This window comes from Nicotiana sylvestris, chromosome 1 (assembly GCF_000393655.2).
Source record: "Nicotiana sylvestris chromosome 1, ASM39365v2, whole genome shotgun sequence".
Classification (NCBI taxonomy): Eukaryota; Viridiplantae; Streptophyta; class Magnoliopsida; order Solanales; family Solanaceae; genus Nicotiana; species Nicotiana sylvestris.
Genome location: NC_091057.1, coordinates 103,654,081 through 103,715,028, shown reverse-complemented (window position 1 = coordinate 103,715,028; position 60,948 = coordinate 103,654,081). Strand labels below are relative to the sequence as shown.

At 39.7% G+C, this 60,948-nt stretch overlaps 2 protein-coding genes and 1 long non-coding RNA gene across 3 annotated transcripts; 1 reads left to right on the top strand and 2 right to left on the bottom strand.

Annotated features, from left to right (window-relative positions):
* Positions 1-534: 534 nt before the first annotated feature.
* LOC104236405 (non-specific lipid-transfer protein 1-like) lies at positions 535-1,774 on the bottom strand. Its single transcript, XM_009790319.2, has 2 exons — positions 1,184-1,774; positions 535-1,075 (listed from the first exon to the last, which is right to left on the bottom strand). The coding sequence occupies exons 1-2, from the start codon at positions 1,519-1,521 to the stop codon at positions 1,066-1,068; spliced, it is 348 nt and encodes a 115-aa protein (XP_009788621.1). The 5' UTR covers positions 1,522-1,774; the 3' UTR covers positions 535-1,065.
* A 4,525-nt stretch (positions 1,775-6,299) lies between these two features.
* Positions 6,300-6,987, top strand: LOC104236406 (non-specific lipid-transfer protein 1-like). The gene is made up of 2 exons (XM_009790320.2): positions 6,300-6,728; positions 6,837-6,987. The coding sequence occupies exons 1-2, from the start codon at positions 6,391-6,393 to the stop codon at positions 6,844-6,846; spliced, it is 348 nt and encodes a 115-aa protein (XP_009788622.1). The 5' UTR covers positions 6,300-6,390; the 3' UTR covers positions 6,847-6,987.
* Positions 6,988-21,583: 14,596 nt separating this feature from the next.
* LOC104245482 (uncharacterized) lies at positions 21,584-34,662 on the bottom strand. Its single transcript, XR_715744.2, has 2 exons — positions 33,945-34,662; positions 21,584-21,906 (listed from the first exon to the last, which is right to left on the bottom strand). It is a non-coding gene; the product is annotated as an uncharacterized lncRNA (long non-coding RNA).
* Positions 34,663-60,948: the final 26,286 nt, after the last annotated feature.

Sequence of the window (60,948 nt, the reverse complement as noted above, 5' to 3'; positions counted from 1 at the left end):
TATTCTATCCCTTTATACTTATCCCCAAGAATTCTAAAAAGAGGTACAATTGATGTTCTCACAATAATTCATTTCATCATTAATACTGGTCACTGCAGCTTGCAAATCCCCGGGAAAGGGAAGGGGAACAGAGAGGTAATTCAGTAATTTATGTATGATGTAATGTTGCATCCCTACTACTTTCGTACTGTTAGTTTTCTCAGAAAAGATGGATGATGTAAAGGAAAATGGAATTTGGAATCAGCCCTTTTATAGAAGCTCATGAATCTTGGCGATCCAAGAAAATGAATGGTCCAACTGAAAGTCCATAGGGCCCTGACAGTTCAGCTTTGGAAGCAAAATACAAGTTAGAATAGGAGGAATAAATAGGAGATATCTTGATAAGAATATGGAGTGTGAGGTTAGTCTTTTTGCCACCCCTTCCAATAAAAAAGGCACTTAAGGTTCTCTAGATCCACTTTGACGGATATTTCCTAGCATTGTACTCTTGATGATATGTAGCACCAGAATTATTGAGGATAAAAGTTGCTAAGTTAAGGTTATATTCCATAAATTGAATTGCAACTGATCAGGAGTTTTTTCTTTTTCTCTCTTTTAACCAAAATAAATGGACTATCTTGTTCTTAAATTTCTGCAAATGGAGCCTGAATGATACTAGCTTAACTAGGAGGAAGACATCCATTTCTGGCTTGAACAATTTTATGCTATTTGATTGCATGTACCAGAGTTCATACAGATCATGTTCCAATTTTACTAAATGCAATAGAAGATTCCAGGTTAGTGCTTCCTTTTTAAGGATGAATATTTCATAAGATGAGGGACATAGATAGAGTAAATGATCAATCTTTTGAAAGATGATGAAGCCAAAATAAACTATCAAATTGTCCATGTCACAGCTCAATAATCTTGGGAAATTTCAGAAACACTTTATGCTCAGTAAAGCTTTGATCATTACAAGCAGTAGTTCTCTCATCACTTGGACTATTATTTGAAAAAAGATAGAACAAAATATGAAGTCATCCTCTCTTTATTCCTTCCACACTGTCATCATCAATGACCTCAATCTCAGCTGATCCTGCAAATGGTTGATAATAATATAACCAGTCAGGACTCAAAAGTGAATGTAGTTGAAGAATTACATGAAAAGTGAAAATTATCTTGAAAAGCAGAAAACAAATCTTACAGGTCACAGTTGACGCTCTTAGAAACAGTAATGTCCAATGTTACACCACACTTGGTTGGGAGAGCCTGGGCAGCGTCTTCCTTCAAGTTTGCATACCGGTTGGCAGCAGCCTTGACACAATTACATGCAGCCCTCTTGTCAGCGGTGTTTTGAGCCATACCTTTCAACGCTCTCACACCATTACAGCAAGCTGCTCCCGGATCCCCGCCCTGAGTAAGGTAAGGAATACAAGGTGCTAAAGAAGCATCCACTTGACCACAAGTAAGAGCCTGTCCTGGCTCAACCATGAACTGAATCATGGCTAACACTGCAATTGCTGAAATGATGATTCCCTTCATATTCGCTTTCTGTTGAAAACTTGAAGTTTTTGGATTACTAGTTTTCTTTTCTTGGTTCTCCCTGTGGACTGGTATAGTTGAAGGCGTAGAAGGGGATATATATAGTATTCTCAAGATGGCTAATAAAAGAAAGGTCAGTTAATGGCTTATGTAAAATTTGTTACACGATTTTGGCATTTTCCCTTTCTTATGTCATTGATAAACAATTAGAAGAAGAAAGTGATGGGATCAAAACAGTTTCCCTTGCAGCTATGATGTTTCCTGCATGTGTTGTGCTGTGTTCTGGACAAGTATATGAACTGAAGAATCTTATCCTCATTGATTGCAGAAAATTACACTTCCAGGCATTTCCTTAATAAAAAAAATGTTAGGTTGATATTAATAGGATGCATCTATTCTCCAAAATTTGACTGGTTAAGATACCTATTTCAAATCGCCAGTCTCAACAATTAGACATAAGGAATGTTGTCCTAACTCTGTAGTCTGTACATCATAGTTGAAAGTAACATGGCCCGAATATGGTCTAATGTAATAATGATTACTGATTATGATAATCTTACTGAACAAGTCGTATATGTTATTTATCTGGGGGAGGGGATTATCTAATAAGGAATCTGAGCATCTGACCCAAAACCTTAAGGCAATAAGGCGGAGCACCCAAGTCCTTTTAAACCCCTTTGGAAACCATTACGACAGCAGAGAGGATAGATGTAACATTCTCTAATGTCGGAGTAGTACGAGGAGATGCCGTTAGATCTCCTCTCACCCTTTCTTATTGTTACTCCTATTATTTTTCCTGATATTCTCCCTGTTCAAACTTTTTGGTATAGTTTTGAGCTCCTTTACAAAATTGCTATGTTTGGCCTTCTTGTAATGGGATTCCTCTTTGAAGCTTTATATTTCCAAGTCAACTTTGTGGACTTGCGAAAACATGCTAGAATAACAGGTCTTCATCGTTTCCATTACAAATGTGCTAATCAGATATTCATCTAGATAAATGGAATTAGATTACATAGAAAAAAGATTAACTTCGACGGATCCACATTGTGCAAAGAGAGTCCAATTGAATTCACTTAATAAGAAAAACTACTGTTTGTATAGATTATGTATAGAAATACAAATATGTGAAATATATAATTTGACATTAGGACGGTGTCTGTAGAGATGCTCTGGCAGGTTCAAGGTTTACTTTCAGGTGTCTTGTCAATTTTTTTTTTTTATTTATTTATTTATATATATATATATATATATATATATATATATATATATATATATAGTATTGAGGTGGAAATCATTTTAACCATTGTGGATTAGATAGTTTGATATTGAAATAATAACATTATTTAGGAAACTTAGCATTGATTTTGGTTAGTTTATTATTAGGCTGAAACTGGAATTCCTTATTGTTAGAGACAATAAGCATTACAAATTAGTGATGAGAACTAAAAAATTAGTAGTGTCCATATAATAAATTATTAATTCGTGAAATAGTGCGATTTTAGAAAGAAATTGTTCTGAGACCATTTGTGACCGATACCTCATTCTGTTCTTTTCCTCCTCTACATTTAGTTGACGTTTATGAGATAATAAGTGGACGACTAAAACGGTTGAATCTGATGCTAGCTGTTTAGCTCGGTGATGTTTTTGTGATTAAGGAAGACTGTTATATTAGTTTGGAATTTCCATTTCATTTACATGTCAATCATATAGATGTTTCCAGTGGCATTTGTATATTTCTGAGTGATATAAATGAATTCCGGAACACCTTATCTTCATTAGTTGCAGTTTGTCTGGCTGAGAGCCTTAGGCTGCTTTGTCTACAAGTACAATGGACGAACTTAAAGGATTAGTATAGTGTCAAAGCCAAATCTTGGTTATGGAAAAAAAATGTGATTTAACTAACTGCATTAGATGATGAGATTTGCAGTAACTGCTGATAGATTTTGATCATATTCAAAAATGCATCACTTGGCAAATATACATTCTTTAGCAACTGATCTTACTTGGAATATATTGGATTGGATGGTCTTTATAGACAGGAGCTTCTTGCAACTTAAAAGTTGATCAAATGACGTTTCCTTGATGTGCCAAATGGGATTGGAGAGCAGTTCGTAAATTCTTTAAGTTGGTTTAGTGTTTTTTTTGCTCATTAATGTCTTGAATCCCAACCTCTATGACCCACAAGAGAAAGAAGGCTAGTGCATCAGCATTGAGCTAGATGTCTCTCATAGCAAGTAACCTGCCTTATTTTTCAGGTAAATAATCCTATTTATTATGAACTGTCACCTGTAGTTCCTTTTACACTGTAAGTGTATAGAAGTTAAACTTAAGGCATTGAACTAGATGCCTGTCGATATTGCACAACTTTTGTCTTTCCAAAGTTATATATGTAGTTCATACAGTCGTATATGCTTTTATTGACTCTGCAATATGAAATGCGCATTGGCATAATTGTCCAGAGAGAAGGACAAAAGAGAGTATTGTATTATTATAATATCTCAAAGCTTCTTATACATCAAAATAAGTAGGTAATGTAAAACTTGGTTCCATGTATTTCTAGCATGATCAGCCTGGCAAATTTCTGGCTGCATTGAATCACTTCAGTTGATTCTGCAAAAAAGAAACAAGTCAGAATGTGCAATTACTCTAATTGAGATGTATAATTATATGATGATAATCTTACATGCCACAGTTGATGGTACGAGAGACGGGAATATCCATTGTAACGCCACATTTGCTAGGGAGAGCCTGAGCATCATCATCCTTCAGATTTGCATATCTGTTGGCAGCAGCCTTGACACAATTGAGGCTGCCCTTCTGTCAACTATAGATTGAGCCATAACTTTCAAGGCTTTCACTCCGTTACAACATGCAGTTCCAGGTTCGCCACCCTGAGTAAGGTAAGGGACACAAGGTGCTAAAGAAGCATCCACTTGACCACAGGTAAGAGCCTGTCCTGGCTCAACCATGAGCTGAATCATGACCAACACTGCAATCACTGAAATGATGATATCTTTCATCTTTCTTGTGTAGGGAATATTTCAAGGTTAAGCTTGTTTGCTTCTTTAGCTCCTTGTTTTTTTTGGGATGTTAAAAGGAAAGCACAGAGGGTGTATTTATAGTAGTAGTTATGATTGCTTCACTGTTTTGAGTGGTTTCTTGCTTAAGTAGGATCTGTTATTTTATTTTGGCTCCTTTTGTTTCTTTTGCTTTTTTTAATGCATGTCTGCCACACACTGTTTAGTGCAAGCCGTTGAAACTGTTACTGTTCCATTCATTTATCAACTTGTTGGTGGTTCCATCAGTTCTATTGATTTCTTGGTGAATCAAAACTCTTTACTTTTAGGAAATACAAAGTGCAAAGAAATACTTTTGCAATATGTGAAGTTCTACTCTGGTGGTACACTGAAAGACTCAAATTGTGTTTGGAGTTCTGAAAACGTTTATCAAAACTGAACCTGTCAATTCTCTGCTTGTTCCACTAATATATCGAGTTCACGAACTGAACTTAGTGAATAAATCTCTTTTTCGTTTACTCATACCCATTTTTGGACTAATGAAATTGGTCAATAATAGGTGCCCTATCAGCTAAAAGATTCCTTCAAAGAAGGATTAGCGGCAACAGTAACTACAACTCCTCAATCCCAAGTAAGTTGGGGTCAACTATAACAATAAAATGTAACAGAGACTGTTGAAATGTGCATAGATAACAAGATGTATGAATCAGTACAGAGATAAAAATAGATGGTTTCTGTTCATTTCATCAATACTTATATTACATGACCAGAAACACCAAAGTATATCAAAAATTAATGTTAGCTTTATCAGGCGAGATCATTATTTACAGACAGAGGCGTAGCCAGGATTTCAATCTTATGGGTTCTAGATTTTGGGACCACGACTTCACGTGTTAATGACTGAGTTCTAGATTTAGTATTTATACATATTTCATGAATTCAAATTATCAAATACACTGTTTGAGCAAAAGCTATTGGGTTCGGCCGAACCCGTAGGCCGGCTTGTGCCTCCGACCCTGTTTACAGAGTGGCCTTAAACAAAGAAACATTTTTTCCAGGATAGAAATGCTGAACCTGCCATACCCATCAATATTTTTTTATGTAAGGTCTCTGATAATTTAAGTGTTCATTTTAGACTGCACTCCTTGATACTGGTTGTGTTAGAAACAATCCGTGTACAAAGGTATATAGCAAGTTAGAATAGTGTATGCTTAAGTGGTGCGGTTACGTTTTTACAGTTAGGTCAATGACTCATTATGTATATTTAGAGATCCCAAAAGGATTACACAGATTAACCTATTGCCATTTCTTTTCCTTGTTGAAGCTCTCACAAGAGTTAAGTTGTCAATTCGGACTAGGTTTCGTAGTCTTTGGCTAGTTACTGGAAATAAATATACATATCCATTGACAAAACTATTCAATTGTATTTATTATGCCTAATGAAATTCCAATGAATCTAATCAAAACCAAATTGTGAAGAATATTTTTAAACCATTAACTTTAAGATGATTTCTGCTCCAGCTTACATGAACAGGATCATATATAGTGTCCTCAATTGAAATAAAATAATGTTCAATTACATTAGTTTCTCCCACCAGAAGGCAGAAAGAAACTGATTTGGATAATTGTTTCCCTATAAATGACATACCATGATCAAGAAAAAGCCAAATTAGTGTAACAGCTCTGACCTATCCCCAAACAGCATTCTGTTTACTTATTTGTTTGCACTCAATCAGGAGAGTCCTATATATGCCTACCACAGCCTGCTTCAAACGTCGTAGCAATTCAGAGAGTTTAGAAAAACATACAACTTGAATTTTGTAACTCAATATATCTTCCACAGACAAGAAAGATGAAGGGAATCATCATTTCAGCAATTTCAATATTGGCCATGATTCAGCTCATGGTTGAGCCAGGACTGGCTCTTACTTGTGGTCAAGTGGATGCTTCTTTAGCATCTTGTATCCCTTACCTTACTCAGGGTGGTGATCCAAATGCAGCTTGCTGTATTGGTGTGACGGCATTGAAAGGTATGGCTCAAAACACTGCTGACAAGAGGGCTGCATGTAATTGTGTCAAGGCTGCTGCCAACCGGTATGCAAACTTGAAGGAAGACGCTGCCCAGGCTCTCCCTACCAAGTGTGGTGTAACATTGGACATTACTGTTTCTAAGAGCGTCAACTGTGACCTGTAAGATTTGTTTTCTGCTTTTCAAGATAATTTTCACTTTTCATGTAATTCTTCAACTACATTCACTTTTGAGTCCTGACTGGTTATATTATTATCAACCATTTGCAGGATCAGCTGAGATTGAGGTCATTGATGATGACAGTGTGGAAGGAATAAAGAGAGGATGACTTCATATTTTGTTCTATCTTTTTTCAAATAATAGTCCAAGTGATGAGAGAACTACTGCTTGTAATGATCAAATTAAAGCCTTGCCAAGGTTGACAGCTTGTAGCATTTAAGCACTTCCAAATATAATGAACTGCGATATAGACGTTTTGATATGTTTGCTTTTGTTCCATACTCTTTCCTGAGATTGATTATTTACTCTATTCATGTTCTATAATACTCTTCACCGTACATTCTTAAAGGATCACGGACTTGGAATGCAATAGAGATAGCCCGGTGCACTAAGCTTCCACTATGCAATAATGTAGACTTTGTTGGACAGGATCACTGGATCAGTATCAAGTATATCAACCTTTGGTACTTGCAATCAAACTGCATAAAATTGTTGAAGCCATTTCTTCCTCCTAGTTGAGCAACATATTATTATTAGTCTCAGGGGCGAAGCTATGTTAGCTGACCACCCTCTGCCGAAAAATTATACTACGTATAAGGTAAAATATTACTTGTTATTGATTAAAAACAGACTTTGAACACCCTTGTATAGCCCACTGGCAAAGAGTGTTCAAATTGAATTTTCTGGCTTCGGTTAGTCTTACAAGGAAGGTTTAAAGTTTTTTTGGAGCTTCGCTGAGGTAGGCAAGTTAAAATGAGAAAACTGGAGAAAGCAACTTCTTGAAAAGAATAAAATAAAATAGAGAACTCCAACTTCAGAACATTAATCAATCAGGTAGAAGTATTACTCTGTATCGTAATTTTCAATAAATATATCAAAATTGATAGCAGTATGTAACCAATAAGTTATCAGTTTCTTCCGTGTCAGTCTAAATTTTCCTATTATTCAGTCTTAAAGGGATGATAAGTAGGGCATCGTGTCCCTTTATAATTTTAAAATTAAGAAGATGATCGTTTTAAATTTTTTATGTATAAAAGACAGATTTCATACATATAAAAGTAAATTTCTTAGGTGTAAAAATATAGATAGGGTCATAAAACTAAAAACAAATTTGTAAAGACCCACAAAATTAACCATTTGACTTCATGAAGTTAGACAAGAATATAATAACAGGAAGAGCTGAAATGTGCAAAGATTAGCTAATGTCCGTCTCTAAATTTAGTGAGGGAGCAATTGTAGCTATCATTTTGGTGAGAAAATTGTGACTGATAGATCCCTCGGTAAATGTTATTAGCCCAAATTGGAAAATCATACGTAAGTGAAATTTCGTGTACAAAATTACAATATCTTTACTCTGCTATACTTAAGCCTACCAATTAATATAAACTTCTCAGAAAAAGTATAAAAAGAACACTGAGCTGCAGTTGGGTGGAACTTTAACTTCTGAAGAGACGATCGGAGGATAAAAAAGAATTGAGAGAGATGCTAAGCTACAAGAAGGTTTTTAAGTCTAGTAAATAGTAAATGAAGGCGAATAATTACGTAATTAAGCTTTGTTTAAACGATGACCTAAATTATGTGTGAAAATAGATCATTCCTTAATAGGGGTGTACATGAACCGGGTTAGTTCGAATTTTTCAATTACCAAACCAAACCAATTGTCTCGGATTTTTAAATCTATAAACCAAATCAAACCAACAAAAGTCGGGTTATTCAATCTCGATTTTTCTCAGGTTTTTCGGTTTTCTCGGATTTTTTCCGACAAAATCTTCATAGCATAAAATTTATAATTTTTGCTCTAATATTTCTTAGGTCCTAGTAGGATAAAACTTTATCCAATAAAATAATACAAAATAATATGAGATGAGTCATGATTATACCAAAATAGTCAACAAATCGCACAAAATAAATATTGCTAATTAATAAGCCATAATAAAAATAAACATAATCTAAAAGTACTAAATCGTGTTAAAATAAGTATGACTAATAATTACTAAGTATTAATTACATGACTAAATAATATTAAAAGTAAGTTATTAAAGTATTTTCACTATCTAAAGTAATGAAAAACTAAGAAAATAAATATCCAATACCATTGTCTTTCCTAGTATTGAATTGAATTTTTTTGTTAGCACTTTTATTGATTTGATTTTGCTTTGAAATTTATTTGAGTCACTAACTTTTATGGGCTATAAAACATATTTGACCATTCAAAAGTTCTATGTCAAAGCTTGAAATAATAGGAGAGAACTATGAAAAATGTTAAAAAATATTTATAAATTACATTACAATAGTTATTTTTATGTATAAAATATTTTAAAACTTGTATACATGTAATGTCGGGTTGGTTTGGTTTCGATTTGACTTTTTTTAGTTAAAATCAAATTAAACCAATTATGGTCGGATTTTTTTTCCTAACACCAAACCAAATCAAACCATAATCGAATTTTTTTTTCCGGTTTAACTCGAATTATCGGTTTGGTGCGATTTTTCGATTTTCTTTGTACACCCCTACTCCTAACTAAGTGAAAAGAGTCTGCTTGCTCACTCCCCTTTCCCATTGCTAGGAACCTCGCCTTCTTGACTTGTTATGTCAAGAAGACTACAACCGATAGGTCATGACCTATTTAGGTGGAAATCACTTCGAATTCGGCCTAGGTTCATGTCCAAAATTTGGTGTTAACATTATCTAATCCATCCAGCTTCTTCCAAAAGCATGTTAGAGATTAACTACAACATAAAAAAGTTTGTTCTTCGTTTAATAAATATTTGTGCTTTATGCCACACGTGCTGAAGACATTAAAATAAATTGAAACAATAACAAGAATAACGACCCAGTATAATTTCACATGTGGGGTAAAATAGTACCCAATGTATGACTAATTACTGTCTTATATGGTGTGGCTAATATAATGAAAATAAAATAAACTGAAAGTGAAATTAAATTATCGTTAAAATAGTACCCAATGTTGTCACTACCCAAATCTCGGTCGTGATGGCGCCCAACACACTACTAGGCAAGCCCGACCATTATTCAACACTTAACCCAATTTATCAAAAATAACGGAAAGAAATATCAATTAAGCAAGATTAAAGTACTGAAGAATTTAACAAAATACACAATATAATCTCACTAGGACCCGGTGTCACGAATCTGAGCCTCTAGAATACAGAATATCATCCTAATACATGGTATATCCAAAGTCTGATAATGCGGAAATAAAGAGATAGGATAGGAGGGAGAAGATCAATGGCTGCGAACGCCGTGCAGCTACCTCGATACTCCCAGAAGCTGGATCTGCTGATCAACTGGATCTACTGAGCCTGAGACTGCCCTGGATCTGCACACAAGGTGCAGGGAGTAAAGTGAGTACTCCGACCCAGTGAGTAATAAAAGTAACTACAGTCCGAAGATAAGAAAATCCAGTAAATACACAAAGTAAGCTACAATCCGAATATACAGCAACATATGGAACTGAGCAGCTAAACACCAGTATAAATACAAATACATGAATGCAATGCAATGCATATGATGGTACATTCCAGTACCCACTGCGGCGTGCAGCCCGAGCCATCCATATTTATTTATCGTCGACGGCGCTCACTGGGGGTGTGTACAGACTCCGGAGGGGCTCCTACAGCCCAAGCGCAATATCTTGGTCAGTCATTGTTACCTGACCGGTCAGCCATTGTTACCTGACCAATTTATATCATACAGTGCCATTGTTACCACTGTTCAAGTATATCATCCAGTGTCATTGTTACCACTATTTCAAGTATATCACACAGTGTCATTGTTACCACTGTTTCAAGTATATCACACAGTGTCATTGTTACCACTGTTTCAAGTCACTTTATAATCAGTCCAGAAAATAATATAATAAGCCCCTTGGGCATTTACAAAACAGAAGTTCCCAGCCCGGAATACATTTAAAAATATCATTTAAGTTTTCAACACTTAGAATTATGGCTGAGTTTGCAAAACAACATTTAAAACCTTGGACTGAAATTAAATGATATGCAAATCATGCTAAGCAGTAATATCAATCCTCGAAGGATTTTACAAATCGGCACAAGGCCCCAAACATGGCATCAAGCCCCGTAATATCAATGAAGTATGTGTATCAATTACCAGTATAGTATAAACATCACACGGGATGGACCAAGTCACAATCCCCAATAGTATCCGACCCCGCACTCGCCATGGAGTACGTGTCACGCCTCAATATAGCGTTACGATGTGAAAGTATGGGGTTTCAAACCCTTAGAACAGCATTTACATCTATTACTCAACTTAAGACGGCCAAAAATCTACTCCGTGATGCCCTTTCCTTTCGAATCGACCTCCTCGCGCTTCGAATCTTGCCAAAACCACAAGGAATATATTACAATAGGTTAAGGAAATATAACTCAATCGAAAAGACTCGAAAAATATCGAAAATCACGAAATTTGCAAAACCCGAGCCCCGGGCCCACTTCTCGAAAAATTACGAAAGTTACATCACCGGATTCCTCGTCTCGCCACGAGTCCGTACATATAAAATTTACCAAAATTGGAGTTCAAATGGCCCCTCAAATCTTCATTTTAGAATTTCAATCTCAAGCCCTAATTTCTTATAATTTGGCTATGTTTTCATAGATTTCAAGGATGATTCTTCAATAAAATCATGTATTTAACTCATAAAACTTACCTCCAATCGATCTCAGTTGAAACTCCCTTCAATCCCCGTCCAAAAGCTCTCAAAATGACTGAAAATGGTGGAAAAATGACCCAAAATCGGATATAAACTCACTGCCCAGATTTTTCGCAATTACTGTTCACCCGCGCGGTACTGTTCACGCGCGGGTTACTGTTCACTGCTGCTAAAAAAATGCACCAGCAGCCAATTTAAATTGCAGCACAGCCATTTTTCACTAAAATGACTCTAACTCCATCATACGAACTCGGAATTAGACGATTTTTATTCCTATGAGTCACAAATAATAATACGAACACAACCCTTCAATCGAAACTCAATTCGGAGCTCATTTTCCCAGTGCGATATCCATTTCGCTCGTTAAACAATTACTCATGTTTCGCGTCAAAAACCTAATTGCGACTTGATGAAATTAGACCAAAATTTTCAGATCAGTCCTATAATTCATAATCAAAATTCCGAAAGTCTCGGAATCAAATTTGGATCTCTAGAACTAAAAATGAACTTTTAGATCATTACATTTATGCTCAAAACGGCAAAAATCTTCCAAAAACTCTTCCAAAATTTGTCCGAGCCTCATGGGATCCCAACAAAGTATACTAACAAGTCCCATAATATGACACAAACTTAGTTGTTCCTTCGAATCACCAAAAACAACGCAAAAATACTAAATTCACCACAGATTCAAGCCTATGAACTTTGAAACTTCAAATTCCATTTTTGATCAAAAACCCAACCAAACCACGTCCGAATGACCTCAAATTTTGCAGACAAGTCCAAAATGACATAACGAAGCTACAGAAACTCTCGAAATTCCATTCCGACCCTCGGATCAAAATCTCACCTATCAACCGGAATTCGCCGAAATACTAACTTTGCCAATTCAAGCTTAATTCTACACTGGTAATCACAAAAATATTCCGGACACACTTCTAAGTATCAAATCACCTAAAGAAGCTATCCGAACCATAAAATTCGCATTTCGAGCTCTCTAACACATAAGTCAATATCCGGTTGACTTTTCCAACTTAAGCTTCCTTAAAAGAGACTAAGTGTCTCAAACCTTACCAAAATCATTCCGGAATGACTTCAAATTTTGCACACAAGTCACATTCGACATTACAGACTTGCCCCAACTTTCGGAATCGCATTCCGACCCCGATATCAAAATTTTCACTTCCGGTTGAATTTTCTCAAAAACCTTCAAATTTCTATATTTAGCGAAATGACTTCAAAATGACCCCCGGACATCCGAATTGACTTTCGATCGCGCTCCCAACTCCAAAATCACCATACGGAGATATTCCTAGACTCGGAATCCCAAACGGACATCTATAACACTGAAATGCCTTCCAACCCAAATTTATGAAATTCTTCTAAAATACTAACTTCCACAATATACGCCGAAATGCTCACGGGTTATCCAAAACCAAATACGGACATATGCCCAAGTCCAAAATCATCATACGAACCTGCTGGAACTTTCAGATCTCGATTCCGAGGTCGTTTACTCAAAATTCCAATCCTAGTTCATTTCTTCAATTTTAAGCTTTTAAAATGAGAATTTTCATTTAGATTTAACTCCAAACTTCCTGAATTTTAATTCTGACCATACACACAAGTCAATATACCTGAGATGAAGCTACTCATGGCCTCAAACTGCTGAATGACGCGCCGGAGCTCAAAACGACCGGTCGGATCGTTACAAATGTATGACTAATTACTGTCTTATATGGTGTGGCTAATATAATGAAAATAAAATTTTGACTGGTTTAAGATAATAAGGTACATCTTTGTCATTATTAGTATATGTTCTATTAATTGAATTTTTTAAATTGGGGATTATTCCCACATAATCCATCCAGTTGGACCGGTCACGCCGTCATATTCGACTAGCCCTAGTGCTGTATTCTGGGCCCGGGCCTAAATGGGCCAAACGGGCCGGACTTAACGGGCCTGGGCTTAGCGGTCCCGGGCTTCGTGGGCTCAACGGGTGGAACCAGCCCGTGACGGGCCTAAGCCCATATGGTCCTTGGCTAAACGGGCCGGGCTCGTGGGCTTAGCGGGCCTAACGGGCTTTTTGATTTTCGGGTTTTTTAAGGCAATTTCTTGCAAACCATATCATGGCTATATAAATAATATATATGTAATATATATGTAGAAATCAAATTATTAAAGTGCTTGACGAAAAAGTAAAATAACAAAACAATAGTAAAACTAAATTGCCATACATAATAAATTAATAAGAAAGTACAACATGAAGCATAAATACTTCTAATAATTTTAAAATAACACAAATTTTTGAAATATCTTAAAGACGAATTTGCGGATAAATACCATCAACACAATACGTTATATGCCTCCTTAAAATGCTTGTGGTACACCCTGAACGAAAATTTAAGACTCTTCCACAGTTCTTGCATTTTAATATTTGGCCTTCTTCATTTTCTTCAAGCACTTCATAGTAGTGCGAAACAAATAAGCGCACTCTTTCCGAACGAGGCATGATGTAACTTGAAAATTAAGATTGAGACTTGAAGTCTTGAAAATTGGAGATTGAGAGATTGAGAGAAATTTAGATTGAGAAATGAGTATTGAGTATTGAAATGAAGAAGAGGGAGGGGGGTATTTATAGTGTTAGAGAAGGTTAGTTTTGTAAATTGAAAAAAAAATAGCTATTTGTGCAATATGGCCGTTGGTGGTCATTGGAGGTGGGGCCCTCATTTTGAATTTTGAAAAATCTTGTTTTGTAGTATATATAGTATACTAGTATAGTATATAATATATATATATATATATATATATATATATATATATATATATATTTTCTTGTAGTATATATTGTATGTTATGTATATATATTACCTTATATATTTTCTTGTAGTATATATTGTATGTTATGTGTATATATATATATTTTCTTGTAGTATATATTGTATGTTATGTATATATATTCCCTTATATATTTTCTTGTAGTATATATTGTATGTTATGTATATATATTATAGATTATAAATAATTGCAAGTTAAAGATAAAAAAATTGTTGCAAAAAGATATTCAAGGGCACGTCTTATAATTTTTATTACCAAAAATGGCATATCTTTCTTAGTCTTCCTCCCCCAATGGAATGAGCACAACAAGGTACTAACACCACCATTAAAAGGGAAAAAACTAAAAGAAGATATGCCAAAGTACAAGGTACACCATAATCTACATTGTATCTCTAACAAATTTCATAAATCCTTCAAGGTTCGGAGGAGGTTGCGTTGGTGGTGGTGGAAAAGAAGCTTGTTCATCACCACTTCCGGGCGAAGCAGCATCCTCCGCAATTTCCGCCATCATTTCTTCATAAGCTTCATTTATCGCCGGTTGTGATTCCGCAATTCCAAAGTTTCTTCTTTCCGAGCGGATCCAATCTCTGAACAGTACAGGTTTTTCCAAGCTCTCCCTCATTGACGCTCTATGATCACCTATTTGAAGTCTTGCTTGACTGAAAGCTCTCTGATGCAACAATTGAAGCTTGAATAGATAAAATATCCCGAGCCATCCTTGCAAGAATCGAAAAATGTTTTTCCCTTGCCTTCCACCATTCCAAAAGATCAAAAGTGCCGTATGGATTTTCCTTTTCAAGTCCCTGCGACAAATACACTTGAAGCTCATTTAGATGTGAAGTTTCATCATAATTATCACCTTGAGAACCCCTGAACTCCGTCCAAGATTTAAGTGTTTTTAAGCCCGCAGCTCTTTTGGACGATTGTGAACTAGACGAAGTAGGGGTTGGAAAATTTGGCCTAGCATGCTCTAAGGCAAGTTGATAATCATTATAAATTGTTTGAGCATTAATTTTAATTGAGGCTTTTGCATCTGCAAGTGTAGCAAATTCCTCATTTGAAAGATCTAAAGCCTTATAAATATTTGAGTACCAAAAATGAGGACCTCCTAATTTCATTGTAGGATTTAACATTGCAGCAACACCATAAATAGGAGGGATAGGGAAAAAATATTTTTTAAACTTTTCTTTCATTGCATTTATAGCAAGTTGATAAATTTCCCCACCCTCCGAAAATTCAACAAACAAATCACATAGTGCTGCAATATAAACTAAACAGTTTGAAATAGTAGGATAATATTGCCTAGAAAATGCATTTGTAGCAATTTGAAAATGTTCTAAAAAATCTATAAGAATTTTAACATTCGTCCAATCTTGAGTAGTAAGCATTTCATCATCATCCTCACCACCTACCCGAGCATTAAACGTTGCATTAATTGGGTTTCTATATTCATATGCAACTACTAAACTTTCGTACATATAATTCCATCTAGTCGGGCAAGGTTTAGGAACCTTTCTTTCTCTAAGGCCATATTCATCCCATTTTTTAAAATATTCTCTTAGTCTACTTCTACGGTTTGAATAAAAAAGCCAATTAAGAGCCATTTTAACCTTTTCAATTTCTAAATTTAAAATTCGCATACGATCACAGACAATTAAATGATAAATATGACAAATACATCTAACATGGAATATATTTCTAAATGCGGGATTTAGTGGTGTTGTAAGTATGCCTATAGCACTAGTGTTACTAGAAGCATTATCCATAGAAATTGACATTATTTTATCTCTAAAGCAAAAATATCTACAAATATCTGCAACAGTGTTAGCTATAAACTTACCTGTGTGACATGAATTAATTATTCTATACGCAATAATGCGTTTTTGCATTGTCCACTCCTCATCTATCCAATGACTTGTAACAGTTAGATAATCACAATCATTACCACTTCTACCAATATCAGTAGTAATAGAAATCCGATTACTTATATGAGTAAATAAATACCGCAAATATTGTTCATATTCATGTTTATATTTATAAATATCGCTCTTAACTGTTGCGCGAGGCCAACCTTTATAAGTAGGATTAAAAACTCTTCTAATATAATGCACCCAATTAGGATTAGAGGGAAAAGAATAGGGTAAGCACATAACGGTAACCATCTTTGCTAATTCTTCACGATCTCTATTTGGATCGTAATATAAAATACCTCCGGTCACAGTGTTAATTCCTGGTTGAACTAGATTTGAACCTGTACTAGGGTTAACATCAGAATCTACATGTGTTCCCTCTAGTTGCGCTTTCATTTGCAAATATCTAGCTTTATCTCTAGGGTGTGTTTTTATGTGCCTAGTCAAACTACCCGTGCCGCTACGTTCTCCAGTATATTTATGCGCTAGTAACTTCCCACATGTTTTACACTTAGCCTTATTTTGTTCTCTTACTTGAGTAAAAAAAATCCAAACTAATGACGTTTCTAGGCGTTTAGAAGGTTGTCTATTAAAACTAGGGGTTTCTACAGGTGGGTCGGACGGTACATCAGTTGGGTTATTAACAGGACTAGTAGGTGTATCATCTAAATCCGGTTGGGTTTCATCTTCATCCTCATTTTCCTCATCATTTTCAAAGATAGTTTCATTAGGATAAAGAGCATTCATAGTTTCATCATCTAGATTTTGACCTGGTGCAACATTATGGCAAAATTTACTATCGGAAAATTGAAAAGAAGGGTTATCACTATCAAGAATAATAGGAGCAGCAGGACGTCTACCAGGTCTGGGTCGGGGAGCCGGGGGAAGGGTAGTAGGTTGGCCACTACATTCACCAATTTTAGCTTTACCCTTACCACCAAAAATATTTTTCAAAGAAAAAGCCATATTAATTCTAATTATACTAAATAAAACTAACAAAACTATAATATTAAAACTTAGAGTTGGAACGCGTTTACCGAATTGCCGAACAACTTCTTAAAAATTAAAAATCGTTGAAAACTTGAATATTTCAATTCACCAACTTCACAATTTTTCACGAAATTTCAGCAATAAAATAAGCAATTATAGTAGAGAGATTGAGAGAGATTGATGAATTGGTGAGTAAAAATGAAAGAATGAGGGGGTATTTATAGTTGAGAATTGAGAAAGTATAATTATATAAAGTTTGGGGGCCAAATGACTATTTTCTAAACATCCAAACGGTCAAAATTGCAGCCCAAACGACTACTTTTTAAATTTTGACCGTTGGAATTTTTAATTTTTTTTAATAGAAACTAGCCGTTAGGCCCGGCCCAGGCCCAACAGCCGGTCCCGGGCTTAGCGGTCCCGGGCTCGTGTGCTTTCTAGGATGAACCGGCCCACCACGGGCTTTAAAGACCGTTAAGACCGGCCCACTAGGCCCGACTCACCAGGCCCGTTAGGACCGCGTGCCCGGTCCGGTCCGGTTTAGGCCCGGCCCACAGTACACTCTTAACCAGCCCGCTGGTTGATGGGAAAGAAGCACGTAGCTGTTAGCACTTACCCCTTCTAAAACTAGTACACTACTAATGCCAGGGCGGAAGGGATTCATCCGAATCCGCTTCACCGGAAAATTATATTGTACGTATAAGGTAAAATTTGATTTGTACCTCTATATATTATATTTGGAATCCCCTCGATATTACTCAAAAGCATAGCTCAATGGCAGTAGCAAAGTTAGGAATTTTTTCAAGGGAATTTAAATTTGAAAGAAATGAAAAAAAAATTCCGACAATGGATGTTCAATATGTGTTATATACTTCTAAAACGTAATATTTTACCTGTATACACAGTGTAATTTTTTGATAAAGGATGGTCAGTTAACTACCCTTGTGACCATGTGGCTTCGCCACTGCTCAGTGATCAAAGGGGTTCAAACCTTTGTTAGATTGTTGATTCAATTCCCACTAGCTATAATTTTTTTATGAACAACAACAACAACAACATCCCAGTATAATTCCACCAGTGGGGTCTGGGGAGGGTAGTATGTACGCAGACCTTACCCCTACCCAGAAGGGCAGAGAGGCTGTTTCCAGGAGACCCTTGGCTCAAGAGAGCAACAAAGAGACAATATATTAGTACTATCAATAGAGTCATAATAAATAACATAAAATACATAATATAAAATAACAGAATAACAACAATATAAGAAATATAGGAAATACGAAAAAAGTATGGAGAGAAGGATGTAAGGTATACTAATATCCAACCGACACAAGCCCTACATCCGTAGCTGATCAGTAGCCTCCTAAGACTAACTCCTAAATGGCTAGTGTTACTCTAGTGCGTTGTAGTAATACTCACAGACTTCCCCCTAACCTACAACCTTAATGCTCGACCTCCACAATTCCCTGTCAAGGGCCATGTCCTCAGAAATCCTAAGTCGTGCTAGGTCCTGCCTAATCACCTCCCCCAATACTTCTTAGGTCTCCCTCTACCTCTCCTCATGCCCACCACAGCCAGTCGCTCACACCTCCTCACTAGCGCATCAGTGCTCCTCCTCTGAATGTGTCCGAACCATATGAGTCTTGCTTCCCGCATCTTGTCCTCCATGGGGGCCCCACCCACCTTATCTCGAATAACTTCATTCCTAATCTTGTCCATCCTTGTATGCCCGCAGATCCACCTCAGCATCCTCATCTCTGCTACTTTCATCTTCTGGATGTGTGAATTTTTAACCGGCCAACACTCGATCCCATACAATATAGCAGGCCTAACCACTGCTCTGTAAAACTTACCTTTTAGTAACAGTGACACTTTCTTGTCACAAAAGACTCCCGTTGCTAACCTCCACTTCATCCACCCTACCCCTATATGATGTGTGACATCCTCGTCGACCTCCCCGGTCCCCTGAATAACCCTTAGCGAAAATCCTACCTCCATCACTGATTACTTCTGCTTATGTGAATAAACCCTGTTATAATCAACACCTGCCAAGAGAAATCAAAAGATTGTGAATGGTTCAATGAAATTTTAAAAAATAAGAAGAAGAATATATTTACGAAACGACACTCTCATTAACAAACATCGAATTGTGGGCTAGGATTTTCTGATGAAACAACGTAACTTTGCTAAATGAAAAGCTCTTCCAGCTTGATAATTAAGGAGAGTGTCACGACCCCAATTCCCCACCGAAGAATAACACCTAGTTTCTAAGATTAAGTAAGCCCAACGTGAATGGAAAAATAACAGAAATAATAATAACTTCAATTTTAAACCATCTAGCTATCATAAAAGGACTCAACAATACCGCTGGCAATAATTCCCAAAATCTGGTGAAACTGAGTCATAAGCTCTACACGAATGTATCGTAAAATCCCTAATACATCATTGTCTAAATAAAGAGTAAGCAGTAGATAAATAAAGATAGAGGGTGACTCCCAGACCTGCAAACGCCGGGCAGGTATACCTTGAAGTCTCTGAACTAAATCTCAACTCACTGGTGCCTAGCTTGGGTCGAGGTACTTGAATCTGCACAAAAACGTGCAGAAGATTAATATAAGTACACCACAACGGTACCCACTAAGTATCAAGTCTAATCTCGGTAGAGTAGTAACGAGGCCAGGTCGAGACCCATATTAGGATAAGAAAATAAGCTGAACAAGTATAGTACAATATAATAATGGAAAAGAGAAAAATAAGGCAATAAATAACTACAACAAGATAAGCTACACCTGAATTTAAAGCAATAAAGACAACAAGGAAGGAACACATAATAAGAACATCAAGAAAACAATGCGTACAAATACAAGTGAGTTAAATGATAGATAACAACAAGAATCACAATCGGGGTACTGCCTCGTAATCTCATGTCACAATCACAATCATAGTCTTTCCTTATATCACCGCGGGAGTCTTACATTTAGTTTTGAAAATTATTTTTCCCGAAATAGCTACCCTCGTTTAGCCAACCTTATCACACCACGTGGTTTCAAGTAGTTCCTCTACTAGAAATACGCGTATCAAGCCCACATTATCTCACCGCATGCGTATCAACCCCTTGCCTTATACCACTACATGTATATTAATATCACAACATATCACAACTCGCACCTCAAGTGCCCAAATGCCATAACTTGCCAAAAGAATCAACAATATAAATTTCCATAACAAATAACCCATGACTCAACCACAATATATATAAGAATCTCAATAATAGCAACTGAAAGTGAATAACTCAACAAGAATGGTTATTCAACAAATAACAACCTAGCCTCAATGTGATCACGACTTTTACAACTTCAACATCAATAACTCAACAAGAAAATATTTCATGAAATCAACAACTTTAAGTAAATAATTGAACAATTAAAGAAGTAACAAGACAATAACTTCAACTAAAGCATATGAGAGCAATTAACAAGTAATAGGTGGAACAAGTATTAACAATGTTAAATAAAGCAGGTGATGGTAGATTAATACATGTAAGAGTCACACCTCCTTTTTTCAAAGAATAGGGAGTTTTTTCAATTAAAGTGACATTATTCGAAATGAGATTATTTATTTAATTAGAGTCTCCACTTGGAATGATTTTATGGTGTCTCAAGTCACCGGTTTATTTTAAAATCCCAAATCGAAAAAATTTGACTCTATTTTACAGTCCGTAAAATATAAAAGACTGGATAAGGAATTCTGTAACCTGGGAGAAAGTGTGAGGCACTCCCGAGCAGTGTTTTAAAAAGCATTTTCGGGGCGAGCCCTGGGGCGAGGCGCACCAAAAACCCCTGAGGCAATGGTGTGGGGCGAAATTCTCAAGAGGCCTACGCCCGGGTCTTCGGGGCGTATAGTCGGGTGTTCGGGGCGTACGCCCGGGCGTTCGAGGCGTGTTTTTTTAGTGAGGCATAAGCCCCAAAGACTTTTTCAAATTAAACAAAATTTGTTGAATAAGTCCTTCATATAATACCCAAATTCTCAAAAGTCAGCTTGATAATTACTCACAAGTTTTAAAAAAGAACTGAAATATATTAAATTTAAAAGTCAATTTTTTTTATTGATTGAAGCCCTAATTCATGGTATTTTACAATTCTTTATATTGTCTGCTAGTCTGCTAATATCTCCCAAAAGCAACAGATATTTTTTTTACAAAGACAAAGAGAATTACACTCTACTTCATATCAACAAGTTCAAAGTTCAAATTGCAGGTTAATCATCCTTTTTGTTCCTCCATGTAAAAAACTTTATTCTTTTAGACACAATGTCATGACCCCAAGTACCGGCCGTGATGACGCCTATCACATTACTAGGCAAGCCAACCAATCAACTAACCACAACCCATTTCCTTTAGTAATAAACCATTTTCCACATAGATTTTAAATACTAGTTTCATAATAAATGTTTAAAACGACAGAAAATATGCGGAAGTCTAAATAATGATAAACTACAAGTCCCAACAATCTGGTGTCACGAGTCTAGAGCCTCTAATACAAGTCTGAATACCTAATACATGAATAGTCTAGAAAATGCAGAAAATAACATGATAGAAGGGAGAAGACAGGGCTGCGAATGCCATGCAGCTACCTCGAAATCCCCGACAGAAACAGAATCAGCTGAAGATGCTCACTCGGCCGCTCGGGCACCTGGATCTGCACACAAGGTGCAAGGAGTAACGTGAGTACGCCAACTCAGTAAGTAACTAAAATAAATAATGGACTGAAAGCAGTGACGAGCAGTTCAAAAAATTATATAACTTTAAAATCAGTTCTGTCACAAAATCATCATTTCTAGTTTTAAACATTGAAATCAGTTACTTAGCAATATATCCAACATAGGCTTATTTAAAAGAAGAGTGAAAACAGTGGGAACATCATAACAGGGCCCCTTGGGTAAGGAATCACTAAATATATGGCCCCTCGGACAGCCTCTCAGTTACTCGTGACTCAACTCTCGTCACACGGTACTCACTCTTAGCACTCGGCTCATTAGTATCTCATAATAATAGAAATCATAGTAACCGCTGCGGCGTGCAGCCTGATCCATATATGATAGTCGACTACGCTCACTGGGGGTGTGTAGACCTCTGGAGGGGCACCTACAGCCCAAGCATCATATCGCTGCAGCGTACAACCCGATATAATATATATATATCGCTGCGACATACAACCCGATCCATATAAGTGTTGCTATGGCGTGCAACCCGATCCATACCTCACATATAAATATATAAGTATCCTCACAATTGGGTTCTCAACCTCTCTAAGTCCTTAACCTCATAGCCTCTCGGGCACATTAATAGAAATTAGGGATCTTAGCCAGAACAATCCTCACAATTAAGAGTAAAGTGATAAAACCAGTTTTTAACATTTAAATAGGTAAAACATGATTGAGGATATTCTTTTAGCAAGTAAAGTGAGGAAAAACGGTCAAAATGCCCCTAAGGGTTGCTACAGGTCGGCACAAGGCCCCAAACATGGTATACAACCCATAATACGGTATAAATATCCAAAATACGAAATAACATAATATTTTCAAATCAAATACGTGGCTTAATAGTCGTTACGGGATGGACCAAGTCACAATCTCTACCGGTGCACGCCCACACACTAGTCACCTAGCATGTGCGCCACCACATTTATCAAAAATAAGTCAAATACTAGGGTTTCATACCCTCAGTTCCAGATTTATAATGGTTACTTACCTCAAACCAGTGAAAATAATACTCCGCAATGCCTTTGCCCCTCGAATCAGCCTACAATCACGTCGAATCTAGTCAAAATCAGAATCACGACATCAAAATATGCTAAGGGAACGAAGCCCAAACGAAAACAATCGAAAAGTACCAAAAATCCCGAAATTACCAAAACCCAACCCCCGGTCCCACATCTCGAAATTCAGAAATTTTTACATCAATAGATTCCTCGTCTCCCCACGAGTCTATGCATATCAAGAACAATAAAATCGGAGTCCAAATGACCCCTCAAATCCTCAATTTAAGGCCTCTTAAACTCAAGCCCTAATCCTCCATTTTTAGCCCCTTTAATTCCTTTAATTACAACCTTAATCCATGAGATACTACCATAGAAATATGTTTTAGGTCCAAACATCCTTACCTTACGAAGTTACCTTGAAATCCCTCTTCCAAATCGCCCAAAAAGCTCCAAGCCGATGCACAAAAATGGTGAAATAACTCAATTTCGCGAAATGGAATAACTTATATGTTTTGCCTCGGCATTTTCGCATCTGCGACTCTCCAACCGCTTCTGCGGTACCGTATTTGCGGTCATGCCTCTGCTTCTGCGGAAATCACTTAAAGTCTTAAAATCGCATCTGCGATAGTCCATCCGCACCTGTGACTCTGCAGGTGCGGTCCCACACCGCATCTGCGGTTCCTGGTAAAGTCACAACACCCCGCTTCGGCGGTTCATCTCCCGCACATGCAGCTTCGCAGATGCGGACCATCAACCGCATCTGTGGCTCCTGACGAATCCCTTGAAAAACTGCTTCTGCAGCTCCTCTTCCGCATGTGCGGCACCGCATTTGCGGTCGCCCAAACCGCAGGTGCGAAAACACTAGAAGCAACAAAGTTTTGCACTTTCACAAGTCTCAAACCTTCCCGTTAACCTTCCGAAATCACCTCGAGGCCCCCGAGACCTCAACCAAAAGCACAAACATAACCCAATACCTTATACAAACTTGTTCTAATCATCAAAACTCTTCAAACTACGTCAAATCAATTAAAACACCTCGTATTCAAGCCTAAGTTTCTAAAATCTTCCAAATTCTGTTTTTGATCAAAATCCAACCAAACCACATCCCAATGACCTGAAAATTTACACACACATCCCAAATGACACGACGGAGCTACTGCAACTCTCAGAATTCCATTCCGACCCCTATATCAAAATCTTGCCTATCAACCGGAAATCGCCAAAATATCAACTTCGCCAATTCAAGCCTAAATCTACTACATACATCGAAAATTCATTCCGATCACGCTCCTAAGACACAAATCACCTCCCGAAGTGGACTGAACCACCAGAACTCACATTCGAGCCCTTTAACACATAAGTCAACATCCGGTTGACATTTTTCCAACTTAAACTCCCTTAGAAGAGACTAAGTGTCTCAAACCTTACCAAAATCATTCCGAATTCGATCCGACCAACCCGATACCATAAAACATGGATAAAGAAGCATAAAGAAGCAAAAATTGGGGGAAACAAAGTGGTAACTCATGAGACGACTGGCCGGGTCATCACATCCTCCCCAACTTATGTTTCAACATTCGTCCGCGAATGAATTAAGAAACATACCTGAAGCCTCAAACAGGTGAGGATATCTGCTCCGCATCTCCCGCTCGGTCTCCCAGGTAGCCTCCTCCATGGGCCGACCTCTCCACTGTACTTTCACTGAAGCTATATCCTTTGACCTTAACTTTCGAACCTGCCGACCCAAAATAGCTACTGGCTCCACATCATAGGTCAAATCACCGTCCAATTGGACCGTGCTGAAATCTAGAACATAAGACAGATCCCTAATATACTTTCGGAGCATAGAAACTTGAAATACCGGGTGCACACTCGACAAGCTGGGCGGCAAAGCAAGCTCACAAGCCACCTCCCCAATCCTTCGAAGCACCTCAAAAGGCCCAATAAACCGCGTACTCAATTTCCCTTTCTTTCCAAATCTCATAACACCCTTCATGGGTGAAACCTTCAACAGAACCTTCTCTCCAACCATGTAGGACACATCTCGAACCTTCCTATCAACATAACTCTTTTGCCTCGATTGTGCTGTACGAAGCCTCTCCCGAATCACTTTCTCCTTTTCCAAGGCATCCTGTACCAAATCAGTCCCCAATAGCCTAGCCTCACCGGGCTCGAACCAACCAACTGGAGATCTACACCGCCTCCCATATAAAGCCTCATATGGAGCCATCTAAATACTCGACTCGTAGCTGTTGTTATAAGCAAACTCTGCAAGTGGTGGGAACTCATCCCATGATCCTCCGAAATCAATGACACAAGCACGCAACATGTCCTCCAATATCTGAATAGTGCTTACCCAACTCTCTCTGCATGGCCCTCAAAAACTGCGAAGTAAACCGAGTACCTCTATCTGAAATGATGGAAACTGGAATACCATGCAAACGAACAATCTCCCTGATATATATCCCTGCCAACCGCTCTGAAGAATAGGTAGCACACACAGGAATGAAGTGCATGGACTTGATCAGCCGATCCACAATCACCCAAATAGCATCGAACTTCTTCAAAGTCCGTGGAAGTCCGACTACAAAATCCATTGTGACTCTCTCCCACTTCCACTCTAGAATATCCATCTACTGAAGCAAGCCACCAGGTCTCTGATGCTCATATTTCACCTGCTGACAATTGAGACACCGAGCTACAAATCCCACAATATCTTTCTTCATCCTTCTCCACAAATAGTGCTGCCTCAAATCCTAATACATCTTCGCGGCACCCGGATGAATGGAATACCGTGAGCTATGGGCCTCCTCCAGAATCAACTCCCGAAGTCCCTCCACATTTGGCATGCAAATCCAGCCCTGCATCACAAACACCCCATCATTACCAATGGTCACATCTCTAGCATCATCATGCTGAACTCTGTCTCTAAGGATAAGCAAATACGGATCATCATACTGGCGCTCTCTGATGCGATCATATAAGGAAAACTGAGAAACCACACAAGCCAATACCCGACTGGGCTCCGAAATATCTAACCTCACGAACCGATTGGCCAAGGCCTGAACATCAACTACAAAAGGTCTCTCCCCAACTGGAATATATGCCAAACTCCCCATACTCACTGCCTTTCGGCCAAAGCATCAGCTACCACATTCGCCTTTCCCGAATGGTACAATATAGTGATATCATAATCCTTAAGCAACTCCAACCATCTACGCTGCCTCAAATTAAGATCATTTTGCTTGAACAAATGCTGAAGACTGCGATGATTAGTGAACACCTCACAAGATATGCCATACAAGTAATGCCTCCAAATCTTCAATACGTGAACTATGACATCCAACTCCAAATTATGAACGGGGTAGTTCCTCTCATGGGGCTTCAACTGAAGAGAAGCATAAGCAATAACTCTACCCTCATGCATCAACATAAAACCAATCCCAACTCCCGAAGCATCACAATATATATGAACCTGAAGCTGATGGAAAAACCAACACTGGAGCTGTGGTCAAAGCTGTCTTGAGCTTCTGAAAGCTCTCCTCACACTCGTCCGACCATACAAATGAAACACCCTTCTAAGTCAACTTGGTCAAGGGCGATGCAATGGATGAGAATCCCTGAACAAACCGGCGATAATAGCCTGCCAAGCCAAGAAAGCTGCAAATCTCTGTGGCTGAGGATGGTTTGGGCCAACTCTGAACCGCCTCTATCTTCTTCGGATCAACCCAAATACCCTCGCTGGACACTACATGCCCCAAGAAGGCTACTAAACCGAGCCAAAACTCACACTTGGAGAATTTTGCATAAAGCTTCTCCTCTCTCAATATATGCAATACAACTCTCAAATGCTCCGTGTGCTCCTCCTGACTACGTGAATACACCAGAATATCATCAATGAAGACTATGACAAACAAATCAAGATAAGGCCAGAACACGCTGTTCATCAAATGCATGAACACTGCTGGGGCATTGGTCAGCCCAAAGGACATCACCAAGAACTCATAGTGACCATAAAGGGTCCTGAAAGTCGTCTTAAGAATATCCGAATCCCTGATCTTCAACTGGTGATAGCCTGAACGAAGATCAATCTTGGAGAGAACTCTCGCTCCCTGAAGCTGGTCGAATAAATCATCAATGCGAGTCAAAGGATATTTGTTCTTAATTGTTACCTTGTTCAATTGCTTATAATCAATACACATCCTCATTGTGCCATCCTTCTTCTTTACAAAGAACCGGCGCACCCCAAGGTAACACACTAGACCGAATGAACCCCTTATCAAGGAGTTCCTGAAGCTGCTCTTTTAACTCCTTCAACTCTGCTGGTGCCATACGATACGGAGGAATAGAAATGGGCTGAGTGTCCGACACCAGGTCAATACCAAAATCAATGTCCCTGTTCGATGGTATGCCCGGCAGGTCTACGGGAAACACATCGGGAAAATCCCTCACAACTGGAACAAAATCAATACTGGGAGTCTTAGCTCCGACATCCCTCACAAACGTTAGATATGAAATACAACCCTTCCCAACCATACGTTGGACCTTCAAGAAAGAGATCCATCTACTAAGAACATAATTAGTCAAGCCTCGCTACTGTATCCGTGGCACACTCGGAATAGCCAATGTGACTATCTTAGCATGACAGTCCAGAATAGCACGATACAGAGATAGCCAATCCATGACCTAAATGATATCAAAATCTACCATACATAATAGTAAAAGGTCCACTCGGGTATCTAGACCCCCAATAGTCACCACACACGACCGGTACACACGGTCTACAACAATATTATCGCCCACTGGAGTAGATACATGAACAGGTGAAACAAGAGACTCACGGGGCATATCCAAATAAAGGGAAAAGTATGATGACACATAAGAAAAGGTGGAACCGAGCTCAAATAATACAGAGGTATCTCTGTGGCAGACTGAAACAATACCTGAAATCATGGCATCTGAAGCAGTAGCATCTAGTCTACCTGGGATGGCATAGAAATGAGCCTGACCACTACCTGATCGACCTCCCCCTCTAGGGAGACCCCTGGCTGCCTGACCTCCACCCCTAGCTGGCTGGATGGGTGGTGAAGTAACTGGAACAAAAGTCGAGGGCTGACCCCTCTACTAAGATTGACTATCATAAAGATGTGCACACTGCCTTCTCATATGTCCAAACTCTCCACACTCATAACAACTCCTCGGTGCTGGAGATGGGGACTGAAGGGAACCCCTGACATCGGAATGACCAGTAGAATGACCTGACATGGAAGAACCCTGGACTGATAGAGCACAAGATGAGCTCTAAGCTGGAAGGGCTATAAGTGATGAGTGGACCAAATGAGAACTATGAAAACCATGACCTGATGATGCTCCACGGTAACATGGGCAAGCTGAATGGGCCTGCTTGAATGAACGACCTCCGCCCTTCTGGAATTGAACCCCCGAGGGAGCACTGCTAAAGCTACCAGATCCCCGAGGCCTCTTGGCCTCCCTCTCCTTTTGCCCCTGCCAGCGAACCGTCTCAATCCCATGGGCGATATTAACAACCTCCTCGAAGGTAGCACCTGTCACCCTCTCCCTAGTCATGAGAATCCGAAGCTGGTATGTGAGGCCATCAACAAACCTCCTAATCCTCTCTCGATCTGTGGGAACCATCCAAATCACATGACGAGCTAACTCAGAGAACTACATCTCATACTACGTCACAGTCATCTCCCCCTGACGCAGCTGCTCAAACTGCCTGCGCAGCTCCTCTCGGCGCGACCGCGGTACATACTTCTCCAGGAAGAGAATAGAGAACTGCTGCCAAGTAAGGGGCGCTGCACCAACATGCCTACGCCTCTCATACGCCTGAAGGAAGCCTCAAAAAACTAAAAGGTGTTAAATGCCACACCACTAGTCTCAAGAATCCCTGTTGTACGAAGCATCCGCTGGCACTTATCCAAGAAACCCTGGACATCCTCGCCCTCTGTACTGCTGAATGATGGAGGCTAGAGTCTACCAAACCTCTCAAGTCGACACTGCTCATCATCCAACATAACTGGTACCACAAACTCCTGAGCTGGTACAATCGGCTGGGCTGGAGGTTCCCTCGGTGTTTGGAGTCCCTACACAACCTGCTCAGGTGTGCGAGCAACGGGAGTCTGGGTGCCTTTCCTAATTTGGGAAGTAGCTGCGGCCGTAGTAGCTGAGACCGCCTGAGACAAATCGGTACACACTAATAAGATCTAAGCTAAAGCCTCCAGAAGACCTGGAATCACAATAGGCACAACTGGTGCCTGAACTGGTGCTGCTGTAGCGTCTACAACTGGGACCTGGTCCAGAACTGGGGCAACTGGTGGATCTGTCGGTGCTACTCTAGCTGCTCTGCCCCTGCCACGGCCCCGACTGCAACCTCGACCTCTGGTGGCCCCAGTGGGTGGTACTGGCAGTTTCCCCCCTATCCGGTAGCATGTGTCCTCACCATCTGTGAGAGAATGAAATAACAGAAGTTTAGTACTCGAACAAACAGATCCGCACGACAAGAATTTCAGGAATATGAAGCTTTTCCTAAAGGTTCTGTAGCCTCTCGAGGATAAATACAAATGTCTCCGTACCGATCCGCGAGACTCTACTAAACCAGCTCATGACTCCCGAGACCTATGTAACCTAGGCTCTAATACCAACTTGTCACGACCAACTTATCACAACCCCAAGTACCGGTCGTGATGACGCCTATCACATCACTAGGCAAGCCAACCAATCAACTAACCACAACCCATTTCCTTTAGTAATAAACCATTTTCAACACAGGTTTTAAATACTGATTTCATAATAAACGTTTAAAACGATAGAAAATATGCAGAAGTCTAAATAAAGATAAACTACACAACCCCAACAATCTGGTATCACAAGTCTAGAGCCTCTAATACAAGTCTGAATACCTAATACATCAATAATCTAGAAAATGCAAAAACTAACATGATAGAAGGGAGAAAACAGGGCTGCGAACGCCATGCAGCTACCTAGAAATCCCCGATAGAAACTGAATTAGTTGAAGATTCTCACTTGGCCGCTCAAGCACCTTGATCTGCACGCAAGGTGCAGGGAGTAACGTGAGTACGCCAACTCAGTAAGTAACTAAAGTAAATAATGGACTAAAAGCCGTGGCGAGCAGTTCAAAAAATATATAACTTTAAAATTAATTCTGTCACAAAATCATCATTTCTAGTTTAAAACATTGAAATCAGTTACTTAGCAATATATCCAACATAGGCTAATTTAAAAGAAGAGTGAAAACAGTGGGAACATCATAACAGGGCCCCTCAGGAAAGGAATCACTCAGAATATGGCCCCTCGGGCAGTCTCTCAGTCACTCATGACTCAACTCTCGTCACACAGTACTCACTCTAAGCATTCGGCTCATTAGTATCTCAAAATAATAGAAATCATAGTAACCGCTGCGGCGTGCAGCCTGATCCATATATGATAGTCGACTACGCTCACTGGGGGTGTGTAGACTCTGGAGGGGCACCTACAGCCCAAGCATCATATCGCTGCGGCGTACAACCCGATGTAATATATATATCATTGCGACATACAACCTGATCCATATAAGTGTTGCTATGGCGTGCAGCCCGATCCATTCCTCACATATAAATATATAAGTATCCTCACAATTGGGTTCTCAACCTCTCTAAGTCCTTAACCTCACAACCTCTCGGGCACATCAATAGAAATTAGGGATCTCAACCCGAACAATCCTCAAAAATAAGAGTAAAGTGATAAAACCAGTTTTTAACATTTAAACAGGTAAAACATGACTGAGGATATGCTTTTAGCAAGTAAAGTGAGGAAAAATGGTCAAAATGCCCGTAAGGGTTGCTACAGATCGGCACAAGGCCCCAAACATGACATACAATCCATAATACGGTATAAATATCCAAAATACAGAATAACATAATATTTCCAAATCAAATACACGGCTTAATAGTCACTACGGGACGGACCAAGTCACAATCCCTACTGGTGCACTCCCACCCGCTCATCACCTAGCATGTGCGCTACTGCATTTATCAAAAACAAGTCAAATGCCGGGGTTTCGTACCCTCATTTCCATATTTACAATGGTTACTTATCTCAAACCAGTGAAAATACTACTCCGCGATGCCTTTGCCCCTCGAATCGGCCTCAACTCGCGTCGAATCTAGTCAAAATCAGAATCATGACATCAAAATATGCTAAGGGAACAAAGCCCTAGCGAAAACATCGAAAAGTAACAAAAATCCCGAAATTACCAAAACCCGACCCCGGGCCCATGTCTCAAAATTCATAAATTTTTACATCAATAGATTCCTCGTCTCTCCACGAGTCTATGCATATCAAGAACTCTAAAATCGGAGTCCAAATGACCTCTCAAATCCTCAATTTAAGGCCTCTTAAACTCAAACCCTAATCCTCCATTTTTAGCCCCTTTAATTCCCTTAATTACAGCCTTAATACATGAGATACTACCATAGAGATGTGTTTTAGGTCCAAACATCCTTACCTTACAAAGTTCCCTTGAAATCCCTCTTCCAAATCGCCCAAAAAGCTCCAAGCCGAAGTCCAAAAATGGTGAAATAACTCAATTTCGCGAAATGGAATAATTTATATGTTCTGCCCAGGCATTTTCGCATCTGCGACTCTCCAACCGCTTCTACGGTACCGTATTTGTGGTCATGCCTCCGCTTCTGCGGAAATCACTTAAAGTCTCAAAATCGCATCTGCGATAGTCCATCCGCACCTGCGACTCTACAGGTGCGATCCCACACCGCATCTGCGGTTCCTGGAAAAATCTCAACACCCCGCTTCTGCGGTTCATCTCCCGCACCTGCGGCTCCTGACAAATCCCTTGAAAAACCGCATCTGCGTCTTCTCTTCCGCACGTGCAGCGCTGCACCTGTGGTCCCCCAAACCGCAGGTGCGAAAACACCAGAAGCAGCAAAGTATTGCACTTTCACAAGTCTCAAACCTTCCCGTTAACCTTTCGAAATCACCCCGAGGCCCCCGGAACCTCAACCAAAAGCCCAAACATAACCTAATACCTTATACAAACTTGTTTCAATCATCAAAACACTTCAAACATCAAATCAATTAAAACATCTCGGATTCAAGCCTGAGTTTCTAAAATCTTCCGAATTCCATTTTTGATCAAAACCCAACTAAATCACGTCTGCATGACCTGAAAATTTACATACACATCCCAAATGACACGACAGAGCTACTGCAACTATCAGAATTCCATTCCGACCCCTATATCAAAATCTGGCCTATCAACCGGAATCACCAAAATATCAACTTCGCCAATTCAAGCCTACATCCACTACGGACTTCCAAAATTCATTCCGATCGCACTCCTAAACCACAAATCACCTACCGAAGCTAACCGAACCATCGGAACTCACATCCAAGCCCTCTAACACATAAGTCAACATCCGGTTGACCTTTTTCCAACTTAAACTCCCTTAAAAGAGACTAATTGTCTCAAACCTTACCGAAATAATTCCGGACTCGATCCGACCAAACCGATACCATAAAACACGGATAACGAAGCATAAAGAAGCAGAAATTGTAGGAAATAGAATGGTAACTCATGAGACGACTGGCCGGATCATCACACTTAAGTTACTTGTACTTTAAGTAGCATATAATAGATTGTTTTCATTAGTTTTTTATGGGGATGGAGCACGCATGCACACACACACACAGATATATATATATATATATATATATATATATATATATATATATATATACATATTTTTAATTTTCTTCAAATTTTATATAATTTTACCTGTTTATAAATATTTAGTGTAATTATATTATTTTAACAAAAATTAAATACCTATGGGGCTTACGCCCTGTGCCTCGGGGATTATGCCTCGCTGAGACATATGTAAAATGCCTCGCTTTACGCCCCCACCTTTTAAAATACTGCTCCTGAGTTCCGTGATTTTAGCAAGGTTGCTTTAATCATAACTTGGCTTAATTAATTGTTTCATTACGCATTTTAGAACCTATGTGTATTTTACATCTTGCTTATTTTAATTACAGCGTTATGGATTTAACCTTTGAAACAGATCATATGCGTGTAATTCCGTTTTTATTAAGTGCATTAAAATTATATTACGCGTACATATACACAATAAATAATACATTATTAATTATTATAATTGTTTGGTCAAAGTCGCGCGAACACGTACTTTGATTTATTTTGAGAATCATAATTATGTCACATAAACCTGTACACAATCACAATAATAGATTAGAATGCGCCTAAAGCATTCTACACATATGAATTATTTTCCTAATCTTTGAGATTATTGTAAGACAAAGAGTATTATGGAATTGTTATGGAGGGAAAGAATCTTTGTGTATAGAAAAGTAGTTAGCTTAAAGAAAGATGATCCAACTATGTTATTTATGGCCAGATGAGAATAATTTTTTTTTGCCCAAATTCTTTCTTTTCTTATATCCCAAAGACCAACTCTCCTCATAAGTCAGAACCAAATCATGGCTCAACCAAATCCAATCCAATATCCCATATTATGTACATTTTTTCTTAAACAAAATTACATCACAATCTCATGAATAAAAGTAATAAGCAGTCCAACGTTACAGTGATTCAATAAACTCATTATTTGGTTAAATCAACTCAAAACAAAACCTTGCATCTAGAAAGATTAATAAAATATTTTAATTGTGAGCAGATTATTATCTAAAATAGAACAAAAAGTAAAATTAATTCTAAAACTTGTCATGCAGTCCATTTAGCTTTGATTAAGAAATGCGTACTCATTAATTCTCTAAGAGTCCGTAAATTGAACTAACAATAGCAAAACAACCAATGTTTATTTCAACTGAAAGAATAATGAACTAGAGGCACAAAACAACAAGAAATGACTTCACACACTATTAACATAACATTATTAACAATAAAGTAAAAGAGAATGAACCTTTATGTAGCAAACTTTCTTTATTATTTGGAAACCAACTTTGAACAAAGTCTCGAACGAATCTGAGATGGTTATCGACATCTGATCGTACGCCGGAATCTCGAACCAATACTTTGTTGAGGACTTTTCCAGGACTATTTTCACTCAGATTTTTAACAACCGAGAATGAGATTTTTCTGCTAGTTTTTGTGATGTTTTTCAATTGTGTTCCGAGGTGGTTTTTGGGATAAAAATGGTTGAGGTTGCAGCTGCTTTTTGATGGGAGTTCTAACGATTTCAGTCGCTATTTTTTATAGCTGAAGTTTTAGCTTTTCATGTCTGAAAATGGGCTGGAGATGGGTGGCGTTTTTCAGCTACATTTAGGGCTGTTTTGGGGTGATTTCTCTATGTTTTTGGGGTAATTTGGAGTTGGAATTTGGGGTATATGAGGGTGATTTCACAGCTGGGTTTTGGTTGCTTTTTAGCTTATATTTTGGACTGATTTTCGCTAGGGTTTTGGTGTGGAAAAATGGCTGGTTTATGGACTATTTTGGGATGAGTTTAGTGATTCTTTCATGGTTGTAAAATAGTTAGATACTGCTATCGTTTTTGAGGAAGAAGGAGCAACTGCGTTGTTTTTGTTCTTAGAGGAAGAAATTGATTCACAACGTTTTTTTAGTAGTAGAGCTCTAGTTTTTTTAATCTCTCCCTCTGCTTTTTCAGATCCCCCTTTTAAAGAGTGAGGGTCTAGGGCTTCGGTCGCAAGGATAATTGGGCCGCTGCACTTGGCCCAATTCAGAATATGGGGCAGACGACCCTTTCCTCTCTTCTTGATTTTGACTAATTAACTACATGACATTTAAAAGCTTATTGCAAAGTTAGCTTGTTTAGTGATTGACTAACTAACTAATTACCTAAATAATTAATTCCAAGAAAGCAAAATAACGACAAAGCGACTAATGTATTTTTCATATTTTAGTATTTTTACAAATGCAATTAATTATGCAATTAAAATCTAAAATGTAAAGATTAAAATATTTTTTTTTCTAGGATTTAAAATGCTACTAAAAATATACCAAACACAAATATGCATAAAACAAATCAAATAAAGTATAGAAAAATTCTTAAAATTATATAAAATAATTAAAGCTATTTTTGAAGTTTTTTAGGAGTAATTTCATATTATTGGGCAAAAATTATGTGCTCACAACTGCCCCTCTTTGCTCGGAAACATGAAATTTTTTTGGGCAAAGATAAAGTGAGTGATATGACTAATTTTTGGCCATAACATTATTCAAAAGGGAATCAGATTATGTGTAGTTCAAGGAGAATGATAAAATGATGAGTTGGAGAGTCGACTGAAGTTTCGCCGAGGCTCCGGTCCATGGTCCTGTTATTACATCAAAATCAAAAGAAACTAAACAAGCTTATCAGCTATGAGTTACAAGATTCCTATCTATAAGTCTTCTAAAACTTGATCTTGAGTCTTGACTTGTTCCTCACACAAACTATGATCTAAATCTTGATACTTGCTAGCTGCAGGTGCTAATTAATCCTTCTATGGCTTCTTCTAATCAAAACAAGATATGCAATGGTCGTGACTTCAGTCATATCTTGAGCAGTCCACATCTTTTCATCCGCTTCTGCATTTTGGATTCACTTCTTTTTCTTTTTCTTTTCTTTATTGTGAATTGAGATTTCTTCTTTTGATTATCTCGAATCTTGTGCCTCGAGGTAAAACCTGCTCAGACACTAAAACAAAATGAACTAAGTTTTCTGCCCCCGTTTTCACTAGAAAAAATTCGTGAGTTATTTGTCACAAAGCTCTATACTAATTCATTGTTGAAAGAAATAAAAGGTCGGGATTGGTGTACACTGGGAAAACATGATGAATTTGTTTATTTGTTTTGATGGTGTTCCTTTATTGTCAAAGATGTCTCAACTAAGGATTGATGTACCTAATGTTGGGAAAATGTGGCCAAGGAATGGTATACCCTATATTGGCAATTATATTAGTTAGTGATGTACCCTGCATTGAAAACCAAATCAACTAGGGAGTGTTATACCTAATGTTGGAAAATATAGCTAGGGATTGGTGTACCTTATATTGGTAAGGAGATTAGGGATTGGTGTACCCTGCATTTAAGCTCACATCAACTGGGGAATGAAGACCCTATGTTGGAAGCGTGAGACTAGGGAGTGGAGACCCTATATCTAAAATAAAACCAACTAGGGAGTGGAGACCCTATATTGGAAAAGGAAACTAGGGAGTGGGGATCCTATGTATAAAAGGATATAACCTAGGGAGTGGAGACCATATGTCTAAAATAAAATCAACTAGGGAGAAGAGACATGTTGGAAAGGAGTCTAGGGAGTGGAGACCTAATGTCTAAAATAACGTCAACTAGGGAGTGGAGACCCTACGTTGGAAAAGAGACTAGGGAGTGAAGACCCTATGTCTAAATAGAATCAACTAGGGAGTGGAGACCCTATGTTGGAAAAAAGACTAGGGAGTGGAGGCCCTATGTCTAAAATAAATTCAACTAGGGAGTGGAGACCCTATGTTGGAAAAGAGACAAGGGAGTTGAAACCCTATGTCTAAAATAAAATCAACTAGGGAGTGGAGACCCTTGTCTAAAATAAAAATAAAATTAACTAGGGCGTGGAGACCCTATGTTGGAAAAAGAGACTAGGGAGTGGAGACCCTATGTCTAAAAATAACTTCAACTAGGGAGTGAAGATCCTATGTTGAAAAAAGAGACTAGGGAGTGGAGACCCTAGGTCAATAATAAGACCAACTAGGGAGTGGAGACCCTATGTTAGAAAAGAGACTAAGGAGTGGAGACACTATGTCTAAAATAACTTCAACTAGGGAGTGGAGGCCCTATTTTAAAAAGTGACTAGGGAGTGGAGTCCCTATATCTAAATAAAATCAACTAGGGAGTGGAGACCCTATATTGGAAAAGCGACTAGGGAGTGGAGATCCTATGTCTAAAATAAAATCAACTAGGGAGTGGAGACACTATGTTGGAAAAACGACTAGGGAGTGGAGACCCTATGTCTAAGATAAAATCAACTAGGGAGTTGAGACCCTATGTTTGAAAAATGACTAGGGAGTGGAGACCCTATGTCTAAAATAGAGGTGGAAAACGGGCAGGTCGGGTTGTATATGAGCGGGTCAAAATGGATAATTTAATTAACGAATAAATTATCCGACCCAAAAAAGTATTTGAAACGGATAAAAAATGGGTTTATCCGGCGGATAATATGGATATCCATATTATCCATGACTTTTTAAATATGATTACTTATGAGAGATGTTACGACCCGAACGGTCGTTTTGAGCTCTAGCACGTCATTCAGCATCTTGAGACCATGAGCAATTTCACTTCAGGTATTATGACTTGTACGCGTGGTCGGAATTGAATTCCGGGGGGTTTGGAGTTGATTTGGAAAGAAAATTCTCATTTCGAAAACTTTAATTTGGAAGAATTGACTAAGATTTTATTTTTGAGCAAGTAACTTCAGAATTGGGATTTAAAGGTTTCAGTAGGTTCGTATGATGATTTTGGACTTGGGCGTATGCCCGGATCGAGTTTTGGATGACCCGGGAGCGTTTCGGCACCTATGGTGAAAGTTAGCATTTTTGGAGGAATTTATAAATTTGGGTTGAAGAGCATTTCAATGTTATCAATGTCCGTTTGGGATTTCGAGTATGGGAATAGCTCCGTATGGTGATTCTGGTATTGGGAGCGCGTCTGAAAGTGGATTCGGAGGTCCGTAGGTCATTTTGGAGTCGTTTGGCAAAAGTAGCAATTTGAAGGTTTTGAGAAGTTTGACCGGAAGTGTACTTTTTGATATCAGGGTTGGATTCCGATTCTGGGAGTTTGAGTATGTACGTAATGTCGAATATGACTTGTGTACAAAATTTGAGGTCAATTGAACGAGATTTGGTAGGTTTCGGCATTGAATGTTGAAGCTTGAATTTCTCAAGTTCATCAAACTAGAATTGGGTTGTGATTCGTGATTTCGATGTTGTTTGATGGGATTTGAAGGCTTGACTAAGTTCGTAATGTGTTTGGGGACGTTTTGATTTAATTGAATGAGGTCCCGGGGGCTTCGGGTGGATTCCGGGTGATTAACGAATCGAATTTTGAGTTTGAAGAAGAATTGAGGCAACTGACATCTGGTGTAACCACACCTGCAAGCTTTTGGCCGCAGGTGCGGAGCCGCAGAAGCGGCCTAGAAGTCACAGAAGCGGATTAGGGCCGCCCAGGTAAAGGACCGCAGGTGCGGAGCCTTGACTGCATCTGTGCAAGCATAGAAACAGAAATGAAGGCCGCAGAAGTGGCAATGGGCGCAGGTGAGAAAGAGCACCACAGAAGCGGTGAGGAGTCCGCAGGAGTGGATGTCACTGGGCAGAACGCATTAAATAGCGGGGTTTGGCCATATTTGCTCATTTCTCCATTCTTGGGCGATATTTGGAGCTTCTTGAGAGGGGCTTCCACCTAGCAACTTGGAGGTAAGTTAATCTCACCTATTGTAAGTTAAATACTTGGATTATATCTAGATGTTAACGTAAAAATCATGGGGAATTAGTAAAAATTTGGGATTTTGAAGAAAAACCTATAAATTGGTATTTTCGGATGTTGACCACGAATTTGGGCATGGAATTGGAAACAAATTATATATTTGAGTTCGTGGGGTTATGGGTAAAGTTTATCTTCGGAAAAATTCGAAATCCGAGCACGTGAGCCTGAGGGTGATTTTATCGACTTATTGAACGGAGTTGGGAATTGATATAAATTGAATTGTTATGAGTGTTTGAGGCATATATTTATGGGTTTGTTTACTAGTTTTGGAGCGTTGGGCATCGGTTTGAGACATCGGAAGGGCTTGGGAGCCGGTTATGTAACTTAGGAGCAAGGTAAGTCTGCTTTCTAACCTTGTAAGAGGGAATTATCTCCATAGGTGAAGTAATTAAATATGTACTCCTGTTTGTGGGGGATACGTACGCACGAGGTGACGAGAGTCCGTGCGTAGCTACTATTATGCTTAAGTACGGGTAGTCTAAGGCCCAAAAGCATGCTTTACTTGCAATATTTGAAACCTTATTGTGAATTTAAAATGCTTAAATCATATCGAACTTGGTAAATACGTTTTTAAAAGGCTAAACATCACCTTCTTGACTTTTAAAAGAGAAATTGCCTTTTCTTTGGATAATTGCCCTTTGATGAATTCTTGATTGACTGTTTGAATATGCTTATCTTTTGTGGAATGGGCCGAATGCCTCAGTAGATTAAATAGATACATCTATGACTCGCGCCATTCGACCCTCTGACAGTGCACAATTTAAATATTATGTTGGATCGGGTCGTACAACCTCGGCTTGATTTGCGCATGACTTGATTGATTGTTTTAGAATTATTGATAATTGATATGGCCTCATCGGCCAGAGATGTAAATTGTTAATAGATCAAAACAAGTTTAAGGATTTCTATTAACAAAAGAATTGTTTACCCGCTTCATGATTATTGAGTTTGTAGTTACCTTATAAAATCCATGACTTTTAACATTATTGGTATTATATTATTGGACCACTAGTAAGTGTCGAAGTCGACCTCTCGTCTACTTTTTCGAGGTTAGACTGGATACTTACTGGTACCCGTTGTTTTCTTACTCATACTACACTTGCTATGCATTTTAGTTGCACATGCACATGTATGTCTAGTGGCTTCGCTTGGAACAACAGCATGGTTGATACAGGAACTTAGGTGAGTTGTATCTCTCAAGACGACCCGCAACCAACAAAATCTCTTTCAGAGTATCGTATTTTCTCTTCTATCCAATTTTTATTCCAGACAGTTATTATTATTTTATTTCCTAGAAATTGCTCATGCACTTGTGACACCAGGTTTTGGGATGTATATGTGATTATTCAGTATTGAAAATTTGTTAAAGACATCATTATTTACTTGGTGAAGTTTATTATTTATTATTTCATGTAAGAAAAAGAAATGATTTCAAAAATACTAAAATGAGAATTTAATTAACCTCTTGGGTTGGCTTATCTGACAGTGGTGTCCGGCGCCATCACGACCCTTAATGGATTATGGGTCGTGACAAGAGAATTCTTTGTCTTCAAAACTTGAGGAACTCCAATTTGAGGCTTTACAAATGTAAAAGTTAAACACATTAATTATCCATTTGGTTAACAATTTTCTAAGTGGATAATATAGTTCTTTATCCATATTCGACCCGTTTTTAAATAGTTCATTATCCAACCCATTTTTTGAGGGATAATATGGGTGGATAACTAGTTACTTTTTATCATTTTGCCACCTCTAGTCTAAAATAAAATCAACTAAGGAATGAAGACCCTATGTTGGAAAAAAGACTAGGGAGTGAATAACCTATGTCTAAAATAAAATCAACTTGGGAATGGAGACCATATATTGGAAAACGCGGCTAAACCATGATTTTGAACTTTCTTTCTTTTCTTTTTTCTTTTTATTAAGAGAATGAATAAAATGCTGGTTGCACCTGTGTCTCACAAGGTTGCATTTGGATCGAACCTGTTTCCTATTTTTTTAAACAAAAAATAATTTGTCAGTTTGAAACGGTGGTTGGTTTTGTGGACTTGAGTGTTTCAGTCACTTAATCTCGGCCCGATTTCTTTGATGATGATTTTGACTGCATCTAGCTTCCTGGATACCAATTGCATTTCTGGACCCAGAGAACCTTTAGTTTTTTCCAAAACTTTACCCTGACAGTTGGTTGCGTGGGACCTAACCTTTTCAACTTTATTTGGCCTTTGTGGGCATTTAACTTCTTTCTACTAATTTTTAACTTCAGAGCATTGGAGAATATTTGGCTTTTCAAACTTTTCCAAGACAGTTAGCCACTTGGGACTTAACTTTTTCAACTTCATTTTGCCCTTGTAGGCATTTCAATTTGGTTTTCTCCTTCCAAGAGTTTTTGATTTTGAAACATCGGCCGCTGTGGCCAGTCGGGGTCGACTTGATGTCCCTGCCGAGGCTGGGTGCCTTTTTTGTATATTAGCTTGTATCAAATGAGAGCCTTGTAAATTGGTCTTGCCATCCCTTCTTTGCCTTAGTTTTTGTACAGAGTTAGATCAAAAGGGATTCAAAGAAGAACAAGCAGTATAATGTAGACTGAATTTAGACAAAAGGTATCCCTTTCGGGGAAAAGAAATAAGGACTTACCTGGAATACACGCAGACTTCAATGAACACGACATGCCTTTTGGACTGGATGCCTGATCTGTGTAAACCGTCCGTCTCTCGGAAATTCATCACAAATTTTGCTTTGAACCCAAGAAACCTTGCCCAGTACTATGTCGATGCCAATGACTTTGTGGATCCTCTTTTTCAATCGGTCGTGCCCTTATTGGGTTTTCACCAGCTGACCTCACCCATTTATCTTCTCACCGTCGCCTTATAGCGCTCTTTGCAAGTTTTCATTGATAAGACTCTCTCATTTTTGAATTTCTCTACTTACTATGGCCTTGCGGTGCCCATGAGGGGTTTCATAAACAAGTGTCTCTTATTTCATTTCTCTCATTTGGTTGTATTAGATCCAAGTAGCTGTATCTTCCAATTCTTGAACATTCCGTCGATTGATTGGAATGACTTGAAAAGGATTTTGGTAGAAGGATTTTGAATTGAATTACAACTTTGAAACCTTTCAGGCGAAACCATTACTGAACCATTATAACTTCTGCCCTAGTTTCAACTTTGGGGGAATGTGGATGTTTTTTGTGTGACTGAACCCCAGAGAGAGGCTTTCTACATATCCTTTCAGAATCAAGTCGAACGTACTTCTAGGAACTTTGTTTTTGATTTTCTTTTCTTTTCTCTTTCTTTTTCCTTTTTTAAATTTCATTTTCTTTTTGTCTTCTTCTTTTCTTCTTCTTTTCTTTTTCTTCTTTTCTTTTTGTCTTCTTTGTTTTTTTTTTTTCATTTTTCATTCATTTTTGTTTGAATAATAACTTTCAGGTTCCAAAGAGGGTAATCAAAGAAAGGGAATCAGCTCAAAGTGTTTGCAAAAGGTTGATAGTATTTGGATAGTGAGAAAGAAAGCCTTTTTCATCCCAACCGGAGAATAGTAATGCTATATAGAGGATCAAATGTAGTACCTTTTGGTTGCACCTACGTTGACAGTTGTTTTAGGGACATTGTCACAACCTTGGTTTGCCCTCCGTGAACCATCGTGACGACACCTAGTCTCTACGACTAGGTAAGCCTAACTTTGCGGAAGATAACCAAACTTGCGGAAGTAAAATAATTTAAAAATAGAAATAAAGCAATAACAGTGTGTAAATGTGCCGCTCGGCATACACCATGTTTAACTCTCAACACCAAACATAAATCCAAGACCCCAAACTCATGAATCACAAGCTAAGAAAAAACAATACTACATGGCTCTAACTCTGGAATTTCTAATAAAGAACAGAGAAGTATAGAAGGGCTAAAAACTAAAGGCAGGAATAGAAAGGGACTCCTTGGTCTGCGGACGTGGCAAATATACCTCGGAATCTCTAAGCAGTCGCCTCCCTCAAGGATAGTAGTCCTGATCAGCGGTACCTGGATCTGCACATGAAAACATGCACAGAAGGGGCATGTGTACACCACAGCGGTACTCAGTAAGTGCCAAGCCTAACCTCAGTTGGGTAGTGATGAGGAAGGTCAGGGCCCTACTGAGATTAAATAAAATATAAAGGTTGACAACATAGAACGGAACATTATAAATAAGTACAACAGTAAAACAACACAAGGTGAACAGAACAGCGACAACTATACAGAACCAGGTAAACATGGAAAGGGAACACAACTCAGCACCGATAGTAACAATCGGGGATCTCCCAGGATACCGTCCTGTAGTCCCATCTTTACATGTCCAGTGGATCTCTCGGGATACTATCCCGTAGTCCATTATATATATATATATATATCCGAAGGATATCTCGGGATACCGTCCCGTAGTCCAACTCATAGTGCGCGGGGATCTACCAGAATCCCGTTCCGTAGTCCCAAATATAAATACCCAGTACTGGAAAAATCTACCGGGTACATTCCCGTAGTTCCATATAACTGTGCAGGGGGATCTACCGGGAATCTAACCCATAGTCCCAAAAGTAAATATACAGAGGGATCTACCGGGAATCTAACCCGTAGTCCCAAAGTAAATGTGCAGGGGGGTCTACCGGGAATCTAACCCGTAGTCCCAAAGTAAACAGATAAGGGGGAGCTACCGGAATCCCACATCCGTAGTTCCAATGTAAATACGCAACAACAATAAGAAGATATTCAGAAATAAAATTTCATATCAAGGAAACAAGTAATTCTAGCCTATGCTTCACGTAGTGCAATCAAGGAAATTTAAGTAAATAGGCAATTCAAGTCAACTAAACTTGCTTTCTAACTAACAACATGCTAAATTTTACAAGTATAATAAATCAGGAAAGGAATCATGCTAATAAATACTTTAAGAAAATCGGATTTCCAAAAATTTGCACAAGTACGTGCCTGTCACCTCACGCACAAGGAAATTCAATTACCAAACATACCAATCCTAAGGGGAAGGTCCCCCACACAAGGTTAGACAAACCACTTACCTCGAACCGGCTTAAAATCGACTAGAAACCACTCTTTTGCCATGAGTATTCAGCTCCAAATGGCCCAAATCTATTCAATTCCATTTCATAATGTAAATAATACTTCAAGAAGCTGATTCTACAATAAAATTCAAAGCTAATATGCGAAATTATGTAAAATGACCAATATGCCCCTCGGGCCCACGTCTCGGAATTGGGTGAAATTTATATTTCTAGAAACCTCGTACTCTCACGAGTCCAACCATACTAAAATCAAATCCGATGTCAAATGCCCCATCAAAACCCAATAATTCGGCCTAAGAAGTTTTATCAAATTTTCATTCAAAATCCGAAATTAAAGGAGGAATTCATGCTTAGATTAGTGGGTTACAAGCAAAAAGGAGTTTAGAATCGTTACCCAATCGATATCTCTGAAAATCCCTCAAAATCTCGCTCAACTCCGACCTTCCAAGATTAAGTTTTGATAAATATGGCTAAACCCTCGATTTTGAAATCTTATATCTGCCCAGGTGTATTGTACATCGCGATCGCGAAAGAAGGCCTACGATCGCGAAGAGTAAAAATGAAGGCTCCAGGAAATGGCCTACGCGAACGCGACAGGAGGCACGCGATTGCGAAAGAGGAAGAGATAGCCTTACGCAATCGCGGTTGAGGACACGCAAACACGAAGAAGAAATTGGGCTACTGAGCTACCAGCTCAGTTTCTACTACGCGAACGCGAAGGGGCAGCTGCGAACGCGAAAGAGGAATAAGGCAGTGCTATGCGATCGCGAGTCAAGTGATGCTATCGCGAAGAAGGAATTGGGCCCCCTCCGGAATTACACTATGCGATAGCGAATGGATGGCTGCGATCGCGATGAAGAAAAGTCTGCAACACCTGAACCTGAATTTCTGCAACTTTTTAACAACTCAAAATGACCCGTTGAGCATCCGAAACACACCGGAGACCCACGGGACCTCAACCAAACCTACGAACATATCCCATAACATCATTCAAACTTGTTTCAACCTTCGGAACGCAATAAAAAACATCAAAACACCTATTTTTCATCGAATTCAAGCCTAAAAATTCCAAACACTCTAAAAATACATTTTCGATCAAAACGTCTACCAAACCTCGTCCAAATTACCTAAAACTTTGCACGCACACCTAAAATGACATAACGGAACTACTGCAACTCTCAGAATTCTATTCCGACCCTCGGATCCAGATCTCACTATCGAACCGGAAACTTCCAAAATTTCAACTTTCGGCATTTCAAGCTTAAATTAGATACGGACCTCCAAAACACATTTCGAACACGCTCTTAACCCCAACATCACCCAACGGAGCTAACGAAACCATCGGATTTCCATTCCGAGGCTGTCTTCATACTGCTTCGACTACAGTCAATTTTCCAACACTTAAGATCTCATTTGGGGACTAAGTGTCCCAAAACTCTCCGAAACTCAAAACCGAACATCCCGACAAAACAAATTAGCAGAAATAAACTTGGGGAAAGTAGTTAATAGGGGATCAAGGCGTTAATTCTTAAGACGACCGGTCGGGTCGTCACATCTTCCTACACTTAAACATTCGTTTGTCCTCGAACGAGCATAGAAACATACCTGAAATAGTGAAAAGATGAGGGTAACGGCTGCGCATATCCTGCTCGGTCTCCCAGGTTGCCTCCTCGACCGGATGGCCTCGCCATTGAACCTTCACCGAAGCAATGTTCTTTGACCTCAACTTTCTAATCTGCCTATCCAATATTGCCACTGGCTCCTCAACATAAGATAGATCCTTGTCCAACTGGACTGAACTGAAATCCAACACATACAACAGGTCGTCATGATACCTCCGGAGGATCGAAACATGAAATACCGGATGAACTCTTGCCAAGCTGGGAGGTAAGGCCAGCTCATAAGCAACCTCACCAACACGCTTGCTTCCCTTTCTACCCGAACCTCATAACGCCCTTCATAGGCAAGACCCCAAGCAGAACCCGCTCTCTAACCATATAGGAAACATCGCGAACCTTCCGGTCCGCGTAACTCTTTTGTTTGGACTGGGCTGTACTGAGTCTATCCTGAATCACCTTAACCTTCTCCAAAGCATCCTGAACCAAGGCTGTGCCCAATAGTCTGGCCTCACCCGACTCAAACCAACCCACCGGAGATCTGCACCGCCTACCATATAAAGCTTCATACGGTGCCATCAGAATGCTGGACTGATAGCTATTGTTATAAGCAAACTCTGCCAATAGCAAGAACTGATCCTAAGACCCTCCAAACTCAATCACACACGCACGGAGCATATCCTCAAGAATCTGAATAGTGCACTCGGACTCCATTTGAGGGTGAAATGCTGTACTCAACTCTACCCGAGTACCTAACTCATGCTGAACGGCCCTCCAGAATCATGATGTGAATTGGGTACCTCTATATAAAATGATGGATATTGGAATACCATGCAGACGAACAATCTCCCGGATGTAGATCTCCGCCAAAAATGAGCGGACTTGGTCAGCCGATCCATAATCACCCAAATAGCATCAAACTTCTTCAAAGTCCGTGGGAGCCCAAATACAAAGTCCATGGTGATCCACTCCCACTTCCACTCTGGAATCTCTATCTACTGAAGCAACCCACCCTGTCTCGGGTGCTCATACTTCACCTGCTGACAGTTGAGACACCGAGCTACAAATCCACCTATATCTTTCTTCATCCGCCTCCACCAATAGTGCTGCCTCAAATCCTGATACATCTTCGTGGCAACCGGATGAATGGAATACAACGAGCTATGTGCCTCCTCCAGAATCAACTCCCGAAGCCCCTCAACATTGGGTACACAAATCCGACCTTGCATCCTCAATACCCCATCATCACCAATAGTCACATCCCTAGTATAATCGTGCTGAACCTTGTCCTTGAGGACAATCAAATGACGGTCATCATACTGTCGCTCCCTGATACGATCAAATAAAGAAGACCGAGAAACCACGCAAGCTAGAACCCGATTGGGTTCTGAAAGATCTAATCTCATAAACTGGCTGGCTAAGGCCTTAATATCCATCGCCACAGGCCTCTCTGATGCTGGTAAATAAGCCAAACTCCCCAAACACTCTGCCCAGCGACTCAAATGCAAATTTAGATCCTTTTGTTTGAACAAATGCTGCAAGCTCCGATGGTCAGTATAAATCTCACAAGGCACACCGTATAAGTAATGGCACCAAATCTTCAAGGCGTGAACAATGGCAGCTAACTCAAGGTCGTGAATAGGGTAGTTCTTCTCATGTATCTTTAACTGTCTGGACGCGTAGGCAATCACCCCACCATCCTGCATCAACACCGCTCCAAGACCAACCCTCGAGGCGTTACAATAGATCGTATAAGACCCGAACCTGTAGGCAGTATCAAAATTGGGGCTATAGTCAATGCTGTCTTGAGCTTCTGAAAGTTAGTCTCACACTCCTCCGTCCACTGAAACGGAGCACCCTTCTGGATTAATCTGGTCATGGGGGCTGCAATTGATGAAAACCCCTCCACAAAACGACGGTAGTAGCCAGCGAAACCAAGGAAACTGCGGATCTCGGTAGCTGAGGATGGTCTGGGCCAACTCTGCACGACCTCTATCTTCTTCGGATCCACCTGAATACCCTCACTCGATACCACATGGCCTAAGAATGCCACTAAATCCAACCAAAACTTACATTTCAAGAATTTAGCATATAACTTCTTCTCTCTCAGAGTCTGAAGCACATTCTTCAGGTGGTTCTCATGATCTTCTCGACTCCGGGAATACACTAGAATATCATCAATAAAGACAATGACGAATAAGTAAAGATACGACCAAAACACACTGTGCATCAAATACATAAAGGCTGCTGGGGCAATTGTCAGCCCAAATGACATAACAAGGAACTCGTAATGACTATACCGAGTCCTGAATGCGGTCTTCGGGATATCTGGCTCCCGAATCTTCAATTGATGGTAATCTGAGTGCAAGTCAATCTTAGAAAACACCCGTGCGCCCTGAAGTCGGTCAAACAGATCATTAATACGAGGAAAAGGATAGTGGTTCTTCACTGTAACCTTGTTCTACTGGCGATAATCAATACACATACGCATAGAATCATCCTTCTTCTTCACAAACAAAATAGGAGCACCCCAAGTTGATACACTAGGCCGAATAAAACCCTTATCAAGTAATTCCTGTAACTGATCCTTCAACTTAGGAGGAGCCATACGATACGGAGGAATAGAAATAAGCTGAGTGCCCAGCAACAGATCAATGACAAAATCAATGCCTGGAAGGTCAGCTGGAAACACATCGGGAAAATCTCGTACTACTGGAACTGAATCAACTGAAGGGGTATCAATACTGACATCTCTCATATAAGCTAAATATGCATCACAACCCTTCTCAACCATACACTGAGCTTTAAGGAAAGAAATAACTCCACTGGGAGTGTAATCTAAAGTACCCCTCCACTCAACACGCATTACACCTGGCATAGCCAACGTCACGGTTTTGGTGTGACAATCAAAAATAACATAATGGGGTGACAACCAGTCTGTGCCCAAGATAATATCGAAGTCAACCATACTGAGTAAGAATAAATCGGTTCTGGTCTCAAAACCACTAAGAGCAACCAAACACGACCGATAAACGCGGTCCACAACAAGAGAATCTCCCACAGGAGTAGAAATATAAACAGGGGACCTCAAAGAATCCCGAGATACACCCAGATGTGGAGCAAAATAAGAAGAGACATAAGAATAAGTAGAGCCTGGATCGAATAGAACCGATGCATCTCTGTGGCAAACCAGTATAATACCTATGATGGTAGAATCGGAGGTAACAACCTCGGTACGAGCAGGAAGGTCATAGTATCTGGCCCGGCCTCCACCTCTAGCTGGATGAGCAGGTGGGGTAGCAACTAGAGCTGTAACCACAGCCTTGTGAGTACATGATTTTTGCCCTACATGAAATACTCCCATAAATTCAAAGCAAAGTAATTTCGTTTCATTATTTGCAATTTTGTGGATCTTGTGGCATTTGTTGTTAATTATTTGCATTTTTGTTTGTGCATTTCGTTTGTTAATTAATGAAAAATACAAAAAATGCTGCATTTGCATTTTAGATTTAATTTTTTGCATGTTTGAAATAATTAGTAATTTAGTGTATTATAAAAATGAAAAAATCACAAAACAAAATGGTTCATTTTTTCATTTTAATTTTAATTTCTCGAATTTTGTTAGCTTTATTTAAATTGGTATTTAATTAGTTATGGTAATTATTTTTAGAGTTTAATTAGTTTAATTTGATAGGATAGTATTAGTTTTTATAATTAATTTAGGATTTATTTCTAATTTTGAAAAGAAAAGAAATTTGGAAATTGAAAAAGAGAAAAGATTCAAAAAAAAAACAAAAAGAAATTCGGATTTGGGCCATTTAATTAAACCCCCTTCAGCCCAATTTCCCCTAGATCTGTACAATTCCAGCCCAAACCCGTCTCTACTCAGTCTAGATCCCCATTCAAGCGAAACGACGCCGTTTCGACCAGTGTCAATCTGAGCTGTTGATCTCTACTTGATCGAACGGCTCGGAACTAAAGCCTAGGAAGTATATATATGTCCGAATGCACCCCCCCTTAGTTCATCGTCCCAACACCCCAACTTCAGATATCCCCCAAACCCTAGTAGCTGCCCCAGAATTTCCCATCGTCCGGATGTGGCACCGGCGTCCAATCACCACCGAATTAACACCATGAACTCCCTTCCACCTCCTCGTCCTAAATCTCCAAACAGTTCCTCTCAAATCCCCTTCCATCGCCTCGAATCTCAGACTGAGGTTAGCGCCGGAAACCCTAAAACTCCCAGATCCAACCAAAATCATACCATGCAACCCCTCATCTCCTTCCTGCCTCAAATACATGTATGTTTCCTTTTTAAAAATGGTCCGTCAGTGGTAGAGCAGAGGTCCGGATAGCCAAGTCTCTCCCTGGGTTCTTTTCTGGCCTAACAAGGTCAAGTGAACCTAATACCGTCATTAATCATTTGTCTTTTGTTAAGGACAACCGATTAATGACCGTCAAAGGTTCACTGTCTCCTCCAAGGTTGTTCGAGTTCATGCAGTTCTTGCCGAAGTAGGTTTGGGAGAATTTCCTTTGCGTCGATTGGTTTCCTGTTGATCTCTTCTGTTTGTTTGCTTGGTTGATTGTTTTTCTAGTTTTCGTCCTTCAGAATTTTCGTCTCTTGCTTAATTGCATTATGTTCCGGTTGTAAGTTTGTTAGTTAGCTTTTTTGGGTAGTTGTTGATGACAATCGGCTTCGTAAGGTTTGAGTTTAATTTGGTTTCAATTCACGAGATTTTCTTCTTTCCGCTGGGTTTCATTTCACATTTGTGAATTAATTTTGGAACTGAGTCAAGTATAGTTCATCGTTCGCATTAATTCTTGTTTCAAGAACATTTTCTGAATTCATGTTTATGTGTGAAGGGTATTCAAGCTAGCTTCTCATAATTTCAATAGTTGTTTTGAATTTCAATTTGTTTGAAAGTGTCAGCCCGTTTGTTTACTATTGTTGTGATTGTAAACATTCAGAATTTAAGGGGGATAAGTGAATAATGGGGAACTTTAGGGGGTAATTTTGGAGATTGTTTCAACTTAAAGAATCTTTAATAACTGATGGGAAGCTTCCTAAATGGACAGCTGCCCAAAATGGTTAGGGAAAACAGGCTGTAAATTGAAAATATCTGAAGAAAATGGACAGCTGTCTAAAAATTAGTTTTGAAAGATGCCCTATGAGGGTATTTTGGAAATAATCTGACTGCCTTGCCTTGTAAGGCACACAGCAGACCCTCAACCTTTAAAATAAAGCCTTCTTCTCATTCAAGACAATTTTTTTTGCACCTTAGAGAGACCAAAAAGGCTGAAATATAGGAGAAATCAGAACATTTGAAAAAAACAAAAATCACTGTTCCATTGAAAGTTTTTTTGTAATTCTTGGGGCTCTCATTTTTGAAATGATATCTGAACAATCGAGGGCTAAAATAGCGTGACACTTAGTCATTAAGGCTAGGCGTTGGGTGTTTGCTTGTGTAAAAGTGTGTTTGACACTGCAATCTGGTCTGCTGAATTGCATTTTCTGGGGTTTTGAGCTGTTTTGGTACACTGTTCCATTGGATTTGAGTTCCACTTTGCTGCTTGTTACTGCTGCTGGGTTTCTGATTATCTCGCTGTTGCTTTCTTCACATTTTTAGGTATGTAAGGACATTTGAACCTTGAGTAAATCTAGACCAGAAGCCTTTGAAATCAAGCTGAAATATCTATTTTGTTCTTTCGAGCAGAGGCTATTGGTCTTCTTGTGATTTCTGCACATTTCTCTCGTTAATCATTATGAGTAGTTAGTCATATAGTTTGTAGTCTATTTCCTTTTTAGACTTGGGGTTTGCACCAATGTGTTATAAATAATGTTGGACTACTGGACTATTACAATGCTGTAAGTCAGTGCTAAGCTTAGCCACGCTTATGTCTTGTTCATGAATGTCACTCATGTCTTTGGGAAACTATTAGAATATGTAGAGTAGTTTGACCTTCCCTTTATCATGTTCACCTTTAATTTTTTAGCTAAAAATCTGCCATGTTTCCCACTGTGCAAGCAGTGCATCTACTCATTCTTCTGGGTGCAAATTTTGATTGTGGCTCTCATTGGTTTGATTTGTTAGTTAGTTTCATTCGATCTGATTTCTTGCGCTCGTTTAACTTTTCAAAAATGTGAAAGTGTGGTTCAGTCCATGCTCCTCGTGATATAGGTTTGGTTACTGAGAAGAATTTGCCCAGGACCCATCTGCATTTTCAGAGACTGCATTTTTTTTAATGTGTTCATTGTAAGGTTTGGCTTAGCCATTTTAATGGGTGAATGGTTAGATAAGGTCCAACCTAAAGTTGCAGTTTTGTTGTCTTTGTCCGTTCTTATATCAAGATTTGTTTTATTCCGGTAAAGTTTGCTGGATTCGGATTGTAGCTTAACTTTTAGTCTTCATGATTCAATCGTTAGTTCTAATACATACCCTGTGGTATGATTCTTTGCGAGGGCGTTTCAAATGAATTATTAGAGAAATAGCTGTGGGCTTTAAGAAATCAGGTTTTGGACAATGGTTTGTGCTGATTCTTGGGGATTATGTCCAGCTCGCTTGGATCTTCGAACTAGTCATGTGGCCAAATTTAAGAGAGTAATTTCAAGCATAAGACTATGGGCCCAGCGAATGAGCTACCTGGCCCTTTCTCCACGTTAATATTTCTGGGCCGCGTATCCATGTGCCTTGAGTTAGTCCGTTTGCTTTTCAGTGTAGTTAGCCCGTAACTCGTAGCCTTAGCAATCATGACTCGATTTTAGGAATAATTGTTGAATGTTCGTAGAAAAGCCTTTAGGGCCGTTTACACTATTATCGTGGTCGTGGACACGTTCGCGTGACATGACTATGATTTTAAAAACAACAGGAGGGATGCGTCCGAGCAACCTCAACCAATTTTTCTTAAATAAATAAACAAGGCGTTATTAATTATGGACACGTTCGTGTGACATGATTCTTGATGCGCCAAAGGAAAAGAGTATACGTACGCGTAACTCAATCCTTTACGAATAATCAAGTGATTTAAAAGCGGTTAATAGACAAATGCACATAGGATCTAAAATCAGTAATTAAATAATTTTAATAAGCCAAGTATGATCAAAGCGACCGTGCTAGAACCACGGAACTCGTGAATGCCTAATACCTTCTCCCGGGTTAACAGAGTTCCTTACTCGGAGTTCTGGTTCGTAGACTGTAATACAGAGTCAATCGTTTCCTCAACTCGGGTTTGAATCGGTGACTTGGGACACCATAAATCTCCCAAGTGGTGACTCTGATTTTTAAATAAATAAACAATTCTGTTTCGATTGTCCTTTAATTGGAAAAACTCCCTTATATTTATGCCCTTAACGGGGAGTAGGTAAAAAAGAGGTGTGACAGCTCTGGCGACTCTGCTGGGGAACGAACCCAGAATCTCTGGTTCAGGGTACAAGAATTCGAGCTTGTTAACATGATTTTTACTTGGCTTTATTTATTGTTGATATTACTGTATTATGTAAACCTTTTGTGCTAAATGCTGTCTGTTTACCGCTTTAATATTATTTGAATTATATATAACTGTCTTCTTACGCCACCCCATTCGAGTCTTCTGGAAATGGTGCATACGTTCGCGTAGCCCGCTTTTTCTGTAGAAATTATACCAAATAGAACGAGGATGGGCAAGAGACAAGGCCGGATAGACTTTAGTACTCCCGGTACGTCGCCCCCTCCTTGACCCCAGTTGTCTGCTCGGGTACCCCAAGTCTAGACCAAAACCCCAGGATTTAAACCTAGAAAAACACAGCCCCATGCTGGATCCCTAGTAGGAACGTTTGTTTGCATCATGTGCATTTGACTTAGGGGATTCAACACAGGGGTTGGGTCCGTCTAGGACAGGTGTGCCCGAAATAACAGACCATCCTGATGCATCCTATGTGCTATGTAAACATTTATTTGTTTCGGCTTGCATGCTGACCGGCTAGGGAAAATAAAGCGAAAAAAGAAGAGAGGAAAACCAAGAGTGATATAGGGAAGGAAATAAGACCCGGTTCTAAAACATCCCGGTATTTGAAAAGCGTCTTGAAACTCTGCCCAAATTTTTTTAAAAGAGTCAAACACTGCGTTCTTTCAAATGTGTCAAAACTGACCGAACTACGAAGGTATGATTCTCACCGGATGTGGGATACGTAGGCAACCTACATAAGGTTCGGCCTTATTTTTTTGAAAATAAGAGAAAAAGAAAAACAAGAAAAGAGAGTCGGTGGTCGAATGAATGCAATCTTGATTTTGGTCAAAATAAGCCGATCCAGCTTCGGCTATGTCTTAAACCATTCTTGCCAAGGTAGCCTCAGAGTATTTTTCAGTTGTCGAAAGGTTATTTTCGTAAAAGAATGGACAAGTTTGTGAGGGGTCATAAAATAATTCTCCCGGCCTCAAAATTCGCGTGAAATTGGGAAGGGGCCGCATTTGCGAAAACTACCATTTGGCCAAAGTTGGCATACAGGGGAAGAGATTATGGTTCTTTTCTTCTTTTATTTGTTCTTTTTCTTTTCTTCTTCGAAAAACTGTTTACAAAAGGGTCAACTCAAGTCAAACCCTAACCTTAATCCTCCACAGAAATAATGAGTACCATCCAAGAACCGCCAGAAGTGGTTAGGGAATAGGCTCGGCTACACTTACGTATGTGGTGGAATGATCTAGATGAAGATGGTTAGAAATGGGTGAAAAAGCACCTGGGTTCTCTTATACACATCTTTTAATTCAAACCACGGGAAGATCTGGTCAAAGCTTTGGTAACATTCTGGGATCCTGTCCACAATGTCTTTCGTTTCTCAGATTTTGAGATCACCCCTACTTTGGAGGAAATAGTCGGGTACATTGAATTCAGACGGGACTTGAGGAAGCAACAACTCATATTTCCAAGGGCTCCATCGGTGTACAAGTTCTTTGACCTCTTAAAAATTAGTAAATAGACAAATAAGGAACATGTGAGCAACGGGTGCTGTGCTTTCCATTTCTTATAATTCAGGTTCGGGCATTCCTCTGGTTTTGAAACGCATGAAAAGGGCCTGAGCAACAAACAAAACAAGGGCCTTTGGCAAATTCATCGTCGGTTCGCATTTATTATGGCATTCTTGGGGATCATGGTTTTTCCAAATGAGAAAGGAATGCTAGACATTCGTATGGCTAGAATTGCACAAATCCTCACTACCAAGGAAGATCATACACTTGCCCCGTTGGTGCTAGCAGATATCTATCGCGCATTGACTGTATGCAAAGTAGGGGCTCAGTTTTTTGAGGGATGCAGTATCATTCTGCAAATGTGGTTGATCGAGCATCTTCGCCATCATCCCAGATTCATGAGTTATGGTTCGAGCCCAAATAACTTCATCATTAGTTACGAGGAGAGGATAAAAGATTACAACACACCAGAAGGATTTGAAGTATGGGTTTCTTATTTGAAAGCTCTTGACGCAGGTCAGGTTGAGTGGACTATAGGATGGCTCCCGAGGACAGAAGCCATCCATATGACAGCTACCAAAGGATACCTGAGGATAATGGGCGTAAGGAGTATTCAGCCATATGTACCGCAGAGGGTCTTGAGGCAACTGGGGAGGTATCAGATTGTGCATGAAGATGAAGATCTAAGCATCCAGGTCATAGAGTTTCATCCAGAAGCCGCATTTCTTGAGGCTGTAGTTTAGCAGGATTGGAATAGCTGCCGGTATCTCAAAAACGGCACCTAGATACCAGACGTAGCCAAGGGGTAAGTAGATCCAAATTATGCTGCTTGGTTTGAGGAAATGTCTTATGTAAACAATGATCCAAAGCCCAAGAGGCCCGCCAAAAGGCCTCAGGTTCAAGCCTTTGATGATAAAATTAAAGAGAGGTTAGCTTGGGGGGAGAAGGAGAAGGAATATAAGGCCATTATCCACGGTCTGTGAGAAGAATTGAGAAATGTCACCTTCAACAATGATTTGCAGGCACAAGAGGCCGAAGGTGAAAGGAGAAGATTGGTGCGAGAAAACGAGGCCCTCAGAGCTCAAGTTCGACAGTTGAAAATTGAAGCCGAGAACCCATGCCGAAGTAGGAAAGATGAGAGGCTCATTTACAACCTCACTCAAAAGGTACGTGACTACGAAGATGACCTGTAGAAAGCTGAGTCTGAACTAGCAAAAGCACGGGCAAGGTTGGCCAAAAGCGCCGAAGGCCGTGCAGCTTTCGTTCAACAGATGAAAGAAAGATATGAAGAGGGGTCACAGGTTGGGAAAAGGCAATCGACAACCTCGAGGGGGAAATGGCTAAACAAGCCAAATATTTTAAGACTGAAAGAGAACATTGTTACGCCTTAATGGCATGGCTAGAAAGGGACTTGCAACAACTCCAAGAGCAGAACCAGGTAGCCGAATGAACTTTGGAAGCCAGAACCGAACAAATTGGGCGTTTTTTGCAAGAGAAGGGCGTCATAAGAGAGCGAGTCAAAAGGGTTGCCACCTATATTGCAATGAAGTACAGTAGCTGTGAGGATATGACGAGATCCATGTTCTTAGCCACTGTGATGATTTTTGTTTGCCGGGTAATGGAAGATCTCTACCACCTTCAGGAGGATTTAGCATTTCTGCCCACAGCAAGGCCGAATACCGCCCCGCGGGTCCCAGGGACAGTTGAGGCATTGATGTATTCGTGATTTCTTGAGTCTATGTTTTCTTTCTGTTAAAGTCTGCCAGCTGTTTTGGAGTATGTATTTCTGTTATTAGAGTAGGCGGGTTGTTTGTTTTTGAGTTTGTATCTCGAGTCTATTAGTTTCTTTCGAGTCTATTTGTTTCAGTCTTTGTAATAGCATTTTTATATTAAAATTGAAAATTCCAAATGTTTTTACTTTATTTTACACTTATCCACCAGAACTACGCTCGGTCTAATTCATGCGGGGTCATGATACGTAGGCAATCTCCATAGGATTCGACCATAACCAAAAGAAAGAAAAGAAAGAAAAAAGAAAGAGAAAAAGGGAAAGAAATAAGAGGAAAAACAAGAGAGTAAAGAAAAGGAAAGAGCGGAAAAACAAGAAAGAAAAAGAGAAAATAAGAGAGAGTAAAAACAAGGAGAGAACAGAGGCCAAAATGAAAGGAAGTGAAAGGAAAGAAAAGAAAAAGGGATGTTTGCAACTAAAAGAAGGAAAAGGCCGGGATGATGCATACAACCGATCAAATACATAATAGAGAGACGGTTAACTATTTAGGTGCATTCATGCCCAATGTGCGGTTACCAATCTATTAAAGCCTAATCGCTAACAAGGTTGTTTGTTTGATGTATTAAGTTCAGGCAGATGGCTGAAATGTACCAAGCTTGGGAGAAGGGGCATCCACCACCAGTTTATCCCGCCAATCCTGCTTATATCCCACCATCAGCCCAACCTCAGTAACCTCCCACTGTAAACTCATCTCCAGCCTTTCCCCTCTACCAACAATGCCAAGGCACCACTTCCAATACTTTTCAAGCTCCACCACCCAAACAAGTCCCGTACCCTCCCCCGCAAATTACACCTGTTTTTGTGGTACCTCCACCTGCTACATTACACTGATCTTCCAGTGAACCCCTATTCCAAACTCACGATAACCAGTACTATCCCCCTAAACCCACCTTCAAAGTTCCAGAACCATATCCTTACACTACTCATCTTGATATCCCGGCAGAGACCGAGCATGAAGAGATGATCAGAAAAGTCAAAAGCTTAGAGCACTCATTCCGAGATATGAGGGGGCTGGAAGGCCAAGTAAGTGTGGCCTATAAGGATTTATGTCTGTTCCCAGATGTTCAGCTGCCAGCGGGGTTCAAAATGCCCAAGTTTGATTTGTACGATGGGCATGGATACCCGGTAGCACACTTAAGAGGGTTCTGTAGCAAGATGAGAGGAGCATGTGGAAGAGATGAATTGCTGATGGCGTATTTCCGCCAAAGTTTGAGTGGGTCAGCGCTATAATGGTACACCAGACAAGATCATAGCAGGTGGTACACATGGGACGATTTGGCCCAAGTCTTCGCCTGTCATTTTCAGTACAATCTCAAAATCATCCCAGATCGTCTGTCATTGACGAAGATTGAGAAGAAGCCCGGTGAGAGTTTCCTTGTAGGCTTTGGAGCCCACTTATTTTGGTCATTTGGTGTTAGCAGTGGGCAAGTCCTTTAATAAAGTTGTGAAATGGGAGGCATGGTTGAAGAGGGACTCAAGTCCAATAAGATCATGAGTTACTTAGCAATCAAAGCAACCACCCAGGCCATACAAAACAGTACTGGGGGTGTACTCGGAAAGAAGAAGAAAGAGGATGTTGCAACGATCGAGTCGGCAGCTTGGGGTGGAGCCAGGAACCTTCCACCATTCTACAACCAGCCTCGACCCTATCCCCAAACATACCCCCACACTCCATATGGCCCACCACAACATTACTACCCACATCCATATCCCTATTTTTCTGTCTATCATGCACAAACCTATACCCAACCTCCCGCTCACGCGTAATGGCGTGTGCCAGCTCCACAGAGTCCCTACCAAGCTCCACAAAATACCCATCCACCCCCAAAAGCCTACAAAACCCCCCTTGGAACAGGTTTTCGACCCAATCAAGCCTTTAAGAATGAAAGGGTGCAGAAGCAGAAGACTTTCACTCCTTTGGGAGAATCATATACCAGCCTATTCCACAGATTGAGACAGTTGGGCATGCTGAATCCGATCGAGGCAAAAATGCCGAATCCCCTTCCCAAAAATCTTGATCGCTCGGTAAATTGTGAGTATTGTTCAGGGGCCTTGGACCATGATACAGAGAAATGCTGGAAACTAAAAACAGTTGTACAAGAGCTCATTAATACTCATCGGATCGAGGTTCAAGCCCCAGAAACACCAAACATCAACCAGAATCTGCTACCAGCTCACCATGAAACCCATATGATTGAGTTGATACATAAAGGAGGGGAGGCTAAGAAACCCTCGCAGACGGTGATGATGATCCGCTCCAGTGAAACTAATTCAAAGGAAAGGGTAACCAGTGGGAAATCAGTGGTCCAGTGGAAAGAGGTAGACAACAAGCCAGATAAGGTAGCCGAGAAATGGTCGTCAAGTGCTGTTGCAGTGAAACCAGAGAAAGCTAAAGTGGTGGTACCAGGGGCTACAAGTAAGCCTGTCGTGGTCGTGAAGGGTGCTAGCACGGAGCCTGTTATTACAAAACCAGTAACTCAACTTCCAGTGATCAGCAACAAGGCGGTCCCTTGGAATTATGAACGAGTGACAGTAACTTACCAGGGGAAAGAGGTTAGAGAAGAAGTGTGTGAAACCCATGGTTTGACTCGATCGAGGAGATGCTTTGCCCCCGAAGAGTTGAGAAAATCTAAAACTTCCAAGACAATCCAGTGTCGGTGAAGAAAGCTGTGTCCGAGGAAGAAGAAGAGGAATATTTGAAAAATATGAAAGTATAGGACTATTCCATTGTCGAGCAGTTGAGGAAAACACCGGTTTAGATCTCGCTCTTGTCATTACTGATCCATTCCGACGAGCACCGTCGAGCTTTGATGCAGATCTTGAACGAAGCCCACGTTCGTGACAAAATCTCAGTAAACCACTTGGAAATGATTGCTAACAAGATATTTGAGGTAAACTGAGTCACCTTTTCCGATGATGAGTCGCCCGTGGAGGGCACCGAGCATAATAGAGCCCTCTATCTGACGGTGAAATGCGAAGATTCCGTGGTTACTCGAGTACTGGTTGACAACGGGTCTAGTGAGAACATCTATCCTCTCGCCACATTGAACAAGCTGCAAGTGAAGGATGAAAGAATTCACAAGAACAGTATTTGCGTTTGGGGATTCGACGGTGGAGGGAAGGATTCAGTCGGGGACATAGTGATTGAGCTCACAATAGGGCCAGTTGAATTTATTAAGGAATTCCAGGTGCTCGATGTGGCTTTTTCGTACAATTTGTTATTGGGACGACCCTGGATCCATGCTGCCAAAGTAGTCCTTTCTACTCTGCATCAAATGGTTAAGTTTGAATGGGATCTACAGGAAATTATTGTACATGGCGAAGATAATTTGTGTGTGCCCAATGGTGCCATTGTTCCGTTCATAGAGGTCGACTATGGCAAGGGATCATGGATTTATCAGGTTTCCGACACAGTATCGGTAGAGAAAATTCTGGAAGGAAAGTGCGTGCCAACTCCAAAGGTGGCTGCGGCATCAGTCATGGTAGCTGTCGAAATGTTGAAAAACGATTTCATACCGGGCAAGGGATTGGGTACATCTCTGCAAGGTATTGTGCAGCCAGTCTCCCTTCCAAGGAATCTAGATACTATTGGTCTGGGGTTCAGCCCTACCATCGTAGACGTGAGAAGAGCTAGGAAAATGAAAAAGAAAGCATGGGAATTGCCAAAGCCAGTTCCGCATCTGTCTAGGTCATTCGTCAGGCCGGGTACCAGAAAGCAACTGTTGTCAAGGGTCCCTGGACCACTGATTGGAGCCGATGGAGATTTGGAAAAGGGGTTCGAAAGGTTATTCACCGAGGTCAATATGGCTCAGGCTGGGGAAGGGTCCAGCAAGGCAGATGTGCAATTTGTAGGACCACGTACAAAAGTCAACAACTGGGAAGCTACTCCTCTTCCTATCCGGAGGGAGTCTTGGTAGTGGGTTTTGATTTTCTTTTAGTTGTCTGGATTATTCCAGGGTCTATAATTCAGATGTTATGTTCCGTCTAGTTGGATGTGTTAAAACCCTGCTATCTTTATATTCAATGAAATGCAATTGTTCCTTTTCCTTCATTTCTTCTAATTTTATTTTTTGTTTTCTACTTTTGTACAGTTCTTTTTATGCTGATATCAATGACATGACATGCATGAGGAATCTTCGGCCCAGTTTTAAAAGCCAATCTAACTCTGAAGTAATAATACAAGAAATTGAGTGTGATGACGAGTTGGAATTTGATGATGATGAGGCCTATGAAGAAATTAGTAAGGAACTAAGTCATTTTGAGGAAAAGCCCAAACCTAATTTGAACGATACAGAAGCAATTAATTTAGGGGACCAACGAAATGTCCGTGAAACTAAAATAAGTATCCATCTGGAACCTCAACTCAGGGAGGAGATATCAAAGCACTGCTCGAATACAAAGACATTTTTGCATGGTCCTATGACGACATGCTGGGTCTAAGCACTGATTTAGTGGTTCACAAGTTGCCCACTGACGCGACATTCCCTCCTGTCAAATAGAAGCTGAGAAAGTTCAAAACGGATATGAGTGTAAATATCAAAGAAGAGGTCACCAAGCAGTTCGATGAGAAAGTTATTCGGGTCACGCGGTATCCCACCTGGTTAGCCAACGTTGTGCTTGTGCCAAAGAAGGATGGCAAGACCAGGGTGTGCGTTGATTATTGGGATCTCAACAAAGCAAGTTCGAAGGATAATTTTCGCCTGCCAAACATCCATATATTGATTGACAATTGTGATAAACATGAGATTGGTTCTTTTGTGGATTGTTACGCGGGTTATCATCAAATCTTAATGGACGAGGAATATGCTGAAAAGACGGCATTCATCACGCCGTGGGGAGCGTACTGCTATCGGGTCATGCCATTCGGTTTGAAAAATGCTGGGGCAACCTACATGAGGGCAATGACAACAATATTCCATGATATGATACACCAGGAAATCGAGGTGTACGTGGATGATGTGATCGTGAAGTCTAGGAAGCAGTCTGACCATGTCAGGGATCTGAAGAAGTTCTTCCAAAGGCTTCGCAGGTACAATCTCAAG

Bases quoted from the DNA above. Each gene is read 5' to 3' on its own strand.
- LOC104236406 (XM_009790320.2), top strand. From the start codon at position 6,391: ATGAAGGGAATCATCATTTCAGCAATTTCAATATTGGCCATGATTCAG.
- LOC104236405 (XM_009790319.2), bottom strand. From the start codon at position 1,521: ATGAAGGGAATCATCATTTCAGCAATTGCAGTGTTAGCCATGATTCAG.